The 64,191-nt window shown below is 41.6% G+C and overlaps 2 protein-coding genes and 2 long non-coding RNA genes across 5 annotated transcripts; all 4 read right to left on the bottom strand.

The window, feature by feature from the left end:
* Nucleotides 1-21,008: 21,008 nt before the first annotated feature.
* Nucleotides 21,009-25,233, bottom strand: LOC133741437 (uncharacterized). Its single transcript, XM_062169330.1, has 10 exons — nucleotides 24,926-25,233; nucleotides 24,498-24,648; nucleotides 24,305-24,376; nucleotides 24,062-24,161; nucleotides 23,667-23,729; nucleotides 23,398-23,498; nucleotides 23,174-23,240; nucleotides 23,007-23,078; nucleotides 21,849-21,927; nucleotides 21,009-21,304 (listed from the first exon to the last, which is right to left on the bottom strand). Exons 4-9 carry the CDS (start codon nucleotides 24,062-24,064, stop codon nucleotides 21,916-21,918), a joined length of 318 nt encoding a protein of 105 aa, XP_062025314.1. The 5' UTR covers nucleotides 24,065-24,161; nucleotides 24,305-24,376; nucleotides 24,498-24,648; nucleotides 24,926-25,233; the 3' UTR covers nucleotides 21,009-21,304; nucleotides 21,849-21,915.
* A 7,950-nt stretch (nucleotides 25,234-33,183) lies between these two features.
* LOC133735928 (glutamate receptor 2.7-like) lies at nucleotides 33,184-40,724 on the bottom strand. Of its 2 annotated transcripts, XM_062163374.1 has the most exons (6): nucleotides 40,489-40,724; nucleotides 37,676-37,819; nucleotides 34,904-36,246; nucleotides 34,465-34,777; nucleotides 33,951-34,357; nucleotides 33,184-33,823 (listed from the first exon to the last, which is right to left on the bottom strand). In XM_062163374.1, exons 1-6 carry the CDS (start codon nucleotides 40,571-40,573, stop codon nucleotides 33,293-33,295), a joined length of 2,823 nt encoding a protein of 940 aa, XP_062019358.1. In that variant the 5' UTR covers nucleotides 40,574-40,724; the 3' UTR covers nucleotides 33,184-33,292. The 2 variants fall into 2 exon arrangements, with proteins under 2 accessions (XP_062019358.1, XP_062019357.1); XM_062163373.1 differs by lacking the exon at nucleotides 40,489-40,724 and having other exon boundaries at nucleotides 37,676-38,059.
* Nucleotides 40,725-44,394: 3,670 nt separating this feature from the next.
* Nucleotides 44,395-46,713, bottom strand: LOC133736220 (uncharacterized). Its single transcript, XR_009859462.1, has 5 exons — nucleotides 46,444-46,713; nucleotides 46,306-46,339; nucleotides 45,703-45,926; nucleotides 45,199-45,264; nucleotides 44,395-44,642 (listed from the first exon to the last, which is right to left on the bottom strand). It is a non-coding gene; the product is annotated as an uncharacterized LOC133736220 (long non-coding RNA).
* Nucleotides 46,714-58,359: 11,646 nt separating this feature from the next.
* On the bottom strand, nucleotides 58,360-60,978 carry LOC133735262 (uncharacterized). The gene is made up of 3 exons (XR_009858871.1): nucleotides 60,231-60,978; nucleotides 59,480-59,555; nucleotides 58,360-58,531 (listed from the first exon to the last, which is right to left on the bottom strand). It is a non-coding gene; the product is annotated as an uncharacterized LOC133735262 (long non-coding RNA).
* Between the last annotated feature and the right edge of the window lie 3,213 nt (nucleotides 60,979-64,191).

Genomic DNA, 64,191 nt, shown 5'->3' with positions numbered 1-64,191 from the left:
ATGACGTGGTCATATGCCGCATTTGGATGGTTGTAGTTGAGGTGATAGAGGAATGGCCCCTTGAGGAGTCCTTGCTTGAAGGCCGCCAAAGCCATTGTTTTATCAAGATCGCGGCACTGAGATGCTGCCGCCTGCCACCTTGTGACGAATGCCTTCAATGATTCGTCTGCCCCTTGCTTGACGCTGAACAGCTGACTTGTGTTGTGATGTCCGGCGGATAACAAGATGAACCGAGAGAGGAAGGCGTGTGATAGTGCGTGGAATGAATCAATGGATCCCGGCAGACACTCGAAGAACCAGTTCATTGCCTCACCGTCCAACGTTTCGCTGAACAAGTGGCACAGGGTGGCATCGTCAAATCCCTTGTTGTTGGTGACCTTCTTGAAGGTGTCCATATGGACGAAGGGGTCGGACATACCGCTGTAGTGTGACATCTTTGGGGTTTTTGCGTACGCTGGTCTGATAGCCTGCAGGATCGCAGCGGTGAAGGGTCCTGGCCTGGACACGAACAGCGGATTTTGAGTTGGCGCTGGGGCCCCGACTCCGCCCGGATCAATCTCTGCTCTAACTGCTGCATCCTTTCCAGAATTTGGGTCGTTGCATTGCCGGCGAAACCTGCCTGGATATTCCGCTGGACCTGTCTACGCCTTGGCGCAGGCGGATTGCCCTCAGTCCTCGCCCTAGCTTCTGAGCGGTTGGTGTGCGGCAGTAACTCCGCCTCCTGCTCCAACATTAGTTGGGGGATGGGCGGTGGTCCCATCCCAAATAGCTCAGGTGGGTCCAGCGGTACCTGCATTTGTATGACCGGTCCTGGTACCAGTGTGCTAGTGTTGGGTCGACTACGCCTGGTGCTGCGTGATTGCTCGCTCTGCGCTGGATTGGCGGTGGCTTCCAGCGTCCTCTTTAGTTCATCAAAACGAGACATCAGCGTAGCCACTTGCTTTTAGGCCTCGTCCTTTTCTCCGCGCTCCTCTTCACGCTCTCTGTTTGCCTTATGAAGGTCCGCCAATGCCAGCTCGTACATAGTGGTGAGATCCAGGCCCGGTGGGAGGCTACTGCTTGGAATCGCCTCACCGCCGGGGTTGGCTGGGGTGTTGAATATATAGTGCTCGGTTAACCCCTACCGCTGGGATGGAGGGTTGGGGAATGGCGGATTGGTCCGCCTGCTCTTCAGCGTTTCCCCCGCTACCGTTAGTCATGGTAATTGTGCTAGGATGACCTTTTGTTCAAGGGTTCCCACAGACGGGGCCAATGTTAATGCTAAAAGTCTGGCGGTAGCCCAAAGTCTGGCCGTAGCCAAACCTTCTGTACATACATGTACATTTGCAAGCATAATTAGCTATAAGGGGCCACGCTTATTGTACCGCTAAAGGTACTAATTCCAACCAAAGGAATGACATACGGGTACATCGCCAGGCAGGATACAACCACAGCGTCAGATCAGCCCCAGATCACAGCCGACACGCCACCACGCGCCGCGCCAAAATAGCATCAGTAGCTCCCAGAGCTGGAGACTGAAGCACATCAGTCCCACATGCATCGAAAACAAAGAGAAGATCAACCTCTACCTCACCTATAAAATCTTCAAAGTGAATAAGTCTCCGCTGAGCGAAACCCCGCCAGCGGAACTTCTCCCTCGTCCTCTTACAATAGATGAAGTCTCCACTGAGCGAAACCCCGCCAGCGGAACTTCTCCCTTGTCATCTTCCAAGTGACGAAGTCTCCGCTGAGCGAAACCCCGCCAGCGGAACTTCTCCCTTGTCATCTTACAAGTGACGAAGTCTCCGCTGAGCGAAACCCCGCCAGCGGAACTTCTCCCTTGTCATCTTCCAAGTGACGAAGTCTCCGCTGAGCGATACCCCGCCAGCGGAACTTCTCCCTTGTCCTCTTCCAAGCGACGAAGTCTCCGCTGAGCGAAATTCCGCCAGCAGAACTTCTCCCTTGTCATCCTGCAAGCGGGGCATCTTCCGCTACACACCTCTAGCGGAACCCCTTATCATCTTGCAAGCTGCGTACTTTGTTCATTGCAGTACTGCTCAATAGCATACCGCTAAGCACGTCTACTGGACACTACTTCCTGCTGCAGTCAGCGGGGGGATATCCGCTAGCAGGCGGATCCCGAGGCCACACCTCACTCTGACAACGACCGCCACGCGGCGTTACGGTCAGACGGTCCCTACGGGACACAAGGACTTGTCAACAGTCTACGACGGCCCTGATCAGGCACGTTGACCCCCGTCACTCGGGTTCTAAGATTGGGTTCGCTACCCAACACCCTCTGCTCCGTGCAGCTCCCCCTCAACAAACAATTTGACGACCATCCGGAGGTCTACCTTGGCCGGGGAGTGGGGGACTCCCTGGGGGGCCTAGCAGGGGCCCACCCGAAAGGGTATAAAGCGTTTGCTCAGTAAAATCCATGGTTGACAACGCACTGACGCTAATTATGCTCTTGCAAGTCTAGCGGAAGAAAACGCTTCAAACCGCCGAACAACTCCCCAACCAAGATTGCCCTCCTTGACTGGGGACTTGGGGGACTTGTACATACATGTACATTTGCAAGCATAATTAGCTATAAGGGGCCACGCTCATTGTACCGCTAAAGGTACTAATTCCAACCAAAGGAATGACATACGGGTACACCGCCAGGAGGGCCACAACCTCAGCGTCAGATCACCCCCAGATCACCGCCGACGCGCCGCCACGCGCCGCGCCAAAATAGCATCAGTAGCTCCCAGAGCTGGGGACTGAAGCACATCAGTCCCACATCGAAAACAAAGAGAAGATCAACCTCTTCCTCACCTATAAAAGGTTCTCTCCTCTCTCCTCATTAATTACGCATTCAATACTTACCTACTGTTACTTTGTCAACATAAATACATTGACTAACTTAGGCATCGGAGAGTTGAAGACCGCCCGGCGCGGTCTCCCTCTGACGCCCTTTGTATTTTACTTGACAGGTATCGGAAGCTTCAAGAACATCACAAGTATCGATCCGCCCACCGGATCAGCGTTAACAAAGGTTCAGCTACCGCCGAACTTTTAGACATTAACATTGGCGCCGTCTGTGGGAATCCTTGAACAGAAGGTCATCCCACCACAATCACCATGACTAACGGTAGCGGGGGAAACGCTGAAGAGCAGGTGGATCAGTCCGCCATTCCCCAACCCTCCAACCCAGCGGTAGGGGTTAACCGCGCACTATTCAACACCCCAGCCAACCCCGACGGTGAGGCGATGCCAAGCAGCAGCCGCCCACCAGGCCAGGACCTCACCACTATGTACGAGCTGGCACTGGCGGACCTTCACAAGGCAAACAGAGAGCGTGAAGAGGAGCGCAAGGAGAAGGCCGAGGCCCAGAGACAGGTGGCTACGCTTATGTCACGTTTTGACGAACTAAAGAGGGCACTGGGAGGCACCGCCAATCCAGCGCAAAGTGAGCAATCACGCAGCACCAGGCGTAGTCGGCCCGGCACCGGCACGTTGGTGCCAGGACCAGTCATACAGATGCAGGTACCGCTGGACCCACCTGAACTATTGGGGATGGGACCACCGCCCATCCCCCAGCTAATGTTGGAACAGGTGGCGGAATCACTACCGCACACCAACCGCTCGGAAGCTAGGGCGAGGACTGAAGGCAATCCGCCTGCTCCAAGGCGCAGGCTGGCCCAGCGGAGTACCCAGGCGGGCTCCGCCGGCAGTACGACCGCCCATATACTGGAAAGGATGCAGCAACTGGAGCAGAGATTAATCCGGGCGGAGTCGGGCGCCCCAGCGCCAACTCAAAATCCACTTTTCGCTTCCAGACCTGGACCCTTCACCGCTGCGATTTTACAGGCTATCAGACCAGCGTATGCAAAAACCCCAAAGATGTCACATTACGGCGGCATGTCTGACCCCAGCTGGATGGACGAGATCATCGCATACAAGCACAGTGGCACATTGCCGGAGGACAAGGTCCAGGCACGACAGCTCAAGCGGAGAGCAACCCCCTACAACATCCAGAATGGCAAGCTTTATCGCCAGGGATTCACCCATCCCAACCTCCGCTGTCTAACCCCGGAAGAGGGAAAGGTTGTTCTAGGAGAGATCCACGGCGGAGAATGTGGAAACCACTCCGGCGCCAGATCCTTGGCCAATCGCACAATGCGACAGGGCTACTTCTGGCCCACACTTGGTGATGACGCCCGGCGGATTTCGAGGTCTTGCCACAAATGCCAACAGTTTGCAGATCTCCCACATGCACCGGCAGAACCGCTGTCAATCATCATTGGCCCATGGATTCACTCCACGTGGGGCCTCGATTTGATGGGAAAGTTCCAAACCGCCAAGGGCCAGTTCAATTAAGTACATCATTGTTGCCATCGATTACAACAGCAAGTGGATAGAGGCAGAGCCACTGACAGCAATAACTACCGCCAAGGTAATTCACTTCCTCTGGAAGAACATCTACTGCCGCTATGATGTCCCACATACAATCATTACAGACAACGGCACGCAGTTCAACAACAAGGAACTCATATCTTTCACCGCCAACCTTGGCACCAAGATGAGTTTTGCGTCTGTCGCTCATCCCCAAACCAACGGCTAGGCAGAAGCAGCAAACAAGATAATCAAGAAGCTGCTAAAAAAGAAACTCGACGACGCCAAGGGTCTGTGGGCGGAGAAACTTCCAGAGGTTCTATGGGCCATCCGGACAACTCCAACTTCCGCCACTGGCAAAACGCCTTTCTGTATGATGTTCGGATCAAAGGCTGTCCTACCTATTGAGGTCACTCAGCCTACCGGTAGGGTCGAAGGCTACTGGCCAGAGACCAACGGCGACGGCGTCAACTTGGACAGGGACCTCCTAGAAGAAAAACGACAAAAGGCCCACTTGCACAACTTACAAAACAAGCAGCGGGTATCGCGTTTCTACAACGCCAGAGTCAAGGCCCGGAACCTCCAACTGGGGGACTGGGTAATGAAGGAAGTCATTCCACCGCCAACAAAACTCCGCCCAACGTGGGAAGGTCCATACAAAATTGTGGAAGTCGTTAGCCCAGGCACCTTCTACTTAATGGGCAAGGATGGTGTCACATCGACCCACCCTTGGAATACCGAACACCTTCGGTATTACTATGAATAGTCATGCCGCTACCCAGGAGCATCTTGACTTAGCTAAATTTTTGTTCAATATTTAGCTAAGGGAAGCTACCCAACGGGTACTACCCCACTTTTGTACACGCTGATCAATCAGCTATCAATGAAACGAGGAATTATTCAAACCATTGTTACCAAGTCTAGCACTGAGGGCAACTGGTCACGCCAGCAATCGTCAGCGGACTACGTCCGCTACGTGGTGCACTTGGACCAATCTTAATTCCTTTAATGTTTCATCGATTGACAAAAGAAAACTACAAGTCAAAACTCTAGCGGTACATGCATATCATCACAAACACAACTTCGAAAACTTCATTCCATTTCAAAATATTTGTTACAAGTTGTTATGCCTCAGCGGCTACAAAAAAAAAAAAAAAAAACACAATGAAGTTTCGGCATCAGGGGTTGCCCTCGGCATCTTCTGCTTCGGCATGCGGCGGCAGGATCGCGCGGCTCGTCTGATCAGACCCTTAGGCTGTGGGACTTGGGGTCTCTATTGTGCCGTCCGCTCAGGTGTGCGTTTCCAGGAAGCCAGCACGCGACACCTCCGACTGGGTAGGAGGAGGAGTCTGCTGGGACCCTTCCGCCGGGCGTGCGCCACTTTCTCCACTGCCTGAGCGGGCACCTCCCGCTGGGTCGGGTACGACATCCTTCTCCGGCGGGGCACTCTTAGCCGGCGGCACATCAGGCTGGGACGCTTTTGCGAAGTCAATGGCGCCCTTCCGCTTCAGCAGTTCTACGTTCGCTAAAGCCCCAGCCTTCGCCGACTCAGTCAGGGCCTTCTTATACTCCGCCGACTGTTTGAATGCCTCAACAGCGGCGGCCGCGGCGTTATTCCCTTCAACCCTCAGGCGGGTAACCTCACCCTCCAGCCGCTTCACCTCAGTTATTCTGGCGGCGGACTCCCGCTGCACAATAATGAGTTTTTTGTCTTTGGCGGCTATCCGCTCCTGCAGCAGGGTGATGTCCTGCTCCAACTTGGAGACGTGTTCATTCCGGTCCAAGTCCCGCTCGATGGCCACCGTCAGCTTGCCTCGAGCGTCCGCAAAATCACACTCCGCCTTCGCCAGGCGCCGCTCTACCTCCGCCAGTTTCTCCTTCGCCTCCGCCAACTCCCTCTGGAGACCTTGGATTTCCTCCCTGAGCTCCCCCTCGACCAGGGGCTGCTTTGACGCCGCCACGAACATGTCGTGCAGCCACGCCGATATTTGACCAAACGCCGAGCTGTAGGGCGATTGGTCAATTGCCGTGGGGCGCGAGATACCCGCTAGGCCGCCGAACCCTGCTGTTCGCAGAGATGGAAGAGGAACTCCCGCTCACCATCTGTCATAAACGCCGCATACTCGGCAAATGAGTCCAGGTCACTGACGGCGGGCGCCTCTCCCTCCACCACAGCAGTTTTCGGCGGAGCTTGTCGGGCCTTTTTCTGTCGGTGGGCCCCGATTGCCTCCACGTCCTCCCCCTCTTCCTCGTCAGGGGAGTCAATCTGCCGACGCTTTCTCTCCAGCGCCCTTTGGTTCCCAGCGGCGGTCCTCGTCACCCTCACCGGCGGCTCCTCCCTTAGCGCAATGACAGTATCCGCCGACTGCACCACCCTCTCCTTTTGGGGGCCACGCCTGTTGGCAGGCATCCGCTCCTTCTGCTGCCCAGCTGCAGCGCTTCCCCTCTTCCCGCCGGCCACTTGGGCCCCCGCCTGCACTACCGGCAGACCGTCCTCACCAAGATGGGAGTGGTGCGGCATTGGCAGCACCAACGGAACCTCGGATTGGCTCAGCGCCAGTGTGTCGGGGTTCACCAACCTCGGTGTACATGGTCTCCAGAAAGTTGTCTATCTCCGCGCGGTCCATTGCTTTTTCAAAAGCGTCGCGACTCGATTTGTTACCTGGCGGAGTTTCTAAAAAAAAAAAAAAAGAAAAAAAAAAACTAGTCAGCCTGGGTTACTTATTATAGAGCAAAAGCGCTATGGCGGAGATTTCTTACCAACGGAGCGCGTTAACTGCTGATCGACCAGTAACTCCTGACCGGTCAGAAGTCGGAAGTCCAGCAAGTTGCGGTTCCGCCAGCAACCCCTGATCCTTGCTACGCGACACTCTTCTTCGCGCGTTAGAGTATACCGCAGTCCCGCTGCACAAACACAGTAGTCGTTAGTAAGAATACAAGTCTGCAAATACAAGAACCCGCCAATTACATTCAGCGGAAACCAGTTACCAACCTCGGATGGGTTGGAACTCCGACTTAATCCTAAATGTCGGCCCTTCCTCGTTGGACCCAGCGTGATACTCCCAACCCTCTGTGGCGACGCAGAAGGTCCCCCGCCAGTAGGACATTGAGTCCCTTAGATTCTCGATCAGCTTGGGCGCTCCCTAGCGGCGGCTCAAGTTCACTTGGCCTCTGCAACCCTGGCGCTTTACATAGACCAGCTCGTAGAAATGAAGCACCTCCGCCACCGTCGGCCCTTCACATCCGGACAACCGCCACAGAGAGTTTAACGCCAGCATCAACCGCCACATGTTGGGGCAGACTTGACCAAACGCAAGGCCAAACTCGCACACCAGAATCTGAAGGTTGGGCACCAGCGGGAGTGTCACTCCTTGGCGGAATATCGCTTCGTGTACGGCGGCAAACCCCTCCGGGAGAATCAACGCCTTCTTATCCGCCGTCGGCGGGCGCATTTTCACCGAGCCCGGCAGCCGGAACGTCCGCTTCATCCTAGTAACGGCGGCAACATTCATCCGCCCTCCTGCCTCGTCAACAGGGGTGCCATCCAGGAGGAACCACGCTGACTCAGCGTCCTCCCCCGCTGTTTCCTCTTCCCCAGCGGAGCTGCTGGCAGCGCTGTTGCTTGCCAACCGCTCATCGCACCTAGCTTTGGCCGCAGCAGCCTCACCCGCCCTAGAGCTCTCTGGACGTGATGCACGACCCATGGCTACTTCCTAAGGTATGGTCTGTAGCGGCTCAACCTCTAGCGGTTCTGGCAGTGAGGTTCCTGCATGGGCAGACGGACGCAACGAGTCAATAAATATTCTATCCGCCGCGCTGAACGACACGTCAGACCCGGAATCCTCACTACTCGAAATCTCTATGACGTTAGCCATCCCAAACCCTAAAACCCACACCAGTTAGCACAAACACAGATCTAGCCTATTCTTACATCAGTTATAGCCAGGAACATCAATAACAGTTTACCCAGAAAATGCCAAAATAAGAACAAACACACTCAACCCAGATTCGACCATCTAGCAAATTCCTAAACGCCAACTCTCCGCCAAGCACCAAAAATCACCCCCCCCCAAATCTCACTTCACACCTCAGAGCACACCAAAGAATTCCAGAAAGCACCCCAAAAACATAAACAAAAATAAACCCAGCAACCAACAGATCCAATGAAACAGGAGCAAGAATCCAAATACCAACGTTGGTGGAGAAAACTCCGGTGTGATGGCGAGCAATAACCTTCAGTGGGGAAAATCTTCGACTCTCTTGGTGCGATACCTCCAAACTTCGGCAGCCTCCTTCTTCGGTATCGGACGAACACAGAGCTTGAGGACGACGACTCAGGTTTGAAGTTTTCGCAGAAGTGTCAAATCTCGCTAAAGTTCCCCCTCCCCCCCCCCCCCCCCCCGTTTATGTCAATATCAACGCGTTCTCAGCCGTCCGCTCAAAAACGACATCACACACCAGCCGTACACGTGTCGCAAGTGTCCACTTACTCTCCGGATTAACCGAGGCGTCGCCTCGGTTACGAAATCCATAATTACTAACATTAATGGCGAGAAGACGGCCAGGCTTAGGAGACAAGCCCCCGCACGCTAACCCCCTACCGGTTGGACACGTGTCAACCACCACCAGACGAAGCGTCTGGTGGAAGTAACCACTTCGGATGAATTCACCAACCGTCAGAAGTCTCCGCTGAGCGAAACCCCGCCAGCGGAACTTCTCCCTTGTCCTCTTACAAGAGATGAAGTCTCCGCTGAGCGAAACCCCGCGAGCGGAACTTCTCCCTTGTCACCTTCCAAGAGATGAAGTCTCCGCTGAGCGAAACCCCGCCAGCGGAACTTCTCCCTTGTCCTCTTACAAGAGATGAAGTCTCCGCTGAGCGAAACCCCGCCAGCGGAACTTCTCCCTTTTCACCTTCCAAGAGATGAAGTCTCCGCTAAGCGAAACCCCGCCAGCGGAACTTCTCCCTTGTCCTCTTACAAGAGATGAAGTCTCCGCGGAGCGAAACCCCGCCAGCGGAACTTCTCCCTTGTCACCTTCCAAGTGACGAAGTCTCCGCTGAGCGAAACCCCGCTAGCGGAACTTCTCCCTTGTCCTCTTACAAGAGATGAAGTCTCCGCTGAGCGAAACCCTGCCAGCGGAACTTCTCCCTTGTCACCTTCCAAGTGACAAAGTCTCCGCTGAGCGAAACCCCGCCAGCGGAACTTCTCCCTTGTCCTCTTACAAGAGATGAAGTCTCCGCTGAGCGAAACCCCGCCAGCGGAACTTCTCCCTTGTCATCTTCCAAGGGACGAAGTCTCCGCTGAGCGAAACCCCGCCAGCGGAACTTCTCCCTTGTCCTCTTCTAAGCGACGAAGTCTCCGCTGAGCGAAATTTACCAGCAGAACTTCTCCCTTGTCATCCTGCAAGCGGGGCATCTTCCGCTACACACCTCTAGCGGAACCCCTTATCATCTTCCAAGCTGCGTACTTTGTTCATTGTAGTATCGCTCAATAGCATACCGCTAAGCACGTCTACTGGACACTGCTTCCTGCTGCAGTCAGCGGGGGGATATCCGCCAGCGGCGGATCCCGAGGCCACGCCTCACTCTGACAACGACCGCCACGCGGCGTTACGGTCAGACGGTCCCTACGGGACACGAGGACTTGTCAACAGTCTACGACGGCCCTGATCAGGCACGTTGACCCCCGTCACTCGGGTACCAAGATGGGGTTCTCTACCCAACACCCTCTGCTCCGTGCAGCTCCTCCTCAACAAACAATTTGACGACCATCCGGAGGTCTACCTTGGCCGGAGAGTGGGGGACTCCCTGGGGGGCCTAGCAGGGGCCCACCCGAAAGGGTATAAAGCGTTTGCTCAGTAAAATCCATGGTTGACAACGCACTGACGCTAATTATGCTCTTGCAAGTCTAGCGGAAGAAAACGCTTCAAACCGCCGAACAACTCCCCAACCAAGATTGCCCTCCTTGACTAGGGACTTGGGGGACTTGTACATACATGTACATTTGCAAGCATAATTAGCTATAAGGTGCCACGCTCATTGTACCGCTAAAGGTACTAATTCCAACCAAAGGAATGACATACGGGTACACCGCCAGGCGGGCTACAACCTCAGCGTCAGATCACCCCCAGATCACCGCCGACGCGCCGCCACGCCCCGCGCCAAAATAGCATCAGTAGCTCCCAGAGCTGGGGACTGAAGCACATCAGTCCCACATCGAAAACAAAGAGAAGATCAACCTCTTCCTCACCTATAAAAGGTTCTCTCCTCTCTCCTCATTAATTACGCATTCAATACTTACCTACTGTTACTTTGTCAACATAAATACATTGACTAACTTAGGCATCGGAGAGTTGAAGACCGCCCGGCGCGGTCTCCCTCTGATGCCCTTTGTATTTTACTTGACAGGTAGCGGATGCTTCGAGAACATCACAAGTATCGATCCGCCCACCGGATCAGCGTTAACAAAGGTTCAGCTACCGCCGAACTTTTAGACATTAACACCTTCGTTTAACGCGGGTCCGGTGGACGAACCGCTACTCTGTGGACTTGGTGATCTTCGCTAGCTGTCAAACGAAAGACAGGGCGTCAGAGGGAGACCGCGTTGGGCGGTCTTCACTTCTCCGATGCCTAAGTCAGTCAATGCATATAGACAGCATAACAATAAATGAGTAGTAAATGCGTAATTAATGAGGAGAGAGGTGAGAACCTTTTATAGGTGAGGAAGAGGCTGATCTTCTCCTTGTTTTCGATGTGGGACTAATGTGCTTCAGTCCCCAGCTTCAGGAGCTTCTGATGCCATCTCGGCACGGCGCGTGGCGGCGCGTCGACGGCGATCTGGGGGCGGTCCGAAGCTCATGTTGTAGCTCGTTTGGCTGTGTATCCGTAGGCTATTCCCTTGGCAGGAATCGGTACCTCTGGCGGTACCATGAGCGTAACTCATTATAGCTAATTATGCTTGTAAATGTACATGTATGTACACTGGTCATGTTTAATTGGAGTTACCGAAAGGATTGTCTAAGTTTGAATTTCATTTTGGATTAGATTTTGGTCAAGAAACTTGATGTAATCATTGACTATTATTAATAAGGGTTAAATAATGTTTACTCCCTGAACTTTTACTCAAAAAACACTTCAGTCCTTGTCCTTATAATTTCACACGTTTAGTCCCTGTACTCCAAAATTTCGGACCAATAGGTCTTTGCAGTTACTCTCCGTCCAAAAATCTCGTTAAAGTGCTGACGTGGCAGTTTTTTGGCAATAAAATAACTATTATACGCTCACTTTATTTTTTTAATTAATTAATTAATTCTTTTTTTTTTGAAGGGTCAACAAGGACTGAAGTGTTTTTTGAGTAAAAGTTCAGGGAGTAAATAGTATCGATTATTCTATGTCATGTCTTGGACATATCTTAAATTCGAACTTTATTATTTCAAAGATATAAGAGCCAATGGTTTTTATGTGGAAACAATTGTGAGAATGGACGAGAGCTCCTTTGCATCACCTCTAATGACTACGGATATAAATGTGTTACACCCCATATCCGATTTAACCTCTTTTACTATGTGTATGTGAATTACGGTACGTTTTACCGTTCGCAGTTATCAATTTAGAATTTAGGGGGGGGGTTAGAATATGACTTTTTGTTCGGGTCAAAATCTGAGAAAATTTTCTTCACGAAAGTTGTAGAGGATGTTAAACCGAGCGCGTGCATATGTGGTTCGTAAAAATCGGAGTTCGCATACGAAAGTTATAAGCGAAAATGTGAACGTTACTGTTCATGGTAACTTTCTATATATATAGAAAGTTACTGTGGTAGATTTCCATTGTCACGCCCCGGATTTTGAATGATAAATTCAAATCCGAAACCTGAATAATTACAATTACAAAAAAACAAATCTCGAAACTTCGAGTTCATTATTACAATTCACTCTCACAATATATTATAAAGCTCAAATGAGCATAACACACCTCACAACTTACAATTGTTGTAAAACTCTAACAATTGCTCTAACCGCACGATCACCGTCCTGGTTCTCCTGTCCTGTAGGATTACCCGCTACACAATTTGAATAGTGTACCGGGAGTTGCAACAACACAAAACCCGGTAAGCTTTTTACAGCCAGTATGAGTAAACAAGAAAGAACTGTTGATTTATTAGATTTCAAGACTACCACAAACCCACGTTACTTTCTCACTCTCATATATATATATAGACACTTATGAGTTACTCTCAATTTAGCTCATAAGATCACTCACTCTCATATATATATGTAGACACTTATGAGTTACTCTCAATTTAGCTCATAAGATCCCTCACTCTCATATATATATATAGACACTTATGAGTTACTCTCAAATTCGCTCATAAGATTTCCCAACATTTGGTAGACAGACTCATATATATATATAGACCCTTATGAGTTACTCTCAATTTCCCTCATAAGGTTACCATATATATATTGACACTTATGAGTTACTCTCAATTTCACTCATAAGGTCACTCCACATTTGGCAGACAGACTAGAGCTCTAACTGAACGTAACCACTCGTCCGGCCACAGACGTGATTACGATTTAATACTATTAATAACCACCAGCCCGGTACGAGAGCGTGATTCACTAATAGATCCCATGGTCACCTCGTGACCTAGTGATCTCCACAGATCACAACAATTTATTGTTTCTCAACAATAAAACTCAACACCTCTCACAATATATTGTTTCTCAACAATAAACTCAATACCTCTCACAATATATTGTTTCTCAACAATAAACTCAACACAACTCCAACAATACATATTATTTCACGTAATAATATATATACAGACATTCACACAGGAATGTCTAATACACCAACAATAGTTCATATGATTGCAAAATAAAGCAATTAAATATATTGGGTTCGTAATATGAACCACGTGAGGTTTACTCACCTCTAATCCAGCTGCGTCTTCTTAACAGCTCCATTAACAATCTCACGAATCGTCCGCCAAATAAATCCATCGATCACCTAATCCAATAATGATCTTAACTTAGCCAACAACTCAAAAGCACACATATACGGAAACCCACGGTCGGATTCTAATTTTAATGATGATCCAACGGTCAGATCGAAATCATACGATGATCCAACGGTCGGATCTGAATTTAATGATGATCCAACGGTCGGATCCTCACGGATCGCCTTTAGGATCATCCTCCAAAATTATCACGAAGACTCCGATCTTCTTGAATCACTCTAACAAACATCTCCATAAAATTATATGAAAATCCGACGGTCAGATTCTCACGAATCGCCTTCCGAATCACTATTTCTCAATTATACGAAGATCCAACGGTCGGATCTTCGCCCGTGACCTCACAAAGTCACCGGGACAGTCATACGATCAACATATCCAAAATTGAAGCAAAACCGATGGTCAGATCTTCACAGATCGTAAACCGAAGATAAACGTAAAAACGTTAAATAGTAACGTCAAAACGAAAATCCACTATTTATCAACTTTTTCTAACATGACCATGTTATATATCAAAACGCTCGTATGGATGCATAGATCATCACCTAGATAATGAAAACTCGAAATATGGTCTGATGCGCCGCCACAAGCGGTGGTCAGTGGGCGGTCAACGCGGCGGTCAACGACGGTCAACCACCTCAGATGGCAAAGTGACCAACTACAAACTGGTTCAAAATGAAAGGGTGGTCGACTTTCATACCTGGAGCTAAGCCTGGTTCGGCCTAGATCGTCCTAGATCAAGCGTTGAAGTTGGATTAATCTCGTGCGTCTGATCAGATTCCAGATTGAATCAGGGACGTCGAAATCTTCAACTCGTGATCTTTCACTCCACACTCCAAATCGTCAAGCAAGGCCTATATGGGGATGATCAGGGGGAGGAGGAGATCACGAAAATGGGGACGATCGGCCCATGCAACGCCGGAAAAATGGTTTTCCGGCCGGGTCCGAATGTTGCTTCTGGGTGGCTTCGATCCAGTTTTTGGAGCAGCGGCGGAGCAAGGCGACACCAGAGGGAGGCTGTGCGTGCGACGGCGAGCTCGGGGAAGGCCGGGTCCGGGGCCAGAGGAGGCTGGAGGACCATCGTTTGGCCGGGTCGGGTCGGTCGGAACCCGAGGGTTCTGAAGGTCGAAGGAAGAGAGAGAACGGAGGTTCTGGGGGCTTTTCCGCAAAAAGAATATTTTTTCGTCCTTAAATGAAAATAAAAATCAGAAATTTCCTATTTATAGAAAATTCCCAATTTTCAAAAATTCATAACTTATTCATAAGAACTCCAAATATTGCGTTCCACATGTCCACGAACTCGTATCGACGAGCTCAACAACTTTCATGAAGGAAGTTTTCCCAAATTTTGAACGTATAAAAAGTCAACTTTGTTGACCCCCTAAAAACGTTCGTTTTCGAAAATAAAATCGTTCGAACTAATTCCACAACTTCTCCAAGCTTCGTACTCGCTCCTACTATCGTGAAATCATTTCTAAAAATCCACGGAATTTAATTTGGATTTTCCGGGGTATTACATCCATTTCCGGAAATCTACCTTCTCTCTCCTCTCCCCCGAACTCTCTTCTTTCCCTTTCGGGTCCTTCTTCCTCCCTTCGATTCCGCGCATTCCGGCCACCAACCGGCGTGCAGCCGGCCACCACAAGAGCTCCTCCCTCCCCTCTGCACCCTAGTAGCCTTAGGTTGTGGCGATTTGGCTGAGAAACCTCGAATCGAAGCAAGGAAGTCCACGGGGGCAGTTTGAGCTTTCCGGCGATTCCACCGTTTCCGGCCGTCCCCGACCACCAAATCACCATCGAAGGTTCGGTTTTTGCCCAGGATTGTTTTGCCCCTAGCCTTGAGTCACGATTTGCAGTGTGGAGGTCGAATCGACGATTTCAAATTCTAGGGTTCTTGAGTTTTTCTGGAAAAACTTCTCCAGCCGGTTTCGACTGTTTCAAGGTAAAATTGGAATGTGTTGTAGTTGAAGAAATGGTTGGGCCTGTTTTGAAGTTGCTGTTGTCAAAATTTGGTGGCCATCGGAGGTGGTGGGCCCCACGCGCCGCCACTGTGGGTGGCGCGTGGTAGCGCGTAGGGATGAGTTTTAATTAATGCTTTGGCCCAATAAATCGTACATTGGTTGTAGAATGTTTATACATGAAGTTTGATTGAAAATTTGAGGAGTTATGAATTGAATATAAATTATCGGTTGGTGATTTACGTGAATTCGATCGCTGAATTTCTTTCGAATTCACTTTAGAATTTATTTATCGATGAATGAATATTATTGAAGAATTATTCACGGAATATAATTGTGTACAGGACGACATACCGAGCTATTGCTCGATGACGGAACACGAATGCATGATCGTCGGAATAGTACTGTGAGTGGACTTTTGTTTTAAATATCGATGCATGCATTTATTATCTTAAAATAATGCTCTAGTGATTATTCATATTACTTTTTGAGGAAATGAATTAATTTTCTGAAATTGATTTCGAATTATATCATGGTTTTGATTTATAATATTATTTGATGAATTCCTTATTTCCGAGGTAAATTTCCGGAATTAAGTATATCCCTAATCACCGAGTTAAGATCCTGGAAGATTTTCAAGATGAGTTTTCGATGGAGTTGGATTTCTCATTTATTTATTGACTTTCGGTTTTGGCATTGGGAATGCCTAATTAATGATTCTTTTTGGATTTGGTTTGTTTCTTGGAGTTTTTGAGAGATTTTTTGGAATTGAGATTTGCTTATACTAATTTCCGGTTTTGGTTACGGATTTGAGAATATTTGGGCGTGTGGGACACGCCGTCGATTTATTCCTATTTCTCACTTATCCATTTTGAGATTGAGAGTAATCTTGGCGTGCGGGGTCACGTCGTTGAATACATGGTTTCTATCTCATGAGAAATGTGGGGAAGCTACATGGATTTACTGGTTTTCGATGATTTTTTCCTCACCATACGCGGGTTATGTGATTAGGTCTCCTCCTCACTGACTTTGTGTTGGTGAGTGGCAGTTGAGGTAGCTTGTTCTCCCCCTCACCTACTTTGTGTTGGTGAGTGGCAGTAGAGGTGATTTATTCTCCTCCTCACGTGGGTGGCAGTTGAGGTTATTAGTTCTCCTCCTCGCACAATCTATGTGTGAGTGGCAGTTGAGGGTAGGTAGAGCCTGGGAGGCTCCATTTCCCGTATGGTGATATCTCTTTCCCATATCCTATCATTTCTCGACTAGCGGGGCCTAGTCTGATTTCCATGTAACCAGCGGAGCTGGTCTTATCCTATTGAGTATCGGAGTTTCGATCTTTCCTCTCAGTTGTTTGTGACTAGCGGGGCTAGTCGGTTTTTTTTCTTGAGCGGAGCTTCTCGTGATTTGTTTTCTAAATCGTTGCATGCATCGAGAGTTTTTAAGGAAATAAATGTGGGAAAGTATAAAATCCATTTGGTTTAAAAATTGTTTATTTTTGTCCACTCACGCTAACGTATTTTATGTACTTTCCCCTGGGCCCTTCGGTTTCAAATGCCCAGTTTGCAGGCGAATTGGTTGAGGTCGGGCGTACACGGAGTTGAGGCATAGTCAACAGCATGGCTTCCGCATCTGCCTTTGAATTAGGTTTTCCTCTTATACCTTTCTGTTAGAATTGCTCTGATTACCTATGGGATTTATGCTATTCGAGTTGAGATGTGTGTTTTTTGAATTGGCGGCTGATGTTGATTTGGGGAGCAGGGTGGCTCCAGGAGTATAAGGATGAATTGATTGAGAAGTGTAAATGTTTTCTACAGGTTTGGGTAGCCCATTTTAGGGGAAGTTCCGCCAAATTTTTGGTAGAATTTCTTCTAAGGTGGGCCCCGCAGGGTCACTTCGGATTTCATGGTGAAATCCGGGGCGGGTCCTGTCAAAATGAGCCTTAGAAAAACTTATGTGTCGTTCTAGTGGGTTGTATGCAACCACTATTCGAATCATTTGAACAAACCATGTCATGAGAGATGACTTATGGGTCCGATACATATAGGCTTTGACATGACCGTTTGGGACACCTAGGTCATGCTATTATGATCCGTTTATTAAAGACTTCACATGGACATCCATTATTCAAAACGAAGAGAAGTAAGAATCAAAAATTGATTCGAGGAGAAGCATGGCACGCCCCTACACCTCACGGCGCCGCCACCATGCTAGACCGGCCACCAATGGCCGGTGTCGCCTATCCCCTGCGACCATCACTTGGCTTTGATGCTAAGAACCCCAATCCACCTCCTCTTTCTACTTCTAAAGTCAATTGTGACCTCATGGCTTAACCAAAATCCTTATTGGTTGCTTCTAAAGCCCATCTTTTGTTCTGTAAAGCCTGCTTTTGAGGATCGAGACCATCCATCCTGTGAAAAGGACACTAAGGAAATAAATCCATTCTTACATAGAATCCAACGGGATTCTGTGGATCAATTCAACCAACTTGCAGACTGCTTAAATGTTTTATGGTGTTGGTTGATGTGCGGACACGCTGGTCACGTGTCGCACTATCGTCCACTCGTAATGCTGCTGATGATAAACTCCTAGCCCAAATCATATGGCTACGGGCTTACTACCCAGATCATCCCATTCAATCAGTTCGACTTGATAATGCTAGAGAGTTTATATCGAAAATTTTCGATGACTATTGCATATCATTGGGGATTGATATTAGGGATCATATTTCCATGTACACACTCCAATGGTCTAGCGGAAAAGCCACCATTAAATGACTACGATGGTAGCTCGGACATTGGTAATGCGCACCAATATTTCCGCTTGGGGTTATGCAATATTACATGCAGTTATGCTAAATCATCTACGACTCATTGCCACTCAACTTTTTTCTTTACAGCTAGTGACTGGGTGCGAGTCTAATATCTCGTACTTACGCATATTTGAGTGTAGAGGAGATGGGCACGGCACCACCACCATGGATGATGGCATAGTGACGCCATAAAGTGGCATAATGGCATCACAGGCCGTGGGTTTCCCTAGAGAGCGTAGGAAACCCATAGGTTCGATGGATTCTCGTCCTAGGAAGAGATCGAGTTTGACACAACTTGATCCATTGATCATTGATACTCAAAATCCGTCTCATGAGAATATTCTGAATTGTGGTTATGTCCAAGAGACATCGTTGGGGACGCCTCAATGTTAAGACCAATTCCTGAGAATATAGAGATCTCCACAAACTATACTAGTGTACATGAGGACGTGGGATTATTGAGACCAATGACATTGAACCTTGCTCTGTTGAAGAATATTAACAAAGAGCGGATTGGCCTAAATGGAAAGAAGCGATCCCGGTTAAATTGGATTCACCAACGAAAAGAAAGGATTTCGGGCCTGAGATGCCAACACCTCCTAAAATAAAACCTGTTGACATTAATAGGTCTTCGTTAGATAGTGTGATGAGAAAATGATATGGTAATCTAGCCTTATGGCGCAAGGTTTCTCACAACGCCCTGAAATCGACTACGAGGATACATATTCTCTCGTAATGGAAGTTGTTACACTCCACTACTTTGTCAGTTTGGTAGTTTCTAAATAACTGAACATGCAGCTTACGTATGTGGTCATTAAGTATCTTTATGGGGATCTAGATACGAAAATATACATGAAGGTCCCTAATGGACTTCATTTACCCAAATCAAGTGGCTCTAGACCACGGAGTGCGTTTGCAATGAGGTTGAAACGCTCACTAAAGTGACTACTTGATGGGAAGGGAAACCGCTGAACATCTGAATTCCGAGTTTGAGATGAAGAACCTTTGGAGAACACGGTTTTGTCAAGATTTAAAACTTGTATACCATGTCAATGAATGCTTTGACATTTTGATAAAGTCAGAATGCACTCCTAGGGCCGTCCGTAGTCTTAACTTGTTCTGAACTTATTTGTTCTGAACTTGTTGGCTAGATGTAGCCTTGCACCAACGCGATGCTATTGGATTGGTGTAAAGACAATATTTTGTTACTTAAAAGGTATATGATAGAAATGGGCTTGTTTTATCCCTATAGAGAGAAAAGGAATAATGGACATTTGGGATAGAACCCCTTAAGGCCAGACGCCGCCATCCATGACGTCAAGACCGGCCATGTCGCCACCGCTAGCGCCGCCGCCATCCATGGTGGCATGCGTTCTCCTCCTCCCCAACATCAAAATCACGATAATATTTTGATGGGTTTTACTGATGTAGGGTATCTCTTTGACCCTCACAAAAGTCGCTCCCAAACGGATTATGTATTTACCATGGGAAGCACTGTAATATCTTGGAGGTCTACAAAACAAATCCTTAATTGTTGCTACTTCCTCAAATCATGCAGAGATTATTGCTCTACATGAAGCCGTGCGTGAATGCATATGGCTAAGGTCTGTAATTAGACATATTCGAGGAACTTGTGGTTTGAAGTCCACCACAGATTAACCTACATGCATTTATGAGGATAATGCAGCTTAATTGTATTGAACAAATGAAGTTAGGTTTCATCAAAGGCGACAACACTAAGCATATATCGCCTAAATTCCTTTATATTAAGCAACAACAATCACTTCTAAATATTGAAGTGAATCAAATCCGATCAGAGGATAATGTAGCGGACTTATTCACTAAGTCGTTACCTAAATCCACCTTGGAGAAACATGTGAAGAGCATCAGATTGAGACAGTTATCCGAACTCTCATGATTGTAGTAATCAGGGGGAGGTATGATGTCTACATGTTCGATCCCGAAGAGTGAATGACGTGTTGTACTCTTTTTTTCCTCCTCGAGGTTGTTTTTGTCCCATAGGGGTTGGGTTTTTATTACTCGAGCAAGGTTTTTAACGAGACAACGACCAAAGCGTCATCACCAAGTTTGAGCGGCACAAGGGGGAGTGTTGAAGAATGTTGACATTTAGTGTGCCTTATCAAACTAGGATTAGTTCTATAGTTGTAATAGGAGAGATTTTGTACTCCGAGTTAGAATAGGAATCCTTGTACTCTAAGATTATGTGCTTTGTAATCCCTATATATAAAGCTCCTATTATCAATGAATACAGAATTCTCTCCTCAATCTTTTTGTATCCTAATATCCTAAAAAAAAATAACAACACTATGCCAAAAAAGCAATCAGACGACAGAGGAGATCTGTCGTCTGATGAAAAAAATTTCTGTTGTCTAGTACGGTGCCGTCTCTTGGGGGTATCAGACGACAGATTTTCTCTGTCGTCTGATGAAAAATCAGACGACAGAAGGTTTTCAAGTTGTCTGTTGTCTGATTAAACCCAAGACATCTGTTTGATGAATTCAGACGACAGTTATCTGTTGTTTGTAATGACTTACAATAACAGTTTTCTGCTGTTTGTTTTGTATTCTAATAACACTTAACTGTTATTTAAACTACCAACACAAGACAATTGTTTGTTGTTGTACATTCATTTAAGATACAATTATATGTTGCTGTTTTTGTTTTGAGTCAACAAAAGTTTATATATTTTTGTCTTTATTTTTATTGTCAGACCACATTTTTCTGTTGTTTGAGTGGGAAAATAACAATAGATTTTTCCTTAATTCTGTTGTTCTTAAGTAGCTCCAACAACATATTTTGTGGCTTTGATTTAGTGGTTGCATGGTATTTCAGATGTCACATTTGTATTTCTATTAGGATGTAATCTGGAAACTACACAAATGACATATAGTATTGAATCTGTCATTACAGCCAACAAATACATCCATAATTTTTTCATACATAAACCTAATGAGTATCAGCTCAATAAACTCATAAGACAAAAAACTACTATCTAGAGCAACGTCTATACTAATGTAGAGCAACTAAGTTAGCCGATTATGTAACAGCTCTGATTCTTCAAACGGATAATCCTCCAGAGATATCAACTAATTGAGGCATCAAAGTTTTGAAGAGAAGATAGCCATTCCATATAATTCTTGCAATCTGCAGACAACACAAACACAGAAATTTAGCAAAGATGACATATTTCAAGAGCGAAACTAAGTACAGAACCAAAGATCACATTACAACTGCATGCCCAGAACAAGGATTGATACTTGTTTACATTATAACTATAGACATTCAATTAACAAAGCTAACTGTGTGCACAAAAAGTAAAGCTAGAAAAGATAATTTGCTAAGGATATCATACTAATTAAGAAAAGAAACAAAAATACCATGAAGCGCAAAACCACAACCCAGCTACCAAAAGCAATGCAACAAGCTTGCAAGCCGGAAATAATTTATAATAGTTGTCTATACAAAAATATTTCACAACAATTCTCAATTAGACCACTTCTCTGCTGGAAATAATATATAATCAATATTCAATCCTCTCAATAAAAGTGCAAGTGTACTGGAGAAAATTAAAAGTTGGAACTGCTAACTCCTTAATCTGATACTACATCCCATTTGGAGAAAACTCTGCTTTGTAAGTCATAGACATATATAGGAGGTTCCAAAAAGATTCTAGAGATTAAGACAGTACCTCGAATGCTATTGCAGTTTTCAATTTCTTCAGGATGACTCCTTTTAATTTCTTCAACACTCCTAGTTCAACTTCTGATCTGCTGACCATATCAATCAATATTACAACACCAAAATATCAAATATAGGCTTTATTTATATTTGTAATATCGATCACAAGGTAAACAAGGGAAATTGGGCTACTTTAGACTTAGAAATTCATGTTCCAATGAATCTGACGACTTCAATAGTACCTCATAATCAGTGATGACCAAGTTGTGTATCTTGCAGATACAAGATACAAGATCTAAATCCCACAAAGATAACTATCAAGAAAAAGAGACTCGAAACAAAAACAAGATAATTCTAAAACAAAATTATGTATTTCAAAATATCATTTAATAAGAAATAATCAATAAAAAGCAAGAGCCATCTTTCTTTCATACTTATCCTACATATTAGTCCTAGAATATTTTTGTGGACCTTCTCTACTTCCTGTCTGTATATTCAAATTTTATTCATATCAAACTGCTGAATTCTACATACAAACATACAAAGCTTGCAGGGAAAAAAAAAATTATGGAACATGGAATGCACCACTAGAGAAAGGCATGTGAATTGTGTGCGCCGCATCTTCGGAGAGAGAGAAAGGAGAGAGGGGGGGGAGGGGGGGGGGGGGGGGGGGGGTTTGGGGGAGGAATTGTAGATAATCAATGACCAACCTCATACAAAAGATCCATAACATTTAAGGTTGCAAGGGTATCATTGGAGTTAATTTCTGCTTCGAAAAGTCTAAGTAGATTTGACTTTGAAACCACTGATACCACATAGGGGAGACAGAGAATAGCTTCACAATTAAAGCCAAAATTTGAACCCGTCCCTGAAAATCATTAATATGATTTAGAATAAGGAAAAGTTCAACAGAGAAAATACATGATCACAATAGATCATGGAAGTTTGTACAAAGACCCTAAATGGGTAGAAACAAATTTTGACTCAAGTAATTGAGACAAATATACAGCTATCTAAGAATTTAAGACAATGAAAATATCCCAAATTCTTATTAATCCGGAAAAACAGAACATAATTGTAACTACTTTTACAGTTCGTCTACTAAAAGAGGGGTAAGTTATGAAATTTCTAATTATGTGTAAAACTCACAAAGTACCAATCACCATACCAGTGATGAGCATTCAGATGCCAACTTTCCAAGATGTGTAGCTTCATTGGTATTAGCTGGGAAAACAATATCCTACACATGACAGCGAAGGATTTCAATATGTTATCACGGACCATACTCAATGTAAGAAAATTTAATCAGTAGCTCAAAAAATGCTATAATCATACTATGCCTGCTGGACTACCAGCTATATTCTTTATTGCTTCAGTTGCTACAGTTGTAACTTGTTCATTTCTACATATCAAAAAGAAACATTGTCATAAATATATATCCATGAAGTAACTTACAAAAATAAGATAGGAACCAGTAGAAGCAATTTGACCCAAATAGATTCTTATCAAACAATAACAAAACCAAGTGTTGATCAAACAATAACAATATTGAAACTTACCCATTAATGAGGCAATCAAGCAATAGAGGATATATATTGTTGTCAATTATAAGATGTGCAGAAACAACATCTCCATTCACACTTTCGAGAAGGCGAGTAACCTAAATGTGCCATTTAAGATGTCAGACTAAATTACTTGAAATACACTATATTACATTAATTTCCAGCCAAGACACCCAAGAAACAAATGGAAAGCAATATGCCACAACATACAGAACTTAAGAGATATCATCATAAAGAAAAGATGCATAACAAATAATGATACATACCGTTTTACAAGCTAAAGATTTGACTTTCTGAGAATCTGCCGTCAGACCAACTTGTATGAAAGGCTGAAGGAAAGCAAAGAGAAATGCTTTATAGTCTAATCTAGAACACCCATAAGACATTCTATATACAAATGTTTCTTCTTCATTAGTGAAGATTATACCCCTTCGAGTGCAGAAATACAAAGAAATGCGGTACAGTCTTAAATTCTTTTACGAGGTCTGGCATTCCAATATATCACAATAAGTACACCACTCAAAGCTTTATAATGTTCACCGATAAGTACTAGTTAAATTTTAATCAAATTCAGTAAAATAGCGGCATCATTTTCCACAAGAAAGTAAGATGAATAATCATGAGAAATAACTAATCAGTTCGCTCCAAAATGCAGGCATACCATATACTGTGGGATGAGAGAAGCACCATATCTTGTTTTGAAAATACATTCCAAAACAGCAACCAAGGTATTTTCAAAACCTTCGCCGACTCACTCATCTCTGCAACAAAACACACATACAATTTGATCATACTGACATACTGAAATAGAACCAAGAGCAAGGCAACAAGAGCAATTTGTACATTCATTCATTCAAATATTCAATCATTCATTATTCGAATCAAGAGCAAGGCAGCAACTTACCCGAGCTTGAAGATTTCGGAATCGAACCAAGACTCCAAGTTGCTCCAGTTGACCACGAGCTCAATACTTCAACTAAAAACCCAAAACAGATCGATTGAAAACATTAAACCCAGAAACAATTCACAGTTTGATACCATCATACAAATGACAATGCGCCCAGAAACTTAACAAGAGTGAAGAGTTGAAGAATCACCGAATCAGAAACCCAGAAATTGAGGTTGAAGAATCACCAAGCTTCGAGGTTGAAGAATCGCCAAGCTTCGAACCCAAAATTATGCTTTGCGGCTTCACAGCAAGAGGAAGAGTTCGAGAATGGAATCAACGCCGGAGAGTAAGAACGCGACCTGAAGCTTTTCTGTGAGTTAGACTAGCAACTGAATTCATAAACCATAGCACCAAATTCAGAAATTCAAAAACAACAAATTCCACTACCAAGACAGAACCTAAATGTGTAAATCCATTTCAATATCCCCAACCCCAAATAGAAGAAACACTTAACAACTAAATTAAATTTACAAGGAAATTTTATCAAACCCCAAATCAATTTCCAGAAAAACCCTAAATCGAACATTGAAGTTGAACCCAATCGAAACCATAAACTAAATGAAGCAAAATGCTTACCAATAACCCAATCGAAAACAGAATAGTGAAGCTTCCTCTATCTTGAGTGGTTGCTGGACAGCTCCATTAAGACGCAAATGCAAACAACAAGGATTCTCAGGGTTGAAGGCGAGACTAAGAACGGTGGCTTAGGTTTGGGTAAGGATTCTCAGATCTGAAAGAAGGCCGACATTTAGGTATTATTGCTACGCTTTCCTTCCTCGATAGCTTGGATGTGCGTGAGCTTCTGAGTTTTTGGTTGCTGGTGAAAGAGGGGATAGAAACTTAGATAGGCCTAATGGTTGCTGAGACACAGAGCGAGTGGGTATTGTCGAGGGTTTTGTGTGCCAAAAAAGAGTTTAAAAAAAAGAAGAAGTCAAACACAGCTTACTCAGACAACATAATTAAGAAATTGTGTTGTCTGAATATCTCCCCTATTGACTAGTCAGCCTGGGTTTTGAGACTTTGAGAGGGAAAGTACTTCAACTTCTTGGAGGGAATTACTTTGGGTTTGATATGAAAAATTTCAATCTTTTACAACAACATATATATGTTGTCTGAATATGATCATACATTGAAAATGAAACAAGTATTGTTTTTCAGTGTATTCAGACAACACATTTAATTTATCTGTCGTCTGAAAAACTCAGACAACAGAAAATCGACAACAGAAAATCAGCTTTCTGTTGTCTGATGTCTGTCGTCTGATGACACTTTTGGCATAGTGCAAAAACAGAAGGGAGATGTTAGAGCTACAAAATCTTCAAGAAATTTATATGGGTAGGGAGAACCTGCAGCAGCTGCCCCTACAACGTTTTGATTGGAGTCCCTAACGTTCAAAACCAGCCTAGTCTTGTAGTGAGAATGAAAAGCATAGAAATCTGAAAGGGCCATTTTGATACAGCTCAACCAAGCCTTCCCCTCCATTGAATCAAGATCATCAAGAACAACCCCCACATTGACGGGGATATATGGTTTCATTTCCTAACATGGCCAAGCCAAATCTTGATGAAACAAAGAAGAAACAAATGAAAACAACAAGAGTAAGATTTGCAAGGTTCTTGTTGATCATATTTGAATCTTTTGGAAGCTGCTTAACGGATCAGGCCTTGTATTAAGTCCAATGTTATAGTCATGCATATATATGGAGATGGTGTAATAATTTGAAAGAGCGCAAGTGATTTCTTTGTTAAACAGTTCATTAGAGACGTTGTTGTTTGAATATTTTAAGAGTGGGAAGAGGCAACAGATATATAAGTCGGTCTATAATATGCTTGGTTGATCACCATTGTTAAGGGGGGAAGAAAAAAATTGAGAGAGACAGAACAAAATAATTAAACTAATTAAAACAATTAAGTTGACTTTTTGTGAGTTATTCTCTGGACAAAATAACTAGTTGAACTAATGCAGACTATTCTTTAGCTGACAACAGGACATAGTTGCATTTTTCTATAACTAATTAAACTAAGCCCCTTAAAACTTATTTTGAATAGAATAGACTTTGAAGACTTCGTTGAATACTGTAGTGGGTGCAAAACAAAGAGAGACATAGTTTGTCCTCGATCCCGTCTAAAATGGTAACTGGGGAATAAAAAGAACAAAACTTCAGGGATTCTAGAGTTCTACTTTGTGTCTGCTGGTTCAGGTCAATTAGCTCCATTTACTTTGAACAAATCAAACTATAATTTGGTTTATAAAATACACATACTGCTGATGGTCAAGTTTAAAGATGATAGAAACAAATGAAAATCTAATGTTCAAGCATTCTTGACTAAAATCAGAGTCCTTAGAGTTTGGATTACAATATATAATTATATCTCTATGCAGATATGCTATGTACATATGTTAATTCAAACCATATTTAATCATGTTTTAATGAATCTTGTATTATATTTAGCATGTTCATGTTATTCTTTTGATTATCTAAAGTCAATTGCATATGCAGTGGTTTGTTAATTTGGCAATTGCTGTAGCCCTCTCTGGACTTTATAACATTTGCCTTTCTTACTCTAATTAATTGTATGCTTTCTCATCACTGCTTTCATATCAAGGAAATTTTTTTTAGTCACTATACTTCACTGGAGAATTCCAAACAGTTGATTTAGAGAGGGTAGCCTTTGAGAGGGGGGCAGCAGTTGCAATATTTATAAATTAACTTTCCATAATGAAATAAGCTTGTTGTAGTTTTGTTTGTATGTCTTCTTTTCTTTGTTTAGTCTTAGGTGTCCAAATTTGTTTTATACTTTTTCTTTTGGTTAAATTACTCTAAAACAAAAAGAGATAAACAAGTGACCTACTTGTTCTCCTTGTCTTGTTTATTTTCAAACTTTTAACATTTTGATCAAGTGATGGCTATGATCATTTGTTGTTTCGGCTTGAGGAGAATTGGAGACATTTTTCCATTTTGATCAAACCAATATTTCCTATGTTTTTAGTGTCATTTCTCCTACATTTTACTTAGTTATTCCTTTAACAATATCATTTCTAACTTACTTTGTTGTATTTAGGTACAAATGAGCTTCAAACGCAGGAAATGAGCTAAGAAGAGCTAGAAATGAAAGAAATGAAGGCAAGGAGGAAGTGAGTGAGTCACAGAAATGGGAAAGAAATGGAGAAATGAAGCTTTCCTAATCCTACCAGGAAAAGGAATCCCAATTGAAGTAGGAATCCTAACTCAATTAGGAGTGAGCTCGGAAAAATGTTGCTCGGAAATGAAGAAACGACAGAGTCCTTGTTGGACTAGGAAACCTGATGACAATAGGAGTCCTGATGCTGCTAGGAGACCTGGTGAGGTTAGGATATGCTGTGGCTTCAAGATGACTCAAGATTGCTCAAGAATATTCTAGAATGCACAAGAAATTTCGGCAAATCCAGTCCAATTGAGAAGTCTGGCCCAAAGATTGAAGCATGTGACTTGCACATGAGTTTCTAGACCCTTCTTGACATCTTGGAGGAATCCTAAATCAATTCTTATTGATTTTTTTCCGTGAATTACATAGAAAATTCAAGAAGATTTCAGCAAGAGCAATTATGGAGAGTTTGAGAGAAAATCTACTTCGTATGCAATCAGGAAAAGAAAATAAAAATTATTTTAGGTTTCCTGGTTGTATTCTACATGCATGGTGGCCGAATCATGACTAGGTTCATTGAAGATTTTCAGCAATGAGAAGGGTGGCTTGTTCTCTACTTCTAATATTGGAATTTTCTCATTGGTCGAATGATACAAACAAGGAGATTTCTTAGGGAACAAAAACCTAAGCCATGCACTATATAAAGGAGGGATGCTTTGCCGTGAGATCATCATGAAACCCTTAATCAAAATCGCAATTCCTCTCCCTTTTTCTCTCAAAGTTTCGGCCTCTCAAATTGTTCAAGACTTTGAAGCTGTGAAGCAAGTTCCTCCTCCGTCAACCATCCTTGCCGTGACTCTCCTTGTCGTCCACCACCTTTGAAGACCTTCTTGTGTTCTTGAAACTTCTTTAAAAGTGTCACGCCCCGAATTTTGAATAACCAATTCAAATCCGAAACATGAATAAACAATTAATACAAATAACGTTCTGAATTTTTTTCTCAGAAACAAACACACCACTCGCCACTCAACACAAAACTCGAAAACCTCGAGTTAATTATTACAATTCACTCTTACAAAGTAAAATTGTAAAGCTCTAAATGAGCATAACAAACCTCACAATATAATGCTGTAATTCACATAACACTACTCTAAGCTGCCCGATCACCGTCCTGGTTCTCCTGACCTGCAGGGTTATCCGCTACACCGTTTGAATAGTGTACCGGGATTGCAACAACACAAAACCCGGTAAGCTTTTGACAGCCCGTATGAGTAAAAAGAAAGAACTGTTGATTTATTAAATTTTAGTTCAAGTAAAATTCAACAGTATTACGTCTGCAAAGAGACATCAAACCACTCATGTAAAACCACAAGGAATACATTTTCACAATCCTCAAATCACAATACACCACACTGGTCCTGCAAAAACCCAACCCACATAACACCACTTTGGTCCATCCCAACAGCACGTTAGAGCTCTAACCACATCGCTACCAGTCACCTTGGCCTAGGTGCAAGTAATGCGACATACTTCGGTTAATAATAAACCGTCGCGCTTTGGACATCCCCGTCCTCAGCACCATATACTTCGGTTAATAATAAACCGTCGCGCTTTGGACATCCCCGTCCTCAGCACACAACTTCGGTTAATAATAAACCGTCGCACCTTGGACATCCCCGTCCTCAGCACACAAACACTCCGGTTATCCTTAACCGTCGAACTTCAGACACCTCATCCTCAGAACCCTACATTCTCTAACTCTATACATCCTCCAATGTAAATCATGAATATTAACAAGAACTCATCAATCATGTTCATCACATATAATTATGGTAAGTCACATGTCAATTCATAATAATTTAATCATCCCAATTCCACACTCTTCAATGTCACACCATTCACATATAATCACGTAAGTATATATATACGTAATTATCCGCTCAGGGATAATCACTAATACCAACTATAGTTCACATGCAATAAAACCGAGAAATTCATTTGTATAGTAAAAATCATTTTACTTACCCATGGACCGTAGTTGATCAAGTCCATATGATTTTAAAACAAATATTTATTCCATAAATATTTTCACGCAATTACGACAAAATAAGGTAATTAAATTTATTCGGTTCGTAATATGAACCACGTGAGGTTTACTCACCTCTAAATTCCCGCTGCGTCTTCTTAACAGCTCAAAAACAACGATCCGAAATCGTTCACCAATCAATCCATCAACCACCTAGTCAAACACGATCTTAACTTAGAAATCATTCATAGACCACACATATACAGAAATCCAACGGTCGGATTCTAATTTAATGATGATCCAACGGTCAGATCAAATTTATATGATGATCCAACGGTCAGATCCTCACGGATCGCCCTTAGGATCATCCTCCAAAATTATCACGAAGATCCAACGGTCAGATCTTCCTGAATCGCCCTTACTAACATCTCCACAAAATTATATGAAAATCCGACGGTCGGATTCTCACGAATCGCCTTCCGAATCACTATTTCTCAAATATACGAAGATCCAACGGTCGGATCTTCGCCCGTGACCTCACAAAGTCACCGGGACAGTCATACGATCAACATATTAAAATTTGAAGTAAAACCGATGGTCTGATCTTCGTAGATCGTAAACCGAAGATAAAACGTAAAAAACCGTAAATAGTAACGTAAAAACGTAAATCCACTATTTACCAACTTTTTCTAACATAACCTTGTAATATATCAAAACGCTCGTATGGATGCATAGATCATCGCCCAGATAATATAAACTCAAAATATAGTCCGACGCACCGCCACATGCGGAGGACAGACGGCGGTCAACGCGGCGGTCAACGCCGGCTAACCACTTCAGATGCTAAAGTTGTCAACTACAAACTTCTTCAAAATACAGAATTGAACCACTTTAATACCTGACTTTTTCTGAGACAAGGTCTAGATCGTCCTAGATCAAGCGTTGAAGTTGGATTAATCTCGGTCGCACGATCAGATCCTAGATTGAATCAGAGGCGTACAAAAAGTCAAACCTTGATCTAGCGGTCTACACTCAAAATCGTGATGAAAGACTTACATAGGGATGATCAGGGGGACGAGGAGATCACGAAACTGGGGACGATCGGCCCATGCAACGCCGGAAAAGTGGTTTTCCGGCCGGGTCAGAATCATGCGTCTAGGTGGCTTCGATCCATCTTTTGGAGCAGCGGCGGAGCAAGGCGAGGCTGGGGAGCTGCTCAGCGTGCGGCGGCGACCTCGAAAAGCTCCGGGTCCGAGGCCGGAGGAAGTCGGAGGGCCGTCGTTTGGCCGGGTCGGGTCGGTCGGGACCCGAGGGTTCTGAAGAGAGACAGAGAGAAAACGCGGGGACTGTTCCGCAAATTCAACATGTTTTCGTCCTTAATGAAAAAGTCAACATTTTTTTTGATATTTATAGAAAATTCCCAATTTTCAAATATTCATAACTTATTCATACGAACTCCGAATATTGCGTTCCACATATGCACGAGATCGTATCGACAAGCTCTACAACTTCCATGAAGGAAGTTTTCCCAAATTTTGAACGTATAAAAAGACAACTTTCGCGAGCCCCTAAATAACGTTCGTTTTCGAAATAAAATCGTTCGAACTAATTCCACAACTTTTCCAAGCTTCGTACTCGCTCCTATTATCGTGAAATCATTTCTAAAAATCCACGGAATTTAATTTGGATTTTTCGGGGTATTACAAAAAGTGTAACCATGAACCCTAGAACTTTGTTTTCGGTTTTATTGTTTTGTAACTTAAAAATAATCAGATTTTATAGCGTTCTATGTTTTTGGTTTTATTGGATGATGCGATTTCTTGTGAGATTAAAGTATATGTTTTGATGTTTAGTTTCCAATAACCTTGAAGCATGAATTCATTTTAGGATTTTCAGATTTATAGTTTTCGAATTCTTTATATGTTCTTGAATGTTTGTTGATTTTGTTCTTCAATCCCACCTTTCATGTTTTCGATTTATTTGATGGCCAACTTAGGTTTCGAATTGCATGATTGAATCCATAATAAGATGCTAGCGTTCTAGGTCTTGTTAATTGAAGTGGAAAACCTATAATCACTTAGGTAAATCAACAAAGAGAATTGCATGCTTGATTAGCTTTCTAACTTGTGTGTTTTTCTTAAATCAATCAAACTTTCTAAGTGTCTAATGCGTTGAACATGTTTGTTAATGGATTGATCACTCACTAACATTGCATGTTTAATAGGGTTAACTATGGTGTGTTCATCTAGTTAATTTAACTAAGGAAAGTAAAAAGAACTTATGCATGCGTTCATGGTTTGTTCTTGATTGATTTCGTTCAAGTATGTGTTTTGATTCGTGAACTATGATTTGTGATCTTGAATTCGTGTTAAAGGTTGTTAACTTCATCATACATCTTATCCATCCATTGTATCCTTGATTCTTGGTTGATTGGTCAATGTAATTAGTTAGTTAATTAGTTTAATAAAAACAATTTCGAAATCCCCCTTAATTTCCTTGTAATTTACGTAAATATTGTATATCTCTAATTGTCAATTATTTTCTTTGACGTTTAAATGACAGGAGCACCCTCAATCCCCGGATAGAACGATCCCTACTTGCTATATACTAACAATTGTCAACAGGGTTAATTTTGAGAACTCATTTTGAGCTCATCATACTTCTTCCAATTTCTGTTTATAAGTATGTATTTTCGTAAAAGTTACATGCAGCACAACTAACTAGTAGTAACAGCGCTTTTTGTTTCTTGGTTTTCATATTAGGTTGTGGATCGTCATTTTTGACTCTCCCGTACTTATATTCTATATTTCTATCTCATGTGAATATATTTTGGATTATCTCTCAAAAAAACTTGTAAAGCTCCTAAGAATTGGAAATGACAGTTCCATAGGGGGGACATTGGCAACCTTTGCAAATTGTACAGGAAAAAAAAAAAAAAAAAAAAAGGTTTTGAAAGGCATCAGAATGGTACGCTGAATATTTACAACCTCTTATACACTCGCATTTGTCTACCACTTAAAGATGTTATAATACCACTCATACTTTCACTTGCAACGACTCTGTTATGCAAAATTGAAAAAACTAGAGAGTTCTGAAGTAAATTAAGAGCAGAGCTTATTGCAAAAAATGATAAAAGCGCACCTGATCTTGGTCTTGAAAAGGAAGTTCACTTCCATCGACTTTGGTGGCCCTAAGATCGCTTGCTCTCTTACATTCTTTATCACATCCAGAGCTGCATCTCGGTGAAATTGAAAATTAAATTTTTGATTAAGTCAATCATATTAAAAGGAATACATGTATATGGTTGAACATCATCATGATTATGAATAGGATAAAGTTACAACTGTGGATGCTTATTGCTTAACCACAAATTCTACAATCACCTGCAGCAACTGCACCAACAACAATTTGTGAAACCATTTCATCTGTGCACCAGTGCAATATTTAGAAGACTAGCTGGTTATAGTCTTCTTATAATAAATTGCTAGCGATCAGCACTGTTCAAATTAAAATCTTAGGATTATGACAACATAGTGTACTGAAGTTGCAGATCCTTTCGAAAAATATCTATAAAGAAGGCCAATCAAAGGAAAGAAACAGTATCTGCAAACATATATAGCTATGAAGTCAAGCTAGCTGATAACCATCCAGATGATCAACTATTGACATATAATCTTGAAAAATTATGTACTGAATTTTATTTTTGTGCCATACTGTTTCAGTTCTGTAATCTGCCCTGAATATTAACTATTTTCTCCAGTTGTTTCAGGAGTTGTATACATTTCTTGAGAGTCATAGGAATCCATGCCTTGGAACTGATTCTGAAGATGCTTGACCTGGAGGTGGTGTGAGTTGCTCTGAACTGCCATCACTGTGATTGCTGTAGCTAAATGGACTTTCTGGCCAGTTGTAATTTGGTGAGATGTTTACTTCATCTCTAGCACCAGTGATACGATCTCTCGGTTGACTGCTCTTAAATGTACGAGAATTTAGGTCTTTCTGATTGAAAATTTTGAACAAGACCCGAATCCTTTCTGATGTCGAAGCTTCTGAATCAGGATCTATCAATAGGTGTCCATTCTCATAAAGAAATGAAGCTACAAATATGATGAGAGCGAATATTGAAGCCACTCCAGCAATGAGGAATAACCCCCAAAAGCTATCGAGTCCAAGACTATTGCTAGAACCCAGTTGGCTGGAGCTTTGACAATTGCTTTCTTTCTTGAACCATTTTGATTCAATGCTCATCATCTTCTCTCCTTCAGTTACGTCTAGGATTGCTTGTGAAACATCAGGTACAAGAGGGGAACGCTTTGGAAACACCTGCAATTATTCCACATCAGGAATTAATTCTATATTGTTTGTGTTGACATTATAGTCTTGCATCGACAATTCTAAGCCTTGCATAATGATATATAAAACAAACATTCTGAGAGGAGAAAGAACTTACAAAACCAAACCCTTCAGTTTTAAAGATGGGTCCAATCATGGTGTATTTAGAACAATACTTTGCAAGAAAAAGCTTCATAGTTGGGGTTTCATCAACAAAAGCAGCAATACCACCATTTGCACTCCCTTTTGAAAGAGCTTCATCAAGTGCTTCCATAGTTCTAAAACCTTTAAGATTTGAATCGTTGAAACCTACTTCTTTCAAGAGTCCATAAACATAAGCATTCTTAGAGTACCCAACATTATCCCCCTTCCTTAAAAGATCCTTAATATCAACAACAGTTGGCTTAAGTTGTTGGACTGTTAATAGCGATGCTAGATTAGCTGTATAAGTTTGTGTCAATATTAGGACAACGAATACCCATATAATCATCACGAATCTAGTCAAGTTGCTAATCACATTCTCTTCTGTAAAGGGTACAAAGGGTTAAGGAAATCTGTTCATTAAAGTTAGCACAATAGCTAGCCAGAGGTTATATATAAATATGAATAAAAGCGAGTTGGTAGATAATTACTTTGTGAGAAAACCATAGTTGAGAAGGAAAACCAGACACTAGTCCCAAATTGATGTGAAGGAGGACCACGAAAGTCTTCATTAATTCGATGTTCAAGAACCCAAACAACAAAACCAGTAAAGAGGAAGAAACAAAAAGTTGTAAGCCACAGGTCCCAAGTCAAAGGCTTCAAGAAAACCCATGCATTCTTGCTCGTTGTGTCTATGATTGGCACCACCATTACAACACCAGATTCTGTGTATGGCATTGTAAAGTCCACGTACAAGGACCTATTTGCTCTAATTGTTGTATCTCCAACGACGGCATCAAACTTCTGTCAATGAATTAAAAGATCTGCATTATCATCTTAGCATGAAGAAAATAAAATAAGACAATAGTATTCGGTAATAATGTCAAACAGTTATTGTAATCGATAGATCAAAGATATCAAGAGTTTTACCCCAAGATATACTTGATAGACCAAATCATTATAATTGCCAGCACTAGTGCCATCAGGGTTTGTGAAGGGAGCGAACTCATAAGGAAGAGCATAAGGTAGTACTTTCAATGCAGCATGAAAGACATCAATACAGAACCCAGTGACATCCATTGTGCCGGTCTTTGGATCTTTCGAGATCTTAACAAATTCAGTAAAATCAATCTTGACAGGAACTCCTATTATCAACTTCTTGCCATTTGTTGGTATCTCCCATCCCCTTGGAACAGAGAGAGAATTTCCAGGCCATTTAATTGGTCCAAGATTGCTCTTGGAATTAGTTGAAAGGATGCTTGTGTTTGTTGAGTCATTCAACTTTTTCACCATTTGATTTTGCGGAGTCCAAAATGCAACTGGCTTTCCTCCCTCACCTTTTATATTAACAATTGTAAAAGTTGATGACTGAAGTTGCCCTTCTACAAGCTTGAAGTCTCCAGCTATGCCTTTGAATCTAGTAATTGATAATGCTTCAGCAAGTTTAGGACCATTTTCAGAGACCTTATAAGTATCAAGGTCAGTTGAGTTGAAGGAAGTATCCTTGTGGATTTCAGAGCTTGTACTGATCCCAACATTTTCAATTGACACGGCTAATGCAAAAGCAGCATCATAAGCCTGAAGTGCATAAACATCCAATTGAACATCTATAATGGTTGGGTTGTCTTGTTGGAATTGCCCTTTCCACCGGAGCTCGAATTTTTCAAGTTCTGTTGTTCTCGGGATGAATGTTTTGATACCTAACACACCTTCCATGGAAGCTATGGCTGAAGAATTCATCGAATTTAAACGATTAGAAATCCCATCGGTCAAGATCCAAACATATCCTTTACTCATCATTCCTATCTCTTTTGCCTTGGAAAACAGCTTAAAGCAAAGATTGGACTTCATATGCACGATGAAGACTCTAGTTTGCATTGTCATTAATTTGTAAAGCTCTTTTAAAATCTGGTCACCAGTTGCTGATGGGGAAATGACACTACGGTAAGGGACATGAGCATCAACATCTTGCAAGGCATCAATGAGAAAAGGTATGATTCCCTCCCCATACATATTGTCCACGTAGATTGGTACAACTTGTCTCCATCCAAAATTTTGAACAATGCTACTAATGGCTTTCACTTGATATGAGTCGGTTTGAGTAATTCTAAAAAAGTAAGGGCTCCGGAGCGAAGTAAGATAAGGTGCTGATGCAGAAAATGATAAAATGGGCACATGAGCTTCGTCTCCCAAATTAACAATGAAGCTCGCCTGCATTGATGTTTCAGGCCCTAATATTGCTAGAACTTCTGCATTCTTTATCAGATCCAGAGCTGTCTCAATGAAAAAGAGCAGAGATTATTTGAGAAGATCGATTAGATAATGATAAGTAGACTTATGTATTCTTTATCAGCATGCCCAATTTTTCTCATCATAGCTCCCCGCTCAACCAAACTGTAATTCAAACATGACAGAGAATACTTAATAAATGATAGTTAACGAAGAATAGATGATAACACAGGAAATTGGGAGCTTTATAGGTGCTAAACAGTTGGGAGGCGACCTTGTACCCCCTTTTTTAGTGAGATTTGTTAAATGAAGGAATAGTTGGTCAAGCAAAGCCTTAAACTCTTACACTGTTAGTGCTACCTAGTCAGAATCGAGATTACGTTTTAACTCACAACAGAGACATTTGAATAAAAACCTATAATACTCGTTGCCAAGCAATTCAATGATGTAAATCACTCAGCACTATCCTTCATTCTCCAAAAGTTATCATGGGCTTAAAAAGATGCTGGGTGATCAATAGGGCCTTGATCATAAATCTTCAAGTTTGATAATCTGTACTGACGTCATGACCTGCTTCAACTCTGTCATTAGCAAGAGTAAATTGCAGGGCACATGCAAGAGTCATGAACAAGGTTTATTAATCCATTACCACCGAGTATAGATTTGATTAAGATTGGATTATTAAGATGTGATAGAAAGTAGATTGGGGCACTGGAGAAATGACAGTTCTTCTTCTTTTCTTTTTTTTTTTTTTTTTCCGCTTCAAGGACTAAAACTTTGAATCATGTGTTGAGATATGAATTTTACACAAACTGTTCTACTGCAAATAGTATCAGAAGATAGAGATCAAGGAAGAGAACTGGAGCAGTAGAAATGAGGGATTAAGGTGAAAAATGAGTACTTTAGGGATATATATAGTACAAGGAAAAGGGAGAATGAGGATTTCAAGATCTGCTGACGCCAGTGTCAAGCTGCCATCATTAATTACTTTCTGATGATTCTACTAATAGATCCCAACTCCTATCAGGTCTCTAGTTCTCTTAGGCTAATAATGGTAGTCGACTTGGGTGTTATTTCAACAACAAAAAATCTTTTTAACATGTGTATAAACTAGATATTGTGGTCAATTTAAGAATAGATCAAATAGGAAATATCATGCTACTCACCTCCTTTTGAAACTCTTGAACATATATATCCATAGCACACTGATCGGGTGACTCGGCTATAAATCTATAATTCTCTAAATGTTTCGACACCAATAGGTTTCTTATTGTACAAATCCATATTCCTTAAGAAGTACAGAGTGCTATATAAGCAGTATTAATTTGTGATGCCTCCCATTTTTGTGATAAAATTTGTCTGAAAGTCTTCTCATATTATGAAGTGCTTTTAATTGTTTGATAGGAAATCAAAGAGAAAATATACTATACAGAGCATGAGAGAGAGAGAGAGAGAGAGAGAGAGAGAGAGAACCTGCCGCAGCTGCACCAACAACAGTTTGTTTGGAGTTCCTTGTGTTCAATACTATCCTCGTCTTGAAGTAAGGATGAGATGCATAAATATCTGAGAGGGCCATTTCTATGCAACTCAAGTACACCTTTGCAGTCTTCCCGCCCCCTGAATCAAAGTCAAGAACAACACCAACATTCACTGGGATTGTTGTATTTTGTGCATTAATCATGGCCAGAAAAATCCATGAGAAGAGAAAGGTATGATTTTTCTTCTTGATCATCATATATGAATCTTTTTAAAGCTTTGGTCATGTATTCTGGGAACGATCAAGGTCCAAATTATATATATGGATTGTAAGTGTGTGTGTGTGTGTATAGGATATGAATCTCCCCAGGACACAAAAGAAGCTTTCTATTACCACTAGCTAACACGAAACCCGTCATAGACGCAATAAAATTAGTCATACCCAACTGTCTCACAGACCAAAAATATATGTAAACAACTGATACTGGCACTCATTCACTAGAAAGTTTTGTAACAGAAATTTTTTTCCTTTTCTTTTTTTTCCTTAAATTTTCATTTTTTAAAGCAAAGACCAATCGAGTTTTTCGAGTCTAGCTTGAATTCATTCAAATGAAGACGATACAGAATTTTATTAGTCCTCTTTCCTTGACTTGTAGCAATAGCTAGCCTTATATTATCCTTGTTCTGGTCCTTGTAAGTTGCGAATATTTAACTCGAAAGCATTTTCATCTGCGCTTAGCTTAGGTGCTTGACAAAGACCCTGTCTTGATAAACTATACACTAATACTATCTTAATTTCAAGTCAGTCAATTAATGTTTAAAAACTCTTAGTTTATTTAGTGTATATGGAAATATCTATCTTCCAACTACCTCGAAAGCATCCAAATTGTTCTTGATAAAGACTGGACAAGCATCTACTTGGTTTGATTCATATAGACATTAAAAATAAACAGAGAGTTGAGATTGAATCTGAACCAAAACTCACTTAATCAGTTGACTCACGATGGTACCAAAGAGACATTGTCGGCTTCAAACGTAGAGAAGACGCGGTCTACAAAGGAACTAATAACTACTTATCAACAGGCCCGACCTTCCCCAAGGGCAGCCTTGGCGACATCTCAAGGCCCAAGGGAAGGTAGGGCACCATAGATATACACACACACACACAGATCCTATCCACAGCGGAGTTTCGCTTTGAAATTAAAGTGCACATTTAGAATTTAGGGTCACTTTTCAGTCGCATATCCACATCTCGACCGTTCAATTTTTAGATACTAATGTATATATCATCTCTACAAATTTTCACCCAAATTGATGATCGTTAAGGCATTGATAACTGCCTTAAATCTAGTACGGTTTAGGTTGGACAGATTCAGTTGGTCAATTGGTTTAAGCGAGTTAGATACCTTAAAGATCATCAATTTCGCTGAAAATTTGCAGAGATGATCTATACATTAGTACCTAAAAATTGAACGGTCAAGATGTGGATATGCGACCGAAAAGTGACCATAAACTCTAAATGCGCACTTTAATTTCAAAGTGAAGCTCCGCTCTATATATGATCTATGTATATATATAGTCCTTCTTGGCTAAGGACATCCTTACCTAAGCTTAGGTACAGATTTCCAGTTTTTGGCCACTTTTCGATCACATATTCACATCTTAACCGTTCAGTTCTTAGGTCCTAATGTATAGATCATCTCAGCAAAATTTCAGCCAAATTGATGATCGTTAAGGCATTCAAAACTGCAATTTACAACAATGTACACGAACGGTTCCGGTTCGACAGATTCGGTTCGTTCCATCATATTTTGACATCTCAACCATTCCGTTTTTAGGTCCTAATGTGTAGATCACTTCTGAAAATTTTCCGCCAAATTGATTATTGTTAAGGCATTCAAAACGGCGACTTGAAATTATAAGTATGAACGGTTCAAGTTTGATAGATTTGGTTCGTCCATTGATTTAATCTAGTTTGATACCTTAACGATCACCGATTTGGCTGAAAATATGCAGAAATGATCTACACATTAGGACCTAAAAACTAAATGGCTGAGATGCCGAAATGTGATCAAAAAGTTCGTATAATGCCCTATCCCTAGAAAAGACCAAAAAAAAAAAGGATCCCTTAGTGGAAAAGCCTATATATATATATATATATATATATATATATATATATATATATATATTTGCAATAACATGCTGCAAAATGTAAAAAATAAAAAATAATTTCAAAATTCTAGACGCACTATTGGATCTTTTCTTTTTCTTTGACTCTTCTAGTCATCGCAAACTGCAAAAAGTCAAGCACCATTATAGCAGAGTCTTTCACTCTCTCCAAAACGTTGAAATCAAACAACTTTCTCTTTAAATTTAGGGTTTCAATGTTTGTTAATCCCTCCATTCATTTTCATCATATATCCCTTGAATCTTTCTCCTATAATTAGTTTTTCATCTCCCAATTTTTCTCCTCTCTAATTTTTTGTTCTTCTACTGTGATTAGACAAATTTGTTGACATTTCATGGTGCAGGTTGAGGTGTATATCAAAATAGGTATTGGGTGTTCTTTAATTTTAAAATTATGAATATTAGAAGTTTTGTTGCTTGTTTTTTGTGGTTCTGTTGATTATTCTAAAAACTTGTTAATAATATGTAACTTTTCAAAGGAAAATTAATCTCCAAATTGTAGGAACCAAAAAAATTTCGCCCTGGGCATCAAGAACCTCAGGATCGGCCTTGCTAATCAAAATCACAAAATGCTAGTTTTACACAAGAATTAATTAATAACTAGAACTAGAATGTAAACAAACCTGAAAGGAAGGAATGAAAAGAAGAGGATGATGAATGCGGAGATTGAGATTTGCTGATTCTACATTGATGGAAACCGGCAATCATCCCATTGTAGGAGGCAAGTGTGGTCCTTTCAGAAATTCGGAGAGCTCTGATTCATATCGAAAATTAAAATAAAAAAACAAAGACCACTGCTTTGTCTTTGGCTTTGTGGAGACCGTTCCATCTTCTCGGTGCTGAATAGATGCGTTATGTTTAGTTGAAAATGTTGCCATCCGACCTTCCCTCCTCCTCGACTATTTCCATTCAAGGGTAAAGTTCTTTTCCTTGTTGTTTCCTTTTTCTTCTCTTATACAAAATATATATAGGGGAAAAAAGTCACAAAGAGTACCCCAACTTAAACTCATTCTATACTTTGGTACCTCAACTTATTATTTCTATATAAGATTTATACACGCCGTTACTAACACCTTTAACTCAAGTGCCACATGGCTTTTTCTATAGGTGTTTTTGTCGTTTAATGTTTTTGTGATCCAATTTGTTATCAAGTATAATCGAAAGTGATCCCTATGAATTGCTTAATGAAGCAGTGACAGCGGCGATCTGGGCAACGAAGTGGCATAGGTTGGGGCCGTCGGAGTGGTTCGGAAGACATGAGCTGGAGTGAGAGAAGCTTCTGGAGCCAAGACTCCTCCTTTGTGTGAATCTGTTTTGGGGTTTTTGATCACTGCCTTGGAGCTCCCAGAAGCATCTGGGTTTTGAAAGATTTGAGGATTTTGGTGGCTCTGGTTTAATGCAACAAAACGTTGGAGAAATTTGATGAACAGCGGGATTAAATGCTGTGGAAGAAAAAAAAAAAAACAAGAAGAAGAAACCTCTATTTGGATAGCAACTTCTGGGTTTTGATGTGAGAAAGAGAGAGAGAGAGAGATTTCGCAGCTTCTGGGCTGCTTCCACTTACTTTTGTTCATAACCATTTGATGTTTGCATAATTGTAATGACACTTGCCAAAATATGATGGGGTCTATCAGTTTATGGGCATATTTCTTTAAGAGAAAAATTCAGGTACCGTCCCCAAACTATGCTGCCAAGGCCAATTTAATACCCGAACTCTCAAAAGTATCAATGTGATACCCAAAGACCTAAATTGGTATCAACGTGATACTTTCGTCAAAATTTTCTAACGGCGCCATCTGTTTGCTGACGTGGCAAGCACGTGGGTCCCAAAAAAAAAGTGAAATGACAAATTTACCCTTTTTTTTTTTTAGAAAAATTCATCTACCGTCCCCAAACTATTTTGCCAAGGCCAATTTGATACCCGAACTCTCAAAAGTATCAATGTGATACCCAAAGACCTAAATTGGTATCAACGTGATTCCTTCTTCTTCTTCTGGGATCTTCTTCTTCTTCTTCTTAGGGTTTCGCGGCGCCAAGCAGCTTGGGGCTGAAGCTTCCAATCGAACCTGATACCAGTCGAAGAACCTGCTGGTGCTGAGATGATCAACGACCTGTCCGCGTACATTGGGGCCGTCGAGCTGTTGAGCGAGACGAGGCGTTCAGCCGGAAGGTACCGTGAGAGAGTGACCGTTGAGGCGGAGTATGTACGGTCTCCGAATGGAAGGCGGTCCAGTTCTAGGGATGCCATTTTAGCTATTCTTCTCTCTCCTCCTCTCTCTCTCTCTCTCCTCTCCTTCTCCTCCGCCCAAACCATCACTAACGCCGCCGAGATGGATTTGTAGCAGGAATTGGAGAGGATCTCGGCGGCGTTAGTGATGGTTTGGGCGGAGGAGAAGGAGAGGAGAGAGAGAGAGGAGGAGAGAGAAGAAGAAGAAGAAGAATAGCTAAAATGGCATCCCTAGAACTGGACCGCCTTCCATTCAGAGACCTTACATACTCCGCCTCGACGGCCACTCTCTCACAGTACCTTCCGGCTGAACGTCTCGTCTCGCTCAACAACTCGGCGGCCCCAATTTACGCCGACGGGTCGTTGATCATCTCAGCATCAGCAGGTTCTTCAACCGGTATCGGGTTCGATTGGAAGCTTCAGCCCCAAGCTGCTTGGCGCTGCGAAACCCTAAGAAGAAGAAGAAGAAGAAGAAGAAGAAGAAGGAAATCCTAGAAGAAGAAGGAAGAAAAAGAAATGAAAAGAAAAGGAAAAAAATGAATTAACAAAAAAAAAAAAAAGTAAATTGGTCATTTCACTTTTTTTGGGACCTACGTGCATGCCATGTCAGCAAACATACGGCGCTGTCAGAAATTTTGGATGGAGGTATCACGTTGATACCAATTTAGGTCTTTGGGTATCACATTGATACTTTTGAGAGTTTGGGCATCAAATTGGTCTTGGCAAAATAATTTGGGGACGATAGATGAATTTTTCTAAAAAAAAAAAGAAGGGTAAATTGGTCATTTCATTTTTTTTTTTGGACCCACGTGCTTGCCACGTCAGCAAACAGACGGCGCCGTTTGAAAATTTTGACGGAAGTATCACGTTGATACCAATTTAGGTCTTTGGGTATCACATTGATACTTTTGAGAGTTCGGGTATCAAATTGGCCTTGGTAAAATAGTTTGGGGACGTTAGCTGAATTTTTCTCTTTCTTTAATCAAACCCACAAGCTTGATTTGCTGCAGACCACAAATACATGAGAGAGAGAGAGTTCGCAACTTTTGGTTTTGATGTGAGAGAGAGAGAGAGAGGAGAGAAAGATGTTGGTGCCTAGAGTAAGAGAGAGATAGAGCTGGGTGCCCAGAGTAAGAGAGAGATAGAGCTGAGTGCCCAGAGTAAGAGTCAAAAGAGACCAAATTACCCCTCAAATTAACGGCGTTATTGACGTCGTGTCTACATAGTGGGTCGGGTTAGAAAGTCTGTGTACTAAAATGCTCGGTTTGAAACTTTATGTATGAAAATTATTAGTGGCCTTTACTTGGTGTACTGTTTGCAAAATTTTCCCTTCTTTTTCTTGACCAATTTGAGGGATCGCTTATTAGACCCACTTTTCGATCACATATCCACATCTCAATTGTATAATATTTAGGTCTATATGAGTAGACCACCTCTGCAAATTTTCAGCCAAATTGACAATCAATAAGGCATTCATAACTGCTATTCACAATTACAAACATGAACAGTTCATGTTCAATTTGGCTGAAAATTTGCATAAGTAATCTATACATTAGGGCGAGGAATTATTTTGTGGTCCCGGAGTACCACGTGGCACTGCCATGTGGTGGTCCAAGCCAATAGTATCATTAGAATTTGGTGGGTACCATGTAGATGTAGGGGGTGAAAAAAAAAAGATAAATTAAATTAAGAGACCAATCAGAAATAACTGCAAGACATATGGGCCAATCACATTAACCTGAACCACCACGTGTACCATGCACTACAAAAAAAAATTGCAACAGCCATGGCGCCTTCCCGTCGCGAAAAGCTATTTTGCAGTAGCAAAACAGCATTGGCGACAACAAAGCTTCTGACGCCGTTGGTGGCGTCGCCAATACTTTTAGCCACGGCAAATTGCCGTCGCAGACCACTTTTGTGACGGTAAAGAGATTTGCGACCCTTATTCTGCGACGATTTCATGCTACTCCCAATGCCGTTGCCATTACAAAATTTACTACGGCAAATTTCCGTCGCAGCATAATTAATATAATGATAATTATATTACTTCCGATCCCGCCAATATTTTTTCCTGCCAAAATTGTTTCCCGCCAATTTTTCAATACCAAATTTTGCTACCGTCTTGTTGCCGTAGCTTCGGTGTGGTGTTATAGAAATATATTCTTAGCTACGGCAATTCACCAATGCTAGTAGCCAACCAGCATTTTTTTTTTAACAAAACCTGTATTTTTGCAACATCCAAAAATGGGATAAAAATCTCAATATACAACACATATATTGTTCATTAACTCATCTATTTCATTGCAATGTAATTAAGTTGTTGCACTGTCAGAATATGTAATTAGAAGAAGTACAAAGCTATACCCAAAACCAAGCACCTAATGAAGACAACCAAGAGTAACACTTAACAAAAATTTCAGTATTGCACTGTCAGAATATGTGCAATAACATTGAAACTCAGTCCATTGCTCTATCACTGCTTGAATCTGGATTCCCTTCTTCTCCTACAGACTCCCTCCGAATTTCATGGTCACTAGTTGCATCCGGAACCTAAGACATCAAAAAAAAAAAATAGATATATCATGTATGGCTTTGCATATCACCATTTTTCAATGTCACACCATAACCCAATTCCTATAATTAATATCGCAGGTTGCACTATTCTTTATAATCATATTACAAAGAGAAGGGCAGTATGAGAGGAAATTTCAAAGCAAGTGTCATCAAAGCTAGTGTTTCTTTTACAAGTTGATACTAGTATGTATATTCATCATTGATAAATTAACAGAGGTATGTGAACAACAGCAAAGAAATTGAACAGGAAAAAAAAAGCTAGAAAATCAATGGGATACATGCAACATAGCACACGGCACACCAACACATTTATTGGCAATTCAATTACTAAGGCCTTTGGTAAAGTATTCCACTCACAGAAATCAACTAAACTATTGATTGTTACTAGGAGAGTGATGGCACAGGAAGCAATTGAACAGGACAGAGGCACTAGATTGACCATTTAATATAAATAAAAGGAAATATACTTGACAGATTTGTCAACGGCATACATGCCAAATATACCAGACAGATTTGTGAACGGCATACATACCTCTGCTATTTTCGCTAGCTGATCGTAGTTATCATGTCCATAGAAGAATGGCTCCTTATGAAATATCTGTATGGAACAAGGCTCAAGCATAAGCATCACAAGACAGGAACTCAATTCTTGACATGGTGTCAAATTATGAACCTTCTTGCCATCCGCCACCCATGGATGAAGGCAAACAGATCAAGATCCACGGTCCATGCAATACTAAGAAAAACTTTCCCTTTGCATATAAAGTACTAGTTGTAGATAGAAAAACCATTGCAGATATTGAAGTAGCCCGACCAAAGTGATCATAAGATCATACTGTCAGGGGTGATTGGGGATGATACTATACCAGCAAAAAACTACAACAATGCAACTGTATCTAATATAGATGTCGGGAAAAAAAAGTGGGGAAATGCTTACCAGTAGGCTCGGACCAATTTCTTGAAGTTTCAACATGCAATTAAAATACAATGCTTATGAATATTAAGCAACTAATTACTATGATAAAACAATATGTACCTGTAGCCCAATAACACTGTCCTCCACAACCAAACAATCTCTGACTGAGATTCTGAGTCTCTATCAGGCATAGGCAGTTAGTGTTTTGATATTTAGAAATGTGCAGTGAAGGTAGAAGATGTGGATATCCACATTCGCAAATGTCAAATTAAAATGTAGATTGTTTACCTTGGCAGCTATAAGATAAATTGAAGGGTCGGGCGTTTTTTCCTTCACATCATCACCTGCATAAAAAACAACAGAAATCATTGAAGTTAAATATCTGACTCTCTTAAAAAAACTAGTTCAATCAAATTAACGCAATTAGGAAGTGTTATTACTGAAACAAAAAAGTTCTTGAACAGTGTTACAATCCATTAACACTGGCAGCTAAACTAATCTATAAACATAATGGTATTTGATTTAGGCTTCTAGGAAACAATGCAGCAAATAATGATATAATGGAGCTGGAATGTCAATCATGCATAATTGACGTGATCCTAAGCACATGAGATTGTATGCTGATAAGTGGAGTAATAAGTCACAACATGTGTCTCACAAAAGGTTTTAACTTTTAACCAATAAGTTATAAAAGATATCACATTTTGAAAGTAATGAACATACCACCAAGAAAGCGATCAAGACCTCGAAAGCACTCCTAAAATAAGAAAGTTACGTATAATGAATTGATAAACACTTTGTAGAAACAAAGAGGTAGATACTACTTCTAACATTAAAAACAATGTCGGAGAAAAGGCTTACATTTCCTATAAGGCTTTCAAGACATAATATAACTGAACTTTTAGTAGCTGCAGACAAACAACAAGCTTTTTCCCCTACAACAATGAAAGAGACAAAATCACTCCCACAAGAGTTAAAGAGGCCTTCTATAGGCTTATGTAACAGAACAGATATTAAAAAGTGTGTGCATCAGCGCCATTAATAAGAACGACATGCTATTAATTGTCAGAAGACACTACCCGAGTCTCTTCTTGTGGTTCCCTAATAGCTGCTGACTTGGGTTCTTCACCATCTTCAATAGACCCTGAGATTGAAGACCAAAACTTAATTACCAAAGTTTACACAACTAAGCCTAACTCAAAGAATTCGACAAAACAACAGAACTGAGACCTCATTATATAGAGGGAGAGGATATTCTTACTTGAACATGGAGAAGATTTAGAATATCTGTAGAAGATATTCATACAACATCGCATTATACAGAATTTTCTAGGTTGCATCTAGATCTCACATATCCCTAAACTTCGCTCTTTTTATTATTTCCCATTGGTAGATCAACCATTACCTCAAACCAATATATTGGATCCAATTCTCGACAAGTAGCCCAACTTATTTATTTGTAAATGATGGTTTTTAAAATATTATCTCAAGGACCCATCTAGATAACCATTGAGAAATCTGGTAGCCAAAATGGTTTGCTCCTATTGAAGGTAGATGATAATGGTTCAAAAGAATGAAATATAAATGACAAAGTGACAAACTTTCACAGCAACTTCATAAACGAATCAGCATGTGAAGGCTGATCATGACTATGAATTCAAGAACAGTACTTTGATCTAAATTTCATATGAACTTAAAGTGTGTGATGTCCGATAACAAGATGAAACAATCAAAATACTCGATCTTGAAAGGCTTTTATTCACCTTGCTGTCGGAAATTAATTAGAACAGCAGACTGCTTGAAAATGACAGCAACATCATTCCAAAACTAAAGCTGGAACAAATATCCCCACGAGGCCACATCTCCTCAGAACCAACAACTTGTAATACCAACACAGAACTAGCAAAGCAAACAGCTGAAGATAATACACTTGATCACAGAGGTGCAGATGCATCCCATCTTTAGCAAAAAAAGCTTTTGTTAAGCAAAAGAGCAAATTGACAAAATATTTGAAATTAGACATGCCAAGTGAAAATCAAATGAATCATGCCAAAATCAGATTCATAAAACCTTTATATCAAATTTGGAATCCGAACAGCTGAACTCAAACAATTATCATACAACCCTAAATAAGAAAGAATATAAACAAAAAGAAAAAAGAAACCAAACCTCGAATATGGATTAGAAACCCTAGATTAGATAGATACCATAGATTCGCGAGGTAGATTCGCAGGTAGCCGAGAGGCTGGTCAAATGCCCACTAAATTGAGTATGAGATCTTGCCCTTCACGAGTTTCCGGTCGAAATGGTAGATGTGGAATTTCAGCTGCAGGAACATGATAATGACGGCATGGCGGAGGTCGATCATCCCGGCGATGGCGTGTGGCGATGAAGTGGACGGCGAAGACGCTGATGGTGGATTCCACGGTCATGGTGATATGGATGATGGAAAGGTTATGGCACTGGAGGGAGGAGAGAGAGAGAGAGAGAGAGAGAGAGAGAGAGAGAGAGAGAGAGGGAGTGAAGTTTTTCTCTTTTTTGTTGGTCAGAGTTTCATAGAGATAAGAAAAAAATTTCCTACTCTCTCCTGTCTCATGCCTTCACACGACGGCAGTTGGTTGCAGTAGCAGTATATTAGTGTTTTGCTACCCTTATTGCCACGGCACCTCAATTATGTCGCATAGTTCTCATATTCTTGCGACGGCAGAATTTTGCCGAAGTTAAAGCATGAGCAATGGCGACTGCAAATGCTTGTCGATGCAAACTGCCGTGGCCATTGCAATTCTTTTTTGTAGTGATGGTCCGAGACCATGTAATAATTTCCCCATTAGGGCAAAATGAACAGTCGAGATGTGATTATGTGATCGAAAAGTTGGTCCCATAAGGGATCCCTTAAAATGGCCAAAAAAACAAAAAACAAGATCCCTTAGTGAAAGGGCTTTATATATATATATATGTGTGTGTGTGTGTGTGTGTGTGTGTAACGCCTCAGACTGCACCTCACCAACTTGGACACGTTACAGTGCCACGTGTCTCTAAGACATTGTGAGATCCCAAATTATGAAGTTGGTCGAATTTTCAATTTGAGATTAGAAGTGGAAAGTATAGGTCACCATGAGTTCGCAGCATTTTTAGGTGAATTTTTTCCGGTTCCGGAGTTATTTTTAAGGAATTATTGAAGTTTAATTGGATGAAAAATAAATGTTGACATGGCACCTTACTATTGGTTGGTCCATTACTTAGTGACCAAGACTAGCAGCTATACGTGGCCTTTATATTTGCACTAGTCATGAGACACATGTCACTTGTTTAGACAAAGTTTGCTATATGTTTGACAAGTGGCATAAGAAAGATGGTGGATGGCTTAGGTATTGACACATGGTAGTTTCTTATCTGTTATCTCTCCCTATGAATCTTGCTCTGCTAAGGAGGTCCTTAACTTAACTTAAGGAGTAAATTTCCATATTTTGACAACTTTTCGATCACATATTTACAGCTTAACCGTTCAGTTTTTAGGTATATATGAGTAGATCATATCTACAAATTTTCAGTCAAATTGATGATTGTTAAGACATCCAAAACTGCAATTTACACGACCAAACTGAATTTGTCCAACCGTTTGTGTAAATTACAGTTTTGGATGCCTTAAAGATCATCAATTTGGCTGAAAATTTGCAGAATTGATCTACTCATATATACCTAAAAACTGAACGGTTAAGATATAAATATGTGATCAAAAAGTGGTCAAAATTTGGAAATCTGTTCCTTAAGCTAAGTTAAGGACCTCCTTAGCATAGAAGGCCTGCTCTCTCTATAAATAGGAAGTCAGCTTCATGCCTTCATCTCTGTACCGTTTTCTCTCCTCTCATTTTCTCGCTCTAGCTTTCTTCCCTCTAGAACTTCGGTGGATCATAACTTTTGATCCGTGACTTCAATTTAGGATCTGCGAAAAGGATTCCCTGTTTTTATCCATGGAGGTTTAAATTAGATCCAACGGTTATTTATAGAAGACTCATTTTAAGAGACTCGGTTTACGATCGGTATTCTGGGAGACGATTCGTGTTGTCGAGATGAGCCTAGAAAGAAGAGCCTAGAAGGAAGAACTTATTTACATTCTGCTTTGTAACACTCACACTTCAGATTTGGCATTAGGTGCTTAAAATCCACCAACACCAGGTTCGGAGCGGACTGACAGACATAAAATGAAGATTCAATTTATATCCTAGAAACTCGCAAGGCATTTCGTTGAATAATAATTTTTGTAAACGCACAGCGGAGACTTGAAAATGCTTTTTGAGGTGAAAACCTTTTAAGAAAATTAACTTCATTTTGTTCGTCTAGAACTTATCATGTTGAATAGTAATGTTCCAGAATAACAAGTATAAAATAATAAAGGTCGAGATCAAAATTCGGAACCTGACTTCTGTCACGAGGAGTTATCAAATTCTGTACACCTTGCTTCGTCCGCTACAATCCCGTTACCAGTGCACAGTACCTGCAACCACACTATTGTAGGGGTGAGCGTTCGTCCTCGCTTCTCAGTAGGGGCTTCACCCTGGCTAGCTTTCAAAACCAATGAATGAAATAATATTGTTTTTGGCTAGCCAGTATGAAAACGCACTTAAACCATTTTATTCAAGAAACGACAAACTTTAAAAATATTTTCGACTCAAAACCGATGAATGAAACTCAGTTACCAGTGCATGAAATTCAAATACATATGAAGCCAAGTAAATAAATAACCAAGTAAGCGCAGGGAGAACGTCCACAACCTAACTACACACGCAAAACCTGGTCGTCATTGCAATCGTGCACCGTCCGACCGGTGTAGCTAACCCTCCGGAGGTTAAGGGGATCGAAACCAAGGAAGTCAGTGCCAACCTTTGCTCTCAAGCCATTAACAATATCTCTCACGATTTGGTTGGTATTCATTGCGCTTTAACTTAACCAAACCATTAAACTTATCATGCATCACCATTTAATTAAATATGAAAAACAACTAACTGAGTGAGTTCGAATCCCCTACCTGGATTCCGAAGATTTATCATTTCGCATTGTTCGAAACTCACGAACCTTCCATTCCGTGGGTAACTAGAGTACTAATTTCTGACATAATGATCATAATCTATCGAACAAATATTTAGAGTCTCAACGATTAACAAATCATCAAACCAACTTTCTTAGTTTGACTAGGAGTTGCCCAACTTTGACCAAGTTTGACCAATCGATCACAACTAATTTCACAAACAGTCCCAATTACCGATCATATTACTTGAAATTGGAATATCGACCAATTTCCATGCGTGTTAATATTTAATCCTCAATTCCTTCACAATTACGTTGCGTAGTCATTGAACGGAATTATTATGGACACCCGACACACTTTCATTCTCAATTGAGGTGTGCAAAACACTATGGGCACCTAATTTCTTTCGTTAACCAGAATTCAATTACTTCCATTCTAATTTAATAAAAAAAAATTTTACTTCCATTCTAATTAACACAACCATTCCAATATTAATTACCATAGAAAATCTCGCAAATCATAAACCAACTCAATTCACCATTCTCTACTACAATTTACGGTCGACCAACACAACATACAAACACAAGCAATCAGCTCCAATTCAAACTCCAATCTCAAAAGTTGTTTAACCTTCGACCATCACCACAAAAACAAAATTTATATTCAATGGTCAAAATTATTATCGAAGATTAACTTCACCCAACCAAATTCCCGGTCGAAACTCGGCAGATAATGAACGGAGTACAACAACCCAGCAAGCTTCTGGCTTCCAACTCCACTCGTGGTCCACCTTCGTCTGTAGGTGCAGCCGAGCCAGAAACAGTGCCAGGGAGGTCGAAAAAGTAGCCGGCGTCGAAAAACAAGGCGGAGTCGAAACCATCCAAAAATCGAAAATTATCAAAATCCAATCAAAACGAAAAACTAATTACACGAGCTGGTAAAGCACGACGAGAAGATTGATTTTCATACCACAAATGCCATAAACAGTGGCCATATTCACCTAAAAATGCGAAACCCGCCGGAAAAATATTAAGCTTTTGAGCTTCGATTCTCTCTCCTCACTCCGCGTATAGATGATCCAAAGCCAGAGAAAGGACGGAGACGACGAGAAGATTCGAACGGTACCTATTTACCGGCTTGAAGTGGCCGGACCACAGATTTATAGTCGGACCAAGTTGCCGGGCCGTCGCGTCATTGATTCAGGTTGAAGAAGTTCGTTGCTTCTGGTCTAATCTCGACTAGTAATAATCATACATATAAACACCAGAGCTAACATTTTTCTTTACCAAGTGTTCCATAGCAATCATCCACATGATACACTTCGCTCTGATCAATTACATCCCTTTTGTACCACAAGACTTCCCTTGTAACAACAAGGCTAAGTAATTAACAATCTGATTACTCTCCTCGCAATACTTGGCATATCTGTAGACGACTCATGTCTACACCAAATAGGACTGGATAACTACCAACCTCGTTACCACACATAATATTACCACAGTTGACATACTCGTAGACAATTCGCGGGTACATCCAATTCCCGCTCATGAAAAGTACAGAACTATTTGGAAATTTGAACTTCGATATAGATATATGTAACTACATGTAGGTAATATCATATTCCTCTAATGAAATCCACGCCAACTATGAAAATGAGTCAACGTCGTCATAATTTGTAGCTTCTGATGACCATTATTGACTAACGAAATACATCCCCTCTTAAAAGTGCATCAGTTGTCACCAACATATCCGCATTTCATCGTGGAAGAAGCCTTGGTCCTCCGGAAGGACAAACACACGCGAAACTGGCTGAACATCTGTCTTTCTTTGCCACGCTTTATGAGGAAGATAAGACAGAATCTAACAGCAGGTTCCTAATATTTACTCCATGAATTGTCGCATGACCACACATTTCGAATTATCTTGCCGTATATTCGAGTTCATAATGTACTCGTTCACAAGCGCCATTTCAGCTAGCATAATCACTCCACAAACTTGAAGGAGAAGTACTTCTTCCAACTGCATTTATGATATGGCCAGCGTTGGCAATTTCATATCACGTTGTTTTTTTCACAACAGTTGCGTCCGCAAACCATGTCAACGCGTTATTTGACACTAATCTGTCAAACCAGCAAATCATCTTGATAACGAGCTTCAACAAGCACTTCCGTCAAGATTCAACGAAATTCGAGGATCACCACTTGAAGTCTGGAAGCTAATTCTTGCAGTAATGTCCCCGATGCTTCATCTGTACTTGATGAATTTACGATCAAGTAACAATGAACAGCGCTCATAACATACTTGATGGCAAGACTCCTTTCTGAGTGTTTCATCCATCACTAGAACGTAGCTCACGATTCATTGTGGAGAGAATTTGGGATTCCTCGATAGGGCAATCGCCCGAAAGACTTTGCACCACGTCTTTCAAGAAAGACAAAACGAAGCTCCATAGCAATTGTTGTGAGACTCATTCCACGATACTACATATGAGTATGATTTACTCCATATCGCGGAACGATTTGAATTCAATACTCACTATATCATTCCAACTCTGCAGACTATCTGTGGTGACCCGAGAGAGGGGTCCCACAGAGCCACGACCCCGAGCCAATGAGAAATCGACATGTCACGAATGACATCCCAATAACTCATCAACCCGGAATCGCAAGGCCTTTTGGGGTTAGGTTGTGGTTTACAAAACATTTTCTTGGACAAATCATTCTAGCAACCGAACAGCATATTTAAAAAAAACGGAATTTAAAGTGGGCTAAAGGATTTGGGCTTACAATAGGAGCCCAATTTGGAAAGTAACAAATCACTAAGTAAATACAAGTATGAGAGACGCGCCCCAGGGTTACGGGTCTCCTGAAATTTTGTAAATAAGTGAGTAGTAAACAAATAAAAGTAAATAAATAGGTGACTTCTAAATCCGATAAAGGACCAAAACCTACTTTTGGTAAAGTTAAAGAAAATGTGCCAAGCCGGGCCATGTGCCTCCTCTGTACGCTCCCCGACCACATGATCGAAACATGCACACTGTTGTAGGGGTAAGCTTTCGTCCTCGCATGCTCAGTAGGGGCCTACCCAACCATGCTAGGTTTGAAAATAATATACTTGAAAATATTTACTACATAATATTGTGCACGTTTATCGAAAATACTTTAAAAAGAGGCAACCACAAACATTTGTTCTCTTTTATAAAACATATGCAGCATGCTTTACACAGCTTGGAGCTCCGAGATACTTACCTGCCGGCTAAACTAAAACAAATCGGTGACCGACCCGGTTCGTCATCCTTCGAGAACCGGCCAACTACTTTGTAGTCCTTGTGACTGACTACAAGTAGCGAAAGTATCCATTTCCTGGCCCTGAGTCTCCTATGACTGGTTCACTATCGGTACTCACCCTTCCTCGACAAACATAGGAGCACAGCCTCCTCCGGAGATTCACGGTTATCGACACCGTAGGATCCCTAGGAATCAACACGTCTAGGTCCCATTTACTTTCAGGTCACAAGTACAAACATACAATGGGTACAGTATCTCAACATGCAAGTCTAGCCTCGGTTTTCACAATCAGCAATTATCAGTTATGAAAAACACAGGTTGATACGAGGCATCGACTAATGAACAACCAAAAATGCACTTGCAGGCAACATACTATCTTAGTATAGCATTCCACATATATCGAAAAGCCTCTAACAAGGAAGGGACAGCTCACCCTACCTGGATATGGAGTGCTCGTCCACATTCGGGTTCGTTCCCTACTTTTGATCATTTGTTCGAATCCAAGTGCACATGCTTGAGTCCTTTATAATAAAAATCGAATCAATGAGTAACTTAACGTCATTATAACTCAACTAACCGAGCAACCAAAACATTCACTTAATTCCTTTAAAGCCCATCGAATTATCCTTTAACATAAAAATCTACTATCCATTCCCAAATAATCCAAATGATATTGCATTTGAACCATTTGGGATATGGTGATTATACTTAGCACTTTGACTTCATTTCTTTAACCTTCTTAATAGAAAAACAAATCACAATTTCCATTCCCGAACAACTGTTAATTGGTATGTATACCGTATATATGTACAGTGGATGAGCATATATATGTACACGTATATATACGTACTAGCTCTTGCTTCAGTGGTTGAGCATATATATGTACAAATCCACTTGTACATACCGTATATACGTATACATACCGTACAGACCGTATATACGTATGCATACCATACAACTGTATATACTTATGCATACCGTACAGACCGTATATACGTATGTATACCGTACATACCGTATATACGTCCGTATATCAAGCATATACGAGATCCAAAAATATTTGTAAGAGGTAAGGTTCGAACTCCCGACCTCGAACACGAAGGTTTTGCTCCCAACCACTGAAGCAAGAGCTGCCTTCATTAATATATGCTCACGTGTTATATTTATTATGTCATAAGCGAACATAATAAAAATAAACGAGAAGCAAGGTTCGAACCTCTGACCTCTTGTACAAGAGCCTTGCTCTTCAACCACTAGAGCACCAGCTGCTCTCGTTACTATCCATGCAACTTCTTTCATTTATTCTATCATAAGCGATAGAATAACAACAAACTGTCGGTACACTCCACGTGCCACGACACGTCTCTTCCGTGATTTACGGAAAGCAAATCACTTTCTGCTAAAGCTGTCTGCCACAGCGTCTCGAGGTTCGGCCTGTCCCCTTACACGCTCAACACGCGCCAACAGCTTTTCCGGGTTTCGGGGCGACTTTAATCCAACGCGTGGATTCAAATTCTGAGATCGTTCATCCAACGGTGGAGATCTGCTCACCTTGTTCTATAAATAGGTGCATTCTGGAGACGCGACTGTTCACTCCAAAGGAAAAGAAATTTTCTTCCGAGCTCAAGCCTTTCTCTCTCAACTCTTCAGCCTTTCTCTTCTCAAATCCCTAGTTTTTCACTCTCAGATCTTCAATCACCAGTTCAACAACTCCAATCCTTCTAGCAAAATCTCCCTCAAACACTAAACCATGTATTCCTCGATTTTCACATCCTCTCACTCCATGACCCAAGAGCCACGAACTCTGCAACTAATGGAGCTCCAAACCCCGCAACAAATGGAACCACAACAACAGCAACCAACAGAGGAGGGAGGAAACACCCAAGCAGCTGGAAGTAGTGCCAACATGGATTTCTGGCGAAGCCGTACCAGGTGGATTCCTACTCCAGAACAAATAAGAATCCTCAAGGATCTTTACTACGTCAAGGGATTTAAGTGCCCAACTTCAGAGCACATTCACGAGATCTGCCTCCAGCTGAACCAGTATGGACATGTTGAGGGTAAGAACATTTACTTTTGGTTCCAGAACGTCAGGGCTCGAGAGAAGCAGATGAATAGGTGTAATCAGGCTGCTCCAGTGCCCATGGGAACTAGTTCTCTTGGTACTGGTAGATCCATTGATCTCAATTTTGGGTCCACTGGTGCTGGTGGATCCATCGACATCAATTTTGGGCCAGCTGGTGGATCCATTGACATCAATTTTGGGTCCACTAGTTCTACTGATGATGGTAGATCCATTGATCTCAACTTTGGTTCCACCTATTCTACTGGTAATGAAGGATTTCTTGATTTAAATTTTGTTTCATATTCTTCCTCACACTTCAACACTAATACCAGTACAACTCTTTTGGCACAACAGGAGGACAAACATCCCTGCAACAACGAGGAGGAGATCACCAGGAGGTTCAAACTCTTCCTCTGTTCCCCGTGCACGGCGAGGACGTCTTTGGTAACCTGAAGGCTACTTCCGAGGAAGGTAGCGCTTTTGGTTACTATTCTGGTGGCTCAGGCGGTTACCACAGTGGCTCAAACGTTTCTCTTGAGCTCAGCCTCAACCCATCCGGAGCTGCTGACTAGGCTTAGTATAGCATAGTCCTCGTTTCCCTTTTTGTAATATAAAATCAATAAGATTGTGTGCATGTTTTCTTTTTCTTTTTGTTTAACCACAACAACACCAAGGATCGAACCTTGGTCACTTAATACTCTTTTCAAAACCATCGAGACTCTGCTGCACACATCTTTCAAAATGATTTATCACAAACAATCAATTAAGTTGCACAGAGGTCTAGCTAGCATCCTCTGAGTCAAACCAAACACAAACAATTTCGTCGCTAGAATTCAGGGATTAATAAAGCTAAACACTTCCCATTCAGAAACACCTATAGAGCACCAAACTTAACACCTCTTACGCTCGTGATCTTTAGAACTAGAACACTAACATATCCTTCACTGGGCAGGAAAGTACATGTCTCAAAAGAATGCTACAAATTCGCTCCAAGTCATTATCGATAATTCATATCCTTAGTACCAAATCTAATCATGGTCATGTTTCACCTTAAAGAAGGAACATAGCCACATTCTTCTTCTTTCTCAATACAGTACCCTCATGGAAAAATACTAGCTCTAATGAATCTCTACTCAAGTAAACTCTCACCTTGAACTTTCAACTCCTTAAGTTCAGTTTCATCCAATAAGGCGACATTAATATAGGTATCTAACCTGGTATCACCTCGATAACAAACTCCACCACCCTCCTTATAGATAACCTAAGTATCTCCAAATTACCTCACTACACTCAAAAATTTATATCAATCTCTTCCCAAACCACAGAGTCAAGAATCCTGTTCAATGGCTAACACCTTAACCAAGGTGAGTTCTATCAAATGGTTACATCACACAACTACCACTAAAGCACTACAAGCACTGCCATAAAAACTGTTATAAAATAAACACTACTGGCACCACCACAAGGCTGCCATATGCACAAGTCTGCTATAGACATCAGGGAAAAAACCCATACTTTTACTCATAACTTTTCCTTCTAAAAGTTCATCACGTAGTGTATATAAAATCACCACACAACCTTCTTAGTCTACACTAAGAATTCAATCTCACACAAGGTCAGCATAATTGCCTCAGAGTCACTTTAATCACGTATCACATGTCAATTACCAAAACTCCACTAAGACGTCTCTTTATAAAACAAGATATCTAATCCTTGATACGTACACCTCATCTAAACATCTGTACGTCCAACTTAAGAAGACAAAATTTATAACAATTCATACTCGTATCCACACTAGGTACGTGCATAGGTCCACACCATGTCCTCAACCAAACACTTCAACAATCAAAAGAACCTCATTTCCATAAAACAATCCTCGTTGACTTAACAGAGTTGAATCAAGAGGTTCCTATTCCTCAAGGATTGTAACTTGCGGCCACTGAACTTATTCCCATACGAACCTACAAGACAACTGTAAGGTTCTAAGTACAACCCCTTCGAATATCCATCACCTAAGGAGTATAGTATGCTTGGCTAATACTTGTATAACACTTAAAACACAGTATAAGTCAAATACAAATTCATATTAACCAAGTCAATACTATAGGGAAGGTATTCACGTTCCTAAAACGACCTAGCGGCCTAAACAACTCCCAACACTCACGCATACCCAATGACTTAGCCAATACCGAAGAGCACACGATGGGGATCCGCTGCAGCCGGGCCATCACTCGGAAGGTATTGACACATCACCAAATATGCACCTTACGCTCTGATACCAAACTGTCACGCCCCGGATTTTGAATAACAAATCCAAGTCCGAAACATGAATTAATACAACTCACATAAATACAACCTGAATTTTTTTCTCAAAACAACCACACCTCACATCGCTCGATATTACATAAACCAAATCTCAAATTTGTTTATTACAGCACACTCTCACCAAATTATATTGTAAGGCTCAAATGAGCATAACTCACCTCACAATTACAATTGCTGTAAAACTAAAACAAATTCTCTAACCCGCACGATCACCGTCCTGATTCTCCTGACCTGCAGGATTACCCGCTACACCGTTTGAATAGTGTACCGGGATTGCAACAATACAAACCCGGTAAGCTTTTTGCAAAGCTCGTATGAGTAAATGAAAGGATTGCACGATTTAAAGTAACCAAATCAACTCAAGCATAAATTCAACTCAAGTATTTTCTTTGCATAATAATTGAAGTGTACAACGTCACTTCAAGCATCAATCAACTCACATCTCAACATAACTACTCAAAAACAAACAACTGTTTACTCAATATATACTCACAGGCTTATGATTTATTTATATAAATCATCCCATGCAGTATATTATACTTACAGGCTTATGATTAATTAGATTAATCACCCCATTCAGTATATCATACTTACAGGCTTATGATTAATTATATTAATCACCCCATTCAGTATGTCATGTCATACCCAAGGGCATATGATAACTCGTTTATCCCCCAAGCAGTATGACAGCAGACAGACTAGAGCTCTAACTGTATCGTAAAGTGTCACCTGGGCCAAGGTTCACCTTACGAATGACTGCTTTCCTCAATTCACTCGACTCCTCATTTAATTCATCTCAACGACTCAACTATCGCACTTTACTCCATTACCCATTATCATAGACAACACAACATCTAAGATAAATCACATATTCCAAAGGGTAATGCTCAAAATATAACTCAGTAAATCACATCAATACTTCACCCGATGTCACACCATCCAATATATATTCCACGTAAATATATATATACGTAGTCACCCATACAAGAGTGACCACTAATACCAACTATAGTTCACATGCAATAAAATCTAGAAATTCATTTTTATAGTTTAAATACATTTTACTTACCTATGGACCGTAGTCGATCAAGTCCATATAATTTAAAACAAATATTTATTTTCATAAAACAATTTCCCAATTAAATAAAATCACCGAATTTCGGTTCGTGAATGAACCATGTGCGATTTACTCACCTCGATATTCCCGCTGCGTCTTCAATTCAACACAATACACACCGAAATCGTTCACCCAAGGGAGACCGTCAATCACCTAATCACACATGACCTTAACTTAGCCAATAGCTCAAAAACATACTCAAACGACAATCCAACGGTCGGATCGAAATTAAATGATGATCCAACGGTCGGATCCTCACGGATCGCCTTTAGGATCACCCCCCAAAAATCATCACGAAGATCCAACGGTCAGATCTTCCTGAATCGTCCTTACTAACATCTTCACAAATTTATACAAAAATCCGACGGACGGATTCTCACGAATCGCCTCCCTAATCACCGTTTTGCATTTATACGAAGATCCAACGGTCGGATCTTCGCCCATGACCACACAAAGCCACTGGGACAGTCATAAGATCATCGTATCAAAACTACAAGTCCATCTGACGGTCCTAACTTCACATATCACAAATCTAACGATCGAAATCGATCGAAACTTAAAAATTCATAACTTCATCATACGATATCCAAAAATTATGAATTATATATGCAAACGATCGTATCGACACGTAGAACACAAAAATGGACAGAAACTGTCCTTGGGGTGTCCGGAGGTCGCCGGAAACCACCATCACAGTGGCGGCACAGCCACCCATCCGAAGTCAAAATTAGACAAAACTCCCAACATCAAAGTCCTTCAACTCAACTCCAATTTCACTTTTCATAACTACACCAAAGTCAGATTATAAGCCAAAAAGTAGAATTTTACCTCGCAAGTTTTGAAACCCGAAGAACCCTAGTTTCCCAATCTTCAAAATTCGATCACCCCGGATCAAATCGCTGCAAGCCTTCTTGGGGATAGCTTCTACTTCCTCTGGGCTAGAAAAGCCCTCAAAGAACTCGAGCTATAGTGGCCGGAGCTGGGAGAACCAAGGTGGCGAAGGAAGACGATTTCCAGCTCGGCTGTGCGGCTTCTCGGTCTTCTAGCGGCCACCACGATGGTTATCTCAAGTCGATGTCTTCTGGAAAGTTGTAGAAAACTTCACGGTGAGAAAAATTGCTTTTGGAATCAGGTCGATCGGAGGCCTGTAGAGGAAGATATGGCCAGACAAAGTAGAGCCCAGAAAAAGTGGGGAAGAGCGATTTCGTCTCCGACGAGGCTCTCTTCTCGACCTTGTAGAGCCTCATACAGCTCGTATTTCACTTCGATTTCTTCTACAAACTCGTAAAGGGGGTCGAGACCAGAAAAACCCACTTTGTTTCACATCAATCGGTGGCCGGATGAGGAAGAACGAAGGTGACGAAGGGAGGGGGTCGCGGCTGGGCTCGGGAGAGAAATGGGGAGAAATTTCTGGAGTTCCAGAAATTCTGTCCTCATTTGCAATATTCGGATTTTTTTTCATATTTATAGAAAATCCCAATTTTCAAATATTCGTAACTTATTCATACGAACTCCGAATATTACGTTCCATATGTCCACGAACTCGTATCGACGCGCTCTACAACTTTCATGAAGGAAGTTTTCCCAATTTCCCAATGTATAAAAAGTCAACTCCTTTGACCCCCCTAAAACGTTCAGTTTTCAAAATAAAATCGCTCGAACTAATTCCACACTCCTCTAAGCTTCGTACTCGTGTCCACGACCACGAAATCATTTCCAAAACGTCATCGGAAATTAACTTGAATTTTTCGGGTATTACAATCCACCCTCCTTAAAGAAATTTCGTCCCGAAATTTAAACGCAAGTTAATTGCTCTCGATTACGGTTAACCTAACCATCGAATCTCCATCCTTTCCAAAGCTGTAGTAATCTACAAAGCCACAGCCCTTTGTATAAAAATACATTCCTAAGGCCACAAATTCTTTCATCACAAAAGTAAACTCACACAAAATCACCACATGGATCCTCACATAGATCTTCACATAGATCATCTCATAGATCATCACATAGATCTTCACATAGATCATCATCCTGTACTGGCATACAAGCACAGTAAACATTCTCACAAAGCGTTTCGCTACTCAATTAGCATCACGGTAAATCTCTATAGTAAAACTTAAGCATGCACTATTCTACACAACAATAGAGATGCATCACTCAAAACAAATCATCCCCAAAAGCATGCCAATAAAATCTGACACCCAGTGATGATGACTTGGGCTTGCTCAATCCTTGGGCTAAGCATTAGGGCTGGCCAATTGGGCCGAAGAAACCGAACCATCCACATTTCGAACCGGCCCGAACCAATTTGGGTTTAACATTTGGGCCTACCATTTGGGCCGAACAATTGGGCTTAACATTTGGGCCTACCATTCGGGCCGAACAATTGGGCTTACTATTTGTGCCTACCAATCGGCCGAACAATTGGGCTTACTATTTGGGCCTACAAATCGGCCGAACCAAACGCATTTTGAATAGGCCCAACCAAATTTGGGCTTACTATTCGGGCCTACTATTCGGCCCACAACTTTTTAGCTCGGCTATGGTATGAAATTGTACATACCGTATATACGTATACATACCGTACAGACCGTATATACGTATGCATACCATACAACTGTATATACTTATGCATACCGTACAGACCGTATATACGTATGTATACCGTACATACCGTATATACGTCCGTATATCAAGCATATACGAGATCCAAAAATATTTGTAAGAGGTAAGGTTCGAACTCCCGACCTCGAACACGAAGGTTTTGCTCCCAACCACTGAAGCAAGAGCTGCCTTCATTAATATATGCTCACGTGTTATATTTATTATGTCATAAGCGAACATAATAAAAATAAACGAGAGGCAAGGTTCGAACCTCTGACCTCTTGTACAAGAGCCTTGCTCTTCAACCACTAGAGCACCAGCTGCTCTCGTTACTATCCATGCAACTTCTTTCATTTATTCTATCATAAGCGATAGAATAACAACAAACTGTCGGTACACTCCACGTGCCACGACACGTCTCTTCCGTGATTTACGGAAAGCAAATCACTTTCTGCTAAAGCTGTCTGCCACAGCGTCTCGAGGTTCGGCCTGTCCCCTTACACGCTCAACACGCGCCAACAGCTTTTCCGGGTTTCGGGGCGACTTTAATCCAACGCGTGGATTCAAATTCTGAGATCGTTCATCCAACGGTGGAGATCTGCTCACCTTGTTCTATAAATAGGTGCATTCTGGAGACGCGACTGTTCACTCCAAAGGAAAAGAAATTTTCTTCCGAGCTCAAGCCTTTCTCTCTCAACTCTTCAGCCTTTCTCTTCTCAAATCCCTAGTTTTTCACTCTCAGATCTTCAATCACCAGTTCAACAACTCCAATCCTTCTAGCAAAATCTCCCTCAAACACTAAACCATGTATTCCTCGATTTTCACATCCTCTCACTCCATGACCCAAGAGCCACGAACTCTGCAACTAATGGAGCTCCAAACCCCGCAACAAATGGAACCACAACAACAGCAACCAACAGAGGAGGGAGGAAACACCCAAGCAGCTGGAAGTAGTGCCAACATGGATTTCTGGCGAAGCCGTACCAGGTGGATTCCTACTCCAGAACAAATAAGAATCCTCAAGGATCTTTACTACGTCAAGGGATTTAAGTGCCCAACTTCAGAGCACATTCACGAGATCTGCCTCCAGCTGAACCAGTATGGACATGTTGAGGGTAAGAACATTTACTTTTGGTTCCAGAACGTCAGGGCTCGAGAGAAGCAGATGAATAGGTGTAATCAGGCTGCTCCAGTGCCCATGGGAACTAGTTCTCTTGGTACTGGTAGATCCATTGATCTCAATTTTGGGTCCACTGGTGCTGGTGGATCCATCGACATCAATTTTGGGCCAGCTGGTGGATCCATTGACATCAATTTTGGGTCCACTAGTTCTACTGATGATGGTAGATCCATTGATCTCAACTTTGGTTCCACCTATTCTACTGGTAATGAAGGATTTCTTGATTTAAATTTTGTTTCATATTCTTCCTCACACTTCAACACTAATACCAGTACAACTCTTTTGGCACAACAGGAGGACAAACATCCCTGCAACAACGAGGAGGAGATCACCAGGAGGTTCAAACTCTTCCTCTGTTCCCCGTGCACGGCGAGGACGTCTTTGGTAACCTGAAGGCTACTTCCGAGGAAGGTAGCGCTTTTGGTTACTATTCTGGTGGCTCAGGCGGTTACCACAGTGGCTCAAACGTTTCTCTTGAGCTCAGCCTCAACCCATCCGGAGCTGCTGACTAGGCTTAGTATAGCATAGTCCTCGTTTCCCTTTTTGTAATATAAAATCAATAAGATTGTGTGCATGTTTTCTTTTTCTTTTTGTTTAACCACAACAACACCAAGGATCGAACCTTGGTCACTTAATACTCTTTTCAAAACCATCGAGACTCTGCTGCACACATCTTTCAAAATGATTTATCACAAACAATCAATTAAGTTGCACAGAGGTCTAGCTAGCATCCTCTGAGTCAAACCAAACACAAACAATTTCGTCGCTAGAATTCAGGGATTAATAAAGCTAAACACTTCCCATTCAGAAACACCTATAGAGCACCAAACTTAACACCTCTTACGCTCGTGATCTTTAGAACTAGAACACTAACATATCCTTCACTGGGCAGGAAAGTACATGTCTCAAAAGAATGCTACAAATTCGCTCCAAGTCATTATCGATAATTCATATCCTTAGTACCAAATCTAATCATGGTCATGTTTCACCTTAAAGAAGGAACAT

The sequence above is a fragment of the Rosa rugosa genome, chromosome 3 (assembly GCF_958449725.1).
Source record: "Rosa rugosa chromosome 3, drRosRugo1.1, whole genome shotgun sequence".
Taxonomy (NCBI): Eukaryota; Viridiplantae; Streptophyta; class Magnoliopsida; order Rosales; family Rosaceae; genus Rosa; species Rosa rugosa.
Note: the sequence above shows the minus strand (reverse complement) of the source record. Positions and strands in the feature narration are given on the sequence as shown.

Excerpts from the sequence above, each read along its gene's own strand:
- LOC133741437 (XM_062169330.1), bottom strand. Across the intron at positions 23,241-23,397 it reads CTTGATTGCCTCATTAATGG|AAATGAACAAGTTACAACTG; the intron begins GTAAGTTTCAAT and ends TTTGATATGTAG. Across the intron at positions 23,079-23,173 it reads CTGGTAGTCCAGCAGGCATA|GATATTGTTTTCCCAGCTAA; the intron begins GTATGATTATAG and ends TGTCATGTGTAG.
- LOC133735928 (XM_062163373.1), bottom strand. The coding sequence starts at position 37,937 with ATGATGATCAAGAAGAAAAATCATACCTTTCTCTTCTCATGGATTTTT. Across the intron at positions 34,778-34,903 it reads TCTATCAAGTATATCTTGGG|AAGTTTGATGCCGTCGTTGG; the intron begins GTAAAACTCTTG and ends ATTCATTGACAG. Across the intron at positions 33,824-33,950 it reads AAACTGAAGGGTTTGGTTTT|GTGTTTCCAAAGCGTTCCCC; the intron begins GTAAGTTCTTTC and ends GAATAATTGCAG.